Raw genomic sequence first — 72,089 nt, 5'->3', positions numbered from 1 at the left:
AGAGTTCGAGTACAAATTGGGAAAGTTACATCCGGGGTGTTACAACACTCCACCACTACGAAAGGATCTCGTCCCAAGATCTAGGACTGAAAGAACACCGGGTACTCAGAACGGAGGTGATCCTCGCGTTCCCAGGTAGCTTCATGGTCGGAATGGTGTGACCACTTGACTTTGAGGAATTTGATTGACTTGTTGCAAGTCTTGCGTTCAGTCTCTTCAAGAATAGCAACTGGGTGCTCACGATAAGAAAGATCTTCTTGGAGCTCAATGTCCTCAAAGTTGACGGTGCGGTCAGGAGTCTTGAAGCACTTCCGAAGCTGAGAGACATGGAACACATCATGAACATTTGCAAAGTTTGAAGGAAGCTCGAGTTGATAGGCGAGGTCGCCTCTCTTGCTGACAATCTTGAAAGGTCCCGCGTATCTAGGGGCAAGCTTCCCTTTGATACCGAAGCGACGAGTACCTTTCATTGGAGAGACGCGGAGGTAAACATGATCTCTGATCTCGAAAGCCAAATCATGGTGCTTACTATCATAGTAGCTCTTCTGACGGGATTGGGCTGCTTTGAGGTTATCTCGAATGACTTTGCACATTTCCTCTGCCTCTGTGATTAAGTCATTACCCAAAAGCTGACGTTCACCGGTTTCAGACCAGTTGAGAGGGGTGCGGCACTTCCTGCCATACAGAATTTCAAATGGAGCCTTGCCCGAACTTGCTTGAAAACTGTTGTTGTAGGAGAATTCAGCATAAGGAAGACAATCCTCCCACTTCATGCTGAAGGAGATCACACAAGCCCTGAGCATATCTTCAAGAATCTGGTTGACACGCTCGACTTGACCGCTAGTTTGAGGATGGAAAGCTGTGCTGAAGCGGATGTTAGTGCCCATGGCCTTCTGAAAATAATCCCAAAACTTGGAGGTAAAGATGCTGCCATGGTCTGAAGAGATCACTTGAGGAATACCGTGTAGAGAGACAATACGAGAGGTATAGAGTTCCGCCAATTGAGCTGCAGTGATTGACTCTTTGATAGGTAGAAAGTGAGCCACTTTGGTGAGTTTGTTGATGACAACGAATATAGCATCATTACCATGCTTGGACTTTGGAAACCCAATCACGAAGTCCATCTCAATGTGGTCAAACTTCCATTCTGGAATGGCAAGAGTTTGGAGGAGACCCGCTGGCCTTTGATGTTCTGCCTTCACTCTTCTGCAGACATCACATTCATTCACGAATTGAGCAATCTCGTGCTTCATTCAAGTCCACCAATAAGCCTGCTTGAGGTCCTGATACATATTCGTGCTCCCAGGGTGGATGGAGAGGAGAGAATTGTGAGCCTCATTCATGATCACTTTACGGAGGTCACCTTTGGGCACAACAATACGATCCTCGAAGAAGAGAGTATCTTTGTCATCAAGGCGGTAGCACTTGTACTTGGGTTGACTCTTGGCAATCCCAATCTTCACCTTTTTCACCATAGCATCAAGAAGCTGGGCTTGGAGAATCTGATCTTCCAAGGTAGGAGAGATTTGAAGGTTGGCGAGGAAACCTTGAGGAACAACTTGCAGGTTTAGTTTGCGGAAAGCTTCATAAAGCTCGGGTTGATAAGGCTTGAGAATCAGACTGTTGCAGTAAGCTTTCCTGCTCAATGCGTCAGCAATCACATTAGCCTTACCTGGAGTATACTCGATACTCGGATTATACTCTTGAATCATTTCGACCCATCGAGTTTGCCTGAGGTTGAGATTAGGCTGAGTGTAAATGTACTTGAGACTCTTGTGATCAGTGAAAATGTCCACTTTTCTTCCCAATAGAAGATGTCTCCAAGTCAAAAGAGCATGCACAACTGCCGCCAACTCGAGATCATGAGTGGGGTAGTTCTTCTCATTAGGCTTCAACTGGCGAGAGGTATAAGCAACAACTTTCTTCTCTTGCATCAATACTGCGCCAAGACCTTGGAGAGAGGCATCACAAAAGACCTCGTACGGCTTGGATTCATCAGGCGGAGTTAGAACTGGAGCAGTGATCAATTTCTCTTTCAAGGTGTTGAAAGCAATGTCACACTCCGGAGACCAAACGTACTTGACGTGCTTCTGGAGAAGATTAGAGAGAGGGTTCGCGATCTTAGAAAAGTTTTCAACGAATCTTCGGCAATAGCTTGCGAGACCGAGGAAGCTATGGAGTTGCTTCATGTTCTGAGGAGGTTCCCAATTCACAATTGCAGACACCTTCTCAGGATTCATGGCAATGCCCTTGGCAGAGATGATATGACCAAGATAAAGAACCTCATCAAGCCAAAATTCACACTTGGAGAACTTATCGTAGAACTTGTGTTCCCTGAGCTTATCAAGAACCAAACGCAAGTGCTTGGCATGATCTTCCTTGTTCTTCGAGAAAACCAGAATGTCGTCGAGGTGGACCAAAACGAAGTCATTGGTGTAGGCGTTGAAGATGAAGTTCATCATGCGGGAGAAAGTCGGAGGAGCGTTGACGAGACCAAAAGACATGACAGTGTATTCATATGAACCAAAGCTTGTCCTGAAAGCCGTCTTGGGAATATCTTGCTACGGATTCGAATCTGATGATAACCCATATGGAGATCAAGCTTGGAGAATACTTGGGCACCTTTGAGTTGTTCGAACAGCTCATTGATGTTGGGAAGTGGGTATTTGTTCTTGATGGTCTTCTTGTTCACTGGACGGTAATCAACACAAAGTCGGTCCGTTCCATCCTTCTTCTTCACAAAAAGAACACCACAACCCCACGGAGAAGAACTAGGCCGGATGAGACCCATTTTCTCTTGAATATCGAGTTTCTTCTTCAGCTCCTTCAACTCTTCAGGTCCGAGCTTGTAAGGACGTTTGCACACAGGTTCCGTGCCAGGCTCAAGATCAATAACGAATTCAACTGGCCGGTGCGGAGGCATTCCTGGAAGCTCTTCTGGAAAGACGTCTTGATATTCGCAAACGACTGGAATTTGCGAGATGGCATCGAGTTCACCCTTCTCATTGAGAGAAAACAGACGAATGGTATCATCACGAGCGGCAAAGACAATTACATCCTCAGATGAATGAGTCAATTGAATCTGCCTGGCTGCACAATCAAGCTAAGCCTTGTTCTTAGAAAGCCAATCCATTCCGAGAATAAGATCAATATCCGAGTTGCCAAGAACCATTGGAGAAGAAAGAAACTTGTAGTAACCCAAAGTGATAGTAACATCCGGAGCCATCATTTTGGTGTTCATGAACAAACCCGGAGAAGAAACCGCTATCGTCTTAGGCAAATCAATAGTATGCACATCATGCATAGAAGCAAAAGGCTTCGATAAAAACGATAAAGATGCACCAGTGTCTAAAAGAACTCTTGCGGGAATGTCATTAACAGGAAGGTTACCCATGATCACATCTGGTGAGTCCTCTGCCTGAGCTGCATTCAGCAAGTTGACCTTGGCGGACTTGGGGTTATGCTTGACCACAGCTGTACTTGCCGATCTGACAGGAGGAGGAGGAGGAAGACGCCTCTGGTTGAAACACTTGTTGGCATAGTGACCCTTCTGTTGGCACTTGTTGCACGTGACCTCTGAAAGCGGACGGTGGTACGGAGCACTTGATCTTGGAGCTTGAGACGAAGTCTTGTTCTGAAAGCCAGGGTTGGGTGGGTGGGAAGATCCACTTCCACCTTTGCTCTTCTGCTGATACGGCTGACGGAACGGAGGAGGAGGAAGCTAATACTTCTGCTGCTTGGCCACTTGAGTAGAGGAAGGAGTAACATCTCTGACTTGCTTCTTGGAAGCATCACACCTCAATTGAGCGGCCTCTTGCTTTAGTGCCATGTTGTAGAACTCATCGTATCTCAAGGGCTCAAAGAGAACAAGAGCTAGCTGAATTTCTTCTCTGAGACCACCCCTGAACTGGTATATCATGCTCTTCTCATCAGGTACGTCCTGCTTGGCAAAGCGGGCGAGCTTCTGGAACAACTTGTTGTAGTCATAGACAGACAAAGAGCCTTGCTTCAGGTTGCGGAATTCCTCACGCTTGCTTTCAACCACGCTCTGTGGAATATGATGAGCTCGGAAATCTCGACGGAAATCATCCCAAGTGATAACACGTCCATCTCTGGAGTCCTTGTACTGTTGGAACCATTCTGCAGCTTGATCTTTGAGTTGGAAGGAAGCGAACTTGACAAAGTCCTCAGGCCTGACGTTACTGCACTCGAAATGCTTGCACAGATCCACAAGCCAATCGTCAGCATCGGTTGCCTCAACACAATTGCTGAAAGTCTTTGGCCATTAGCAAGGAACTGGTTGAGTGTAGCAAAGTGATTCTGATTGTTGCCTTGGTTCCCTTGGTTGCCTTGATTGCGCTCTTGAAGAATTTGCATGATCAACTGTGTGTTTGCATTGGTTGCGGCCATCACAGCTTGCCATGCCTCTGGAGGAGGTGGAGGTGGTGGCGGATCAGGATTCGGAGTCGTGCGCGTTGGAGGAGCCATCCTGAAGAGGTTGACCACCATTAGCACATAGATAGACAAATATTGAAGCTGAATCCAACGGAATGAAAATTGCAACATATAGTCTTCACATCTGAACAAAATGAACGAATGCATTCCTCTTGAAATGGTCACATATCCATAAATTGAGAAGCCACTTAGAATTAAGGTAGAGAAATAAATCAACAAGGTACGGATCAAGAACGAATAATCGGTAAGAAATCCCCATCTCAAACCAATATCCGTGGAAGAAGAACTAGAGCTACTAGAATTCCCACCTATGAAACTCCCGAACCTTTCCGGTTATGCAATCAGGTGTTGGGGATACAGGGGAAGTATAATATCTCACCCAAACTAGCAAATCCTACATCCAGCTGTATCCATCCTTCAACACATAACCGAGAAACCTTCGGAAACCATCTACCTCAACCTTCGAAAAGCATCCGTTATACAAGTTATGGCGATACTCGCGAACTCCCGCCCCAGTACTGGGTGGCGTCGAGGTTATCTCACCAACGAACTGCATAAAAGAGATTTTTGATGTCGGCGTACTAAACTCAGGTATTCCAGAACTGCAACAATAAAATTATGATGACAACACCTCAGAGCTCAACTCCCCGGGACACTTCCACTAAACCCATGACAGGAGGGACCAAGACAATGTTCTCATCATAAAACCATCGGAACGATTCCAAGATACCCGCGTGATCCTAAAAACATTTTAGTGAAATTTGAGAAGAGAAGAGTCAAAACTCTACATCAGGATGCCTTACCAGAGCGATGAGGAGAATGGGAAGTAAAAAAGAATTCCTAAACTCTCCGATATATAATTCCTAAATGACTCAAAACATTTTTCTAGACACAACTTGGCCGCTAAAAACGATCAAGCAATGGGGCTCCTAAGGTCGGGGAAGGCTCTGATTACCAACTTGTAACACCCTCGATGCGACTATAGCTCCCACGTGTTGAGGCACGACTTAGAGACATAACCGCATTGAAGGCATATGTCGCAAGTTAGGGAATCTTCACAACATCCCATGTAATATAAATAATAAAGGGGAGATCCGAAAACGGAGGGGTTCTTTAAATAGAGGTAGAGGGAGCTAGGAGAGTCCAAATGAGGTGCGGTTTTCGGCCATGCGATCGTGATCGAACACTCTAGATGATGGAGAATGCTTAGGTGGGTTTTGGGCCAAATTGGAGGGGTGTTGGGCTGCAACACACACGAGGCCTTTTCGGTCCCTCGGTTAACCGTTGGAGTATCAAACGAAGTCCAAATGATACGAAACTTGACAGGCGGTCTACCGGTAGTAAACCAAGGCCGCTTGGCAAGTCTTGGTCCAATCTGGAAATGTTTAATCCCCACACACGAAAGAAAGGTAGAATTGGCCACCGGAGGAGAATGAAGCGTCGGAATGCAAAACGGACAACGGGGAAAATGCTCGAATGCAAGAGATGAACATGTATGCAAATGCAATGCACATGATGACATGATATGAGATGCATAACAACGATAACAACACACTGAGACAAAGACCCAAACCCGAGAAAATAAATATAACTTAACGCCGGAAACGGCAAGAGTTGGAGTACAAATTGGGAAAGTTACATCCGGGGTGTTACACTAGCGCTCTTATTATTTTCAATCATGGTCGGCACACAACGGAACTCATGAGTACAAAAAATCTATTGCACAAGTCTCATAGTAATAATGAGCACTGAAGAAAGGTATCGGTGGGGGTACTATTTTCTTCGAAGATGTTCTTACACTTTGTTAGTAATATAGCATAAGTTCCCTGAGCGCGCTTTGTCTGTTACAGCCTTATGGCCAGATTGCCTGGTCATCGGAAACACCGTCAATACTCTCGACAGGCGGAGTACATGACACTTTTCGGCACTTGGCCGAAGAGGGAGAAGCCGACGGTCGGTTAAGACACGTTTAAAGTTCGGGTGAACACAAATATGATATAACTACTTCGGTACATACAATCATTATACATAAAATTCTTTTACCCAAGTCACTTGGGGGCTCCTAAAATTTATATGAGCTATTTTATAGTAAATGTGTTTTCTTCTTGGTCGTTGCAAAGTCTTTTTCTACCGCTCCTTTTTCGTTGTGAGTGTGTGGTCAATAGCGAGATAACCCATTTTATCTCTAGTGATCGCTCGTGTTTAGTTCGCTAAACTGGTCTAACGAGAAACACTCCGCCTTCAGGATAGGAGGCTACAGCCGTAGGCTGACCCGCTTGAAGTCTTGAGATCGGATGTGTCATATTAATGCATGACAGAAACACAATTTTTTTCCCAATTTTCGGATTGGCACCGAACACTTGATCTTGTTCGGACGTCAAGTTTTTACTGACGTTTTTTGGTTTTCCAAGCTTATGGCACTTTTAAACTATTTGTGCGTTTCCAGCATTAGTCTCGCAGTGCAACGCCGGACACCTTTAGGGATCCGGCAAAAACATTCTCGGATATTTCTATATATGCATCGGTTTCGAATTGTGTCTTCGGTCAATAGTTGGTTTGCCCGGCTCCTGTGCTTGCCTCCTACGTTCCGCTTTGTTCGGCTAGGTGTGCAAAGGGAGAACCACTGCGATTGTGCTTCCAGCTCGCATGGTCAAGCACCTCAGTGGAGAAAGCCGAAAACTGACTGTCACAATAGGCGTAAACTGGTCAGCGATCCGATGACTATATTAAATAACGGGAAGTTCATAGCATTGGCCGAAGTGTTTACGGCTTGACCTCGGATGTCGCCGAACATTAACCGGGGGCTCATAGCTAGCTTCCCCAGTTTAAATCTCCTATGATTAAAGGAAAGTTATAAAGCCCGCATATCTGATTACTTCGTTTCTGCTAACACAACCGCCTCCGGGCACCGAGACACCGGCTAAGGGTTGTTTTGTTAGTGCGGAAACACCCTACGTAGTATCTACCAAGGGGTAGAAGCCGACAATGGGCCACTTTCAACTGATAAACGGTCACAATGGAGTCAAAAGAATGATGTAAAGTACTTATATACATAGAATCATTACACATAATCTGTGATTTTACTCTGGATATCGATCCTTAATTCGGCCACCCGTGCCCACATTAAGGCTCGGGGGCTAATGGGCTTTGCGCTCATTATTTACAAAAATTAAAGGGGCACATCGATCCCCTGATCTGGTGTTGCCACCTGACCAGTGTCTCGGGGGCTACTGCATTGCCTGTTTCAATGCAGAAAATTCCAAATGCCAAGTGTTCGGCTTGACCAAACTATGGGCAAACGTGTCTTCGGATAACAATAGGTACCATTTGGACCTATTCGGCGTCAAGCTAAATAAATTACGACAACTTTTCAAGACCCTCTCTCAAGGGCCCGTTCGCTGATCACTATTATCTCTAATATATTACACTGTGTTTTTATTCCTATGTATGCTGCTGAGCTAGGAGTTGATCCTCAGGCCGATTTCACGCATCAGCCCGAGTCTCAGGGGCTACTCAGAACAGCGGTTTCATGTTTTCCTTCAGGTGCATCTCGGGTTTTAGACCGACACACACCTTAAGGGCTACTGGATATACATATACCGGTTATATGTCTCGGCAGAGAATAAATTGCACCAATAAAAAATATATTCACAAAATATCAGCCCGCTGTCGGGTGGTGCACCACCTCGGAAGCAGTCCGGCATAAAGCTCGGGCGCTAGTGGCTGGCTCCATAGAGGGCATTTCCAGCATTAAGCTCGGCTAAGTTCCTTCAACTTTTTTGGACCAAGATGATCTATGGCATCTTGGATATAGTCCGGCGTTGGAGCTTGGACATAGTCCGGCATTGGAGCTCGGATACATTTCGGCGTTGGAGCTCGGAAGCAGTCCGGCATTGGTGCTCGGCTGCAAAAGATACCTCGAATGCAGTCCGGCGTTAGAGCTCGGAGCAAGAGGACACTGCTTCAAACCCGAGGTGTGGCATAAAAATAACAAGGCATTGATAAAGGCTGGAAACTTAAAGGGGCTCCTCAGATACCCGATGTGTAAACTCGTCGAACGCATTTCGGCGATCCTCAAGATCGAAGATGAGAAGATTTGTTGAACCAGTTTTCAAGAATGACAACCGAAGATGAAGAACAGTTCGGAAGAATCGAGGAGCATCCCTAACTTGAAGACTGGTTTAGGGGGCTACTGACGGTGTCCTGGACTAGGGGGTACTCACCACGTCATCTCCCGATCCGTTAGATTGGGCCGAGGACCCCCATGGCCGTATACTCATGGGCCAGTTCGGACAGTTGCCGCATACATGTAAGCATTGTTGACGAAATCGTTAACTGGTAGTTGCTCGGTCGGCTGGTGAGTAGGGGATTAATAGGCTAATCGACAAGTTAATCAGCCATTTAATCAATTAATCGGACGATTTATTGGGTAATCGGCTACTCGGGGACCCTATGAGTAGGGATTAATCGGTAAGTTAACTGGCTAATCGGATGAATTCTTGAACAGGGCATGGAAGATTCCACAAGACTTGGTGATCAAGACAAGGACTCCTCCCCACCGGCGTATTCGGCTACGACTCTTGTTATCCTAGGCCTCTGGTGCATTATATAAACCGAGGCCAGGCTAGTCGATATATCATATACATACAATCATACCATAGGCTAGCTTCTAGGGTTTAGCCTCTCTGATCTCGTGGTAGATCTACTCTTGTACTACCCATATCATCAATATTAATCAAGCAGGACGTAGGGTTTTACCTCCATCAAGAGGGCCCGAACCTGGGTAAAACATCATGTCCCCTGCCTCCTGTTACCATCCTCCTTAGACGCACAGTTCGGGACCCCCTACCCGAGATCCGCCGGTTTTGACACCGACAGGGACCTTTTCCAGTGATCTTTCGGACGGGGATTCAATCACGGAGGGCTTCTACATCAACACCATAGCCTCTTCGATGATGTGTGAGTAGTTTACCACAGACCTTCAGGTCCATCGTTATTAGCTAGATGGCTTCTTCTCTCTCTTTGGTTCTCAATACAAAGTTCTCCTCAATGTTCTTGGAGATCTATTCGATGTAATACTCTTTTGTGGTGTGTTTACCAAGATCGGATGAATTGTGGGTTTATTAATTTGATTATTATGAATATTATTTGGTTCTTCTTTGAATTCTTACATGCATGATTTGATATCTTTGCAAGTCTCTTCTAATTATCGGTTTAGTTTGGCCTACTAGATTGATCTTTCTTGCAATGGGAGAAGTGCTTGGCTTTGGGTTCAATCTTGCGGTGTCCTTTCCCAGTGACAGCAGGGACAACAAAGCACGTATTGTATTGTTGCCATCAAGGATAAAAAAGATGGGGTTTATATCATATTGCTTGCTTTTATCCCTCTACATCATGTCATCTTGCCTAATGCGTTACTCTGTTCTTATGAACTTAATACTCTAAATGCATGCTGGATAGCGGTAGATGTGTGGAGTAATAGTAGTAGATGCAGAATTGTTTCAATCTACTTGACACGGGCGTGATGCCTATATTCATGATCATTGCCTTAGATATCATCATAACTATGCGCTTTTCTATCAATTGCTCGGCAATAATTTGTTCACCCACCGTAATATATGCTATCATGAGAGAAGCCACTAGTGAAACCTATGGCTCCCGGGTCTACTTTACATCTTATAAGTTTCCGATCTATAATTCTAGTTTACTGTTTATATTGCAATCTTTATTTTCCAATCTATACAACAAAAATACCAAAAATATTTATCTTATTATCTTTATCAGATCTCACTTTTGCAAGTGGTTGTGAAGGGATTGACAACCCCTTTATCGCGTTGGTTGCAAGGTTATTGATTCTTTGTGCAGGTACTAGGCTACTTGCATGTAGTCTCCTACTGGATAGATACCTTGGTTCTCAAAAACAGAGGGAAATACTTACGCTACTTTGCTGCATCACCCTTTCCTCTTCAAGGGAAACCAACGCATGATCAAGAGGTAGCAGAACACAACTCCATTTCGTCCTATTACTGTTGTCGGCGTTCTGGGAACGGGGTCCCCAGACTTGCCTGCCTGCGGCCCGCAGAGTGGCTCCACCAGCGGCCTTGTATGGCCCATCTTCACCAATAAACAATCAAGACCCTCGTGAGGGGCCAAGCCTCGCGAGGTGGACGGTGCAAGACCTCCTCAGGGGCTGCCTCACCAGGCTGGCTCGCGAGGGGCGGAGAGATCAAGGCAAGGGACCCCTCGCGAGGTTCCTGTGACGCAAGCCATGACGACTAGAGCCAGGCGGGTGCCAGCATGCACAGTGTCCTCGTTTCCTCTTTGGTGCTAAAGAGGCAAGCGCAGGCGAGGAGTCCCGAGGCATCAGGCAAAGGTTTCCATATCGGTGCAACAAGACCAAGACCGGCAGGACGGTAGGACGAAGGTCACCGTGGAGCCCAAGACGGCGTCACCACCAGAGCCTTTGGCAGGCGCAGACTACTTTTGTCAGGATAGCTTGTACTAGTTGTCTCCCTTCAAATTTGGCCGTTGTGGGATCCCTTCCCGCTCAATATTTGGGAAGAGGACCAGGGCCTCTATAAATAGGACTAGCCACCACCATAGAGAGGGAGGTGAATTAGGATCAGAGAGAGAGAAGAGAGAGAGAGAGAGAGAGAGAGAGCATCAACTCACCAAGTGCAAGAACACCTCACCTCGCGAGGCTGTTCTTCCCTTGTAACTGTTCATCCTCAGCCCAAGAGGCAATACACCACACCACACTGGAGTAGGGTATTACACCACAACGGTGGCCCGAACCAGTATAAATCTTGTGTTTCGTATTCTTTGGGTTCATCGAGTTAGGCCGTGAGATCATGGAGTGTGCGAGCTAGAGAGGGGGAGATATCTTTGTGCACACCCCAGTGTTCGAACCTCAAGAGTTTTGCCGGAACCCGAAATCCGACATTTGGCGCGCCAGGTAGGGGTGCGCCGAAGCCTTCTCCTTTGTCAATCCACGCTTCACCACTCCACCAAGTTCATGGCCGACGCTCGCCGGGCCCGCGTTGGGCGCCGGGCCGCTGTCGCCACCTGTGTCGCTCAAACTGCCCCTATTGGCGGACCTCCCCGTCGTTCTCCATCACCCGCCGCCAACACCGCCACCGGCCCGGCGGCAAATGAGCAGCAAGCCTCTTCACTGCACCCCATTATGTGGCGAGACGGTCGCACCGCCACCCCGTCGCTAACTCCGGCCGTCTCATCGTCTCACGCTCGCCGCGCCCCCACAGACACGCAGGCCATGCTGCTCATGGCACGCGAGCTCCTGCGCTACCGCCTGGTCTACGACCTCTACGAGGACTGGCCAAACCGCATCGCCGAGCTCGTCACCGCCATGGGGGGCTCTCCTGCACCATCCCTCTCGATGGCTCGCCCGCCCCCGGCTGCGGGCGTTGTGGCTCACGGAGTGCCTCTGCCTCCTCCGCAAAAAGATGGCGCCCTCGCGTCGGGGCGTGCGGCTCATGGAGCGCCTCCGCCTCCCCCGCGTCAAGACGGCATCCTCGCTCCAAGATGTGCGGTCCCGCGGTGCGATCCCCCGTGCCGTGTGCCCGTGCACGAAGAAAGAAGCTGCCAAAAGATTCCCCGTCTACAAGAAAACGCTCCGCCGCTCCCTGCACCGCTACATCAAGATCGCTTGCTGCGGTAGGGCCATGTGCCACTTGCCGTGGCGGCGCCGGGACGCCAAGGTCAAGCTCCGCCTCCACGATGAGCCCCGGTGGCCACAGCGGGCTGCCGCGCCTTTACTCGTGAGCTGCGTAGCGTCGTCTGGCCAGGCAAGTTCAAGCCGGATCTGCCTCCTCGCTACAACGGCACCCCGAACCTGCGGAGTTCTTGTAGCTGTACAAGCTGAGAATCGAGGCGGCTAATGGCAATGAAAAGGTCATGGTGAAATGGTTTCCCATGGCTCTCAAGGACGGTGCTCGCTAATGGCTCCTGAACCTGCCCCCAGGCTCGATTTCCTCCTGGGATGAGATGCACAACCACTTTATCACCAACTTCCAGGGCACGCGCGACCGCCCCCCGGTCGCAGGTGACCTGCGCCGCATCAAGCAACAACCGGGAGAAACCCTGCGGAATTACATCCAGCGCTTCAACAACGTGTGTATCAAGATCCCCAGGGTGACGGACGAGGCCATCATCTTAGTGTTTTTTGACGGCGTACGTGACATCAAGATGAAGGACGAGCTCGCCATCCATGAGGATCTGTTCACGACTTTGGAGCTATTCAATATAGCAACCAAGTGTGCAAGAGCTGAGGAGGGGCGTCTCTCCCTCCTCGAGCTCCCTGCTGCGGATCCAGAGGAGAAGAAGGCCAAGGTCAAGGACGTGAAGCGCAAAGGAGTGGCCGTACTCGCAGCAGAACTGGACACCAAACGCGGCCGAGATCTTCCCGAGTCGTCCAAGGGCAGCCGTACGTTCTGTGCCTTCCACAACGTGCGCATGCACAACACCAACGATTGTCAAGAGCTCAGGGCCATTCGAGATGGACGCTTCGGTCGACACCCCAAGCGCAATGACCGGGGCTACAACCGAGGAGGCGGATGAGGTGGAGGACGTTGGGACGACCATGGGCCCCACCAGGAGTGGCGTGACTAGCCTCGCGAGGATCGTTGGCAGGACCAGCCTCGTGAGGGCGCCTGGAGGGACCAGCCTCGCGAGGACCATCCTCAGGGCAACCCTGGTCTCCCTCCGCTGCCGCCGCCAAGAAGGAACGACGACCATCAACTGGACGAAGGGGCTGGGGGCTTTGAGGAGCCGCGCGCCATCGCCTGCATCTTGGGTGGCGCTCAGGCCCTAGACTCCCAACGGATCATCAAACAGTTCTCTCGCGAAGTGAATGCAGCCCTCCCCAAGCTCGAGACTACGCACCCGCTCAGGTGGTCCAGGTATGTCATCACCTTTAGCTCGGTGGACCAGCTCAAGTGCGCGGCAACCGGTGGCGTCCTCCTGATGCTTTATTCAATCGTCATCAGCAATGTCCAGGTCACCAAGACCCTCATCGACGGCGGCGCAGGGCTCAGTGTCCTGTCCGTCGAGACGTTCGACAGCCTTGAATTGCCATATGATCAGCTCCAGCCCACCAAGCCTTTCTCAGGAGTAACAGACGGCTCCACCACCCCCATAGGGCAAGTTCGCCTCCCTGTCACCTTCGGTCAGCACGACAACTACCACACCGAGCTTGTCGACTTCGACGTCGCCCACATCTGCCTGCCATACAATGCCATCCTCGGGTACCCAGTGCTGGCCAAATTCATGGCAGTCACCCACCATGGCTACAACGTCCTCAAGATGCCGGGAAGTGGCGGAATCATCACAGTCCCCTGCGAAGAAAGAGACGCGGTGTGCTGCCTCAAGCACGCATTCCAAGCTGCATCAATCGAAGACCCTGACAGCGCGGGTGCGTAGTACCCTCCTGAGGCCAATCCCAAGAAGAAGAAGCAGCTACTCCGCACTGGGCCTGAAGGGAGCGGCACCTCCAGCGGCGCCATTTCAGGATCTGCGCCAGCACCTGGGGCACCTCCATCCCTCGCATAGGGAGGCGCACCCGGCGCCGTCCTTTGGCAGGGCTCGGGGGATCTCTTCTGGAGGGCCTCGGACCTGGCCAACATCACGAGGCAGGCGCTCGGGAACCACGTGGAGGCGTGCTTCGTGGCACGTTTCCCTCAGGACACACCGGGCGAGGAGCGCCCGGCTCTTAGGAGTTCATCAACAAGGCATCTCAGGAGCTTCAGGAAGCGAGAGCAATAGGCGGCGACCGCCGCTCACCTGGCGCTGCTCCCCACCCAGGAGAGGGTGGCGAGCTGTGCGTTTGCATCGACATCCCAGGGCTCAATAGGGCCGCATCTCAGGAGCGCTTCTGGCCTTCGCGTGATGGACGGTGTGAGGTTCCACCTCACAGCTACGTTCGTATGCCGTTCGGCCTACCGAGCATAGTAGCCGCCTTCCAGCGCAACCTACAGAGCACCCTGGCGGGTCAGGAGGCCAGGCATCACGTAGTCTTGGCGGATATGGAGATGGTCCTCAAGAGGCCACCCGAGCCTCCAGAGCCTCCCGAGGCTTAGGTTCTCGACAGCTCGTGAGGAGCGGCTTCTTCAGCGCATGTCTTCGGCTGTCCCAGCACTCCTTCAGCAACCCAACTAGGTGACATCTTTCCAAGTTCATATAGCTGGGAGCGTCCCTGGGGCTGCATCATTCCCAGTCCACGTGGGTCTGTCCCTGTGGCATGTATCCATTTGCATCTTTAGTTCACCTCTCTAGGGGCGCCCCTCGGGCTGCATCATCCCCAGGCCGCTCAGGTCCGACCCGGTGGCATGTATCGTTCTCGCATTTACCTAAGCCAGTTTGCTTCTCATGCATAATCTACCTATGGTTAGCACTTGCTTAATTGTCACCCCCCATGGGAGCCACGCGCCGATTGTCTTTCTTCAGGATCCTTCGCATAAGAAGGCTAGGCACGGCGTCTGTGCTCGGGCCCGTCCCTGCAGCTTCAATAAATCCAACGACCGAGCTCTGTCTGGCATGCTGGCCCTATTCACATCACCTCCCAGAGTCGTTGGTGCTTGTCCTTCTCGCGTGATAACCTCAGGAAATTCATTCGGCGCAGGTTGTCTGACCATCTCACAGGAACGCCACAGCCTCAAGAACCAAGACCAGGCGCAACCTGCCTTGAGGTAGGGCCTCATGAGTCCTGTGCTGGCTCACGAGTGCCCAGATACACCTCGTCTAGCCCTACCGTGCAAGCCCCGTGCTAGGGCAGGGTTGTACACGCCCCATGGGCTCTCCGTGGTAGGGTGTCCCCTCCCACGTGCCAGTGGGAGAACCATGCTCCGCGCTGGCAGTCGACACTACTGAGGAGCGGCTATGCCCGTGCAAGAGCGGAAGCGCTATGCCCCGCGCTAGTGATAAACAACTAAGGGCAGCCTCACGGCCGTATCAACCTCAGGGAGCCTCTGAGCTCGGTGTCTGGCTCCGTTGCAACACCTCCCTTCGGGAGTGTCGCATGAGGGGGCTGGGCACGGGGGTTACGCTTAGGTCACGCCCAAGCGTACGCCACCCTTCCAGGTCCCTTGGACCTGGTCGTCGCGTGCCCTCCCAAGCGGAGCCAAGGTACGAAGGTCGTTTGAGCGTCAAGGGGGACTCCTGAGCATCGCAACTCAGGAGCCTCACTGACCACGTAGCCCCTCACTCCTTGGTCCGTCCTGGTGATCCGATCGGCCCAATGGCGGCTGAGGTATGCGCGGGGTCGGGCCCTGTTGACGTAGAACACTAGACCTACTCCTAGATCTCCTTTCTATAAGTTGTTTGCACGTCAACGGGGACTCCTGAGCGCCGCGACTCAGGAGCCTAACTGATCACATAGCCCCTCACTCCTTGGTCCGTCCTGGTGATCTGGACGGACCAACGGCAGTTGAGGTATGCGCGGGGTCGGGCCCTGCCGACGTAGAACTTAAAGCAAATAGAAAGGAAATCGCAGAATTTCAAAGCAAATATTACAGGACATATTGTTCCCCTGAAATCAAACGCGAGTTTTACGCCTCCACGAGGCATGGTGCATATTGCATAAATTTAAATAGGAAAGGAGCCGCCAACAAGTTGTCTCGTCATCCATGGACGCCGCCGTCGCCTACAAGGGATGCTTCTTCTCCAACAGCGTCGCCTTCACCTGCACCACCAGTCGGAGTTGCAGGATCGGTAGCACCGCCGGCCGGAGGCGCAGGAGTGAAGGTGTGGAACCTCTTCAGCAGGGCCTCCACCTGACCCTTCACAGCTGCTACAGCGGCCTCGTAATGCTCATTCTTCACAGTCTCCAGCAGCTCGTCAAGGCAGGCAGCAGGATCGCTAAGGTGGAGGTGGCTGAAGACGCGCATCAGCGTGGCTGAGGAGAGAACGCGGGCTTCTCCCTCCGCCATGGGGCCGATGCCGCTCACAACGTCCTCCAGCGCACCAACCAGATAAGGAACCAGCTGGTTGGGGCCCTCGTCGTTGGCAACCAGCGGCTACTCCAAGCCCTTCTCCTAGAGCGACTTCAGCGTCGTCCGAGCCTTCTCTTCAAGGAGCTTGAAGGCCGCGTGGTCCTCAGCCAGGACCTTTGCCTTGGTGTCAAGCTCGGCCTCCTCCGCCTTCAGCTTCTGCTCCAACTCCTCCAGCCAGCCGCACTCTATGGCCTGCGCCTTCGCCAACTGCTCCAGTTTGGCGTCACGATCCTTGACGGCGTCCTCTCGGGCTTTCATCTTCTCCTCATCCTCCTTGCGGCCTCAGGCTTCTTTCGCGCGCTCCCTCCGCACTGTCTCCAGCTCAACCGCCAGTGGACGGCAGCGGTCCTGGGCGGCCTCAGCATCCTTCAGCGCCACCTCGCAGGCGGCCACAGCCTGAGCGATGGCTTCCCTGTCCTTCTCGGAGTCAGTAGCAGCATGGTTCAGTGTTGCCCGGACAGATGCATCGGAGTGCAGCCAGCAAGCGACTAGCTCCAGGCATCCGGCCAACAGGCGGCGGTTGGTGCCCTGAAGATCTTCTCGCAGCAGGGCCATCATAGGAAGAGCCCGCTCCAGGACGTCGGGAGAGACAGAAGAACCCGGGGACGGCAATGCAGCAGGAGGGGGAGGAGGCATCGTCATCACCATGGCCTAAGAGGCCAAAGGCTCCTAAGCCTCGGGGACCCCAGCGCCTGAGCCGGACGCTGGCACCTCCGGAGCCAGCGGGGCCACGGGGGCTGACTCCTCCCAAGGATGCTCCACCCAGCCTCGCAAGGATGATTGAGCTGGAGAGGCACAAGTGCCATCGCCGCCCTTACTCATGGAGAGGGGTGCGGCCACAGGAGGCGATCTGGGCTCGATCAGTACCACCTCGCACTCCCTTCTCCTCTTCGCCGCAGGTGTCGGCCTAGTTGCACAACGAAGAAGAGTTAGAAACGAGTAGCAGAAACAAGAACAAGGCAGGACGAGAACACTTACTGGTCCACCGTGACATAGTCCCTTCGCTTCATAAGCTTGAAGCCAGAGAGCTTCACAGCCTGAGGCGCGGGCACGCTGGCTACGGGAGCAGAAGCAGGGGTAGCAGCTGGACCGGAAGCAGCTCCAGGCGGCGGTGAGGCAGGAGCGTCGTCCTGGGAGAGCAGCGCCAACCTACCCTTCGTCGGAACCACGGGCGTCTCCTCTCTCTCCAGAAGGACGACGGCATTGTCATTATCATCAGGCAGGGTGCGAATGATGTTGGCCTTGCGCAAGGGGGAGGTCTCCCCCATCCCCTTAGGGGTCGCCTCCAAATCGCGCTCCTCGTCCTCCTCATCCTCCCCATCCCTACGGGAATCATCGGAGGACACGTCCACCATCGCCTTCACCACCGGGACTTCAGAGGGCGCTGACGGCACCAGGTCATGCCCATGAAAGGTGGGCATGGCGGCCGCAATCACCGCCCCGTCCTTTCGAAGGAACAAAGGAGTGTGGGCACTCGGCGGATACTCTTGGTCGTCCCCGACCAAGAGGCGGAGAACCACGGCTAGCTCCCCTTCAGACAAAGCTTCCGGACTCAGGCGAAGCTTGTCCTCTCCATCCCCGAGCGTCCACAGGGGGCACGAGCGCGCCTGGAGAGGAGCCACCCGCAGTGTTAGGAACTCCCTCAGGAGCATGGCCCCTGTCAGCTTCGCTGCCTTCGCGTTGCTCAGCTTCAAGTCAGCGTTCATCTTCCCCAGCACCAACTTTGCCCAGTCATCAGTAAGCTTCGCCCGAGACCACCCCTCATCAGACTGGGGCATCTCCATCGGCTGCTTCAGCCATGGGTGGACACACTTGGCATCCATCATATCCGACTTGCTCTAGAAGCCATCAGCTTTCTTGCTGGCCTTCGAGATCGTGTTGGCCTTGCCAGCCGCGACGAAGTTGGCGCACCCCATGGTGTGGCCGTCGTTGATTTAGAGGAAGAAGAAATGGTGCAGCAGTGCCATGGATGGCATCACCCCGACATACGCCTCGAAGTAGAAGGCAAAGATTGACAAGAGAAGAACGGAGTTGGGGTGGAGGTGGAGAGCCTGTAGCCCGTAGTGTTGGAGGACTTCGTAGAAGAAGTCAGAGAAGGGGGAAACTACGCGGGCGACGACGCTGCTCATAAAGAAGGGGTAGAAGGAGCTCTTCAGAGCCTCGGGCATGGCGGAGCCAGCCCGGAGCTCGGTCTTCCCCCTCTCGTTGTTCTCCCCCGCCGTCAGCAGGCGCGTGGCGGTGAGGTTCTTCGCCGAGACATTGGGTGCCTCCCGAGCCGGCTCGTACCAGGCAGGCGGCGAGTCAACCTTGGGCTTTCGGGGCGCCATTGGTAGGAATCTCGGAAGGGGATCGAAGAAGATCTGGAGATTTCGAAAGAGAGGAGCGAGAGAGGGGATCTGGAGCAAGGCGAAGGAAAGCAATGAAGGCAAGCGTTGCTCGCACCGGCCTTTTTGTCAGTCGGGCAGTTGCCTAGGCAGCATGGGGAAGCGGAGAAGCCCACGTCCAATCAGTCGCCACGCGCCCACTGTGGCCGCAGGCTGTTGGGGCCCGCGGTGCTCCGTGCTTGCCCTTTGGCTTTCCCTCGAAGCCAAGCCCGAGCGCACCTTGGGCCCGGGGCTACTATTGGTGTTCTGGGAACGGGGGTCTCCAGACTTGCCTGCCCGCGGCCCACAGCATGGCTCCACCAGTGGCCCTGTATGGCCCATCTTCACCAGTAAACACTCAAGACCCTCGCGAGGGGCCAAGCCTCGTGAGGCGGATGGTGCAAGACCTCCTCAGGGGCTGCCTCACCAGGCTGGCTCGCGAGGGGCGGAGAGATCAAGGCAAGGGACACCTCACGAGGTCCTGTGACGCAAACCATGACGACTGGAGCCAGGCGGGCGCTAGGCGGGTGCCAGCGCGCAGTGTCCTCATTTCCTCTTTGGTGCTAAAGAGGCAAGAGCGGGCGAGGAGTCCCGATGCATCAGGCAAAGGTTTCCATATCGGTGCAACAAGATCAAGACCAGAAGGACGGTAGGACGAAGGTCACCATGGAGCCCAAGACGACGTCACCACCAGAGCCTTTGGCAGGCGAAGACTACTATTGTTAGGATAGCTTGTACTAGTTGTCTCCCTTCGAATTTTGCCGTTGTGGGATCCATTCCTGCTCAATATTTGGGGAGAGGACCAGGGCCTCTATAAATAGGACTAGCCACCACCATAGAGAGGGAGGCGAATTAGGATCAGAGAGAGAGGAAGAGAGAGAGAGCATTAACTCACCAAGCGCAAGAACACCTCACCTCGCGAGGCTGTTCTTCCATCGTAACTGTTCATCCTCAGCCCAAGAGGAAATCCACCACACCACACTAGAGTAGGGTATTACACCACAACAGTTGCCCAAACCAGTATAAATCTTGTGTCTCGTGTTCTTTAGGTTTGTTGAGTTAGGCAGTGAGATCGTGGAGTGTGCGAGCTAGAGAGGGGGAGAGATCTTTGTGCACACCCCAGTGTTCGAACCTCAAGGGTTTTGCCGGAACCCGAAATCCGACAACCGTGGACACGACTATTCGAATAGATCAAGCTTCCCTGCAGTGGTGCACCACATTACCCAACACGCTCGATCACTCTGGCCGGACACACTTTCCTGGGTGATTCCTGGGCTCGGAAGATCAACACGTCGCAGCCCTACCTAAGCCTAACAGAGAGGTCAGCATGTCGGTCTAAATCCTATGCGCGCAGGGGTCTTGGGCCCATCGCCCGTTGCACACCTGCATGTTGCGTACGCGGACGGTGAGCAGACCTGGTAGCCTCCATTACAAAGGAGGGTGGTTTACGTGGTCCAACCCGGCACGCGCTGCTCAGTCGCTGACGTTTAGGAGGCTTCGGCTGATACTACGACGTCGAGTACCCATAACTTTTCCCGCATGGTGGTTAGTGCATATAGGCCAGTGGCCAACCAAGATCAAATACCCAATCTCGTTATGTGTGTTATTTAAAGTAATCGTGGATGCCGACCAGGGATCAGCCCCACTTGTCTCCTAGGTGGTCACAACCTGCCCCGTCACTCTACCACAAAGTAACACTCGAGGGTCGTCGGGAACCCAGGCCCACCACTACCTGGATGGAACCATTTGTCCTTTCAACCCCCACATCAAAATCACTTACGGGTACTCTACGAGCCGAGCCGACTTTAATCACATCATGTAACCTGTATAGTATGTATGAACGTATATACCCGTGATCACCTCCCGAAGTGATGATGGCCCAGTAGTATAGCATGGAAGACGGACAGGAGTGTAGGGCCACTGATGTAATACTAGCAACCTATACTGAGCATTTAGGATTGTAGGTAAAGGTATCAACAGTTGTAACAAGGAAAGTCTATGCAGCAAAATAGGATCAGATCGATGAAACAGTAACACTACTCTAATGCAAGCAATAGAGGGAAAGAGTAGGTGAGATTAGGATGACCAAGGGGGGTTGGCTTGCCTTGAAGCTCAGTCGAGAAGGAGGGATCGTCAACACCGTAGTCGATCGGGGCAGCAGTGTCGTCAGTCTCTAGTCTATCGGAGAGAAGAAGGGGAAGAAAAAATGAATACAATGCAAACAGATGCATGACGATACATGACCTGATAATGAGCGGTGCTAGAGGGTGCCCTAACACAGTAATAGGTGATACCGGCTGTCGTGGAATTGTCACGGCAGATGTCCTAGTGTGAGGACTTAGTCTTGGAGCCATCGCATTGAGGTTAGCTTAAAGGGGTTAATCAGGACAAAGGACACGAGGAGTTTATACTGGTTCGGCCCCTTAAGATGAAGGTAAAAGCCAAGTCTAGTTTGTAGTTGGTATTGCTTGGGTTTCGATGAGCAGGGAGCGAATACGCTTGACCCGGCTCCCGATCTGTTGTTTCTTGTCCTAAGCCGCCGCTAGGTCGTCCCCTTATATACACGGGTTGACGCCCTGCGGCCCTTAGAGTCCCGGCCGGTTTATACAACGTATTCGGCTCGGTGACCTTTCTTACATACCTTACAGTACAAGTTTACATACATGGCGGTTTATAATCATGGGCCTTAAGCCGCCTTTGGGTCTGGGCCCTCTACTAAGCATATCTATGAACCGCCATATGATTTTGTGCTTCCTTGTGATGAATCATCATAGGGATGACCCGGCCCCTCCTGTGCGGGTCATACCTAATAGTTATAACCCCAACATTAGGCTCCAGGTTGATTTGAACTTGTTCATGTCAATCTTCAACACTTAGAAAAATCCTTCCACTTTTGGTGCCCAAACCTTATAACCCGCCATGACGTCATTTCCAACAATTTCGGAAACTCGCCACGACGTCATATCTAACGGATCTTTATGTTAATGTCCTTCCAAAAATAGAGGCGTCCAATTAGCTGGATAACCATCATTTGGCCTCCTTGTCTTTTGCGCCTGCTTGTTTTCCTGTTTCCTTATAAATAGGACCATGAAGTCATCTTCCACTCTTCTCCTTCTCCTTTCTTCCTCCTTGCAACACGTCGTCCCGCACGAACCACGCCGCCGTCGACCTCCGTCCTCGACCTTAACTCCGGCCGCTGCATCGCCCTGAGTAGACCAGAAAAACTGCATCGCCACTTCGCTGTCCGAACAACATCAGTAAGTCTTCCATCCCTTGTCATGGATCCGTCATTAGGGTTTGTCAGTGTTCATCGGTGTTCTTCCGTGTTTGTCATTGTCCTTCCTTCTCTTTATTTAGATCCATAGGGTAGATCCAAAAACCATAGAAAACTTGCGCGGTAGTAGTTTTAGCGCTTGTTTTAATACTAGAATATATATCCCCACCGCGACAGATCTCCTCTAGGGCTCCTCTGCTTGTCCGCTGTCATGAATTTATTTCCTTTTTCCTAAAAAGCGATAGATCCAAAATTGTAGCCTCAATCTACGGAATCTATTTGTCCCAATACTTAGCAAATTTTGCTTTCAGCAATTCTTAAACATATTAGTCATGGCGGCTTACTCTGCCGGCTTATCTTTAATTCATATATCATTAGCCCTCGCTTAAGCCGCCATTATAAACATGTACCATAATTATTAACTTGCAATCCCACCAACTGACTTGAGCCGGCAAATTATTTCCTTCCAGATTGTCCTTTCACCATGCTGCCGAAGACGATGACAACTTGCAATTGGGTTTCTTCCATAGTCACCGAGAGCACCTTGAAGGACTTTGTCACTGTTGGATATTTATGAGACAAAAGTGTCATGCATTATCGTGCTCCTGACCCGACTGAAGACAAACCTCAGCCAAAAGATGGTGAAGTTATTGTTTTTATGGATCATATGAATCGGGTCTTCTCACAGCCCGACTCAAAATTCTTCAGGGATGTCCTGCATTTTTTCGAACTCCATCCACAAGATATCGGACCCAATTCCGTATCGAACATCTGTAACTTCCAAGTTTTTTGTGAAGTATACCTTCAAGAAGAACCTAGTGTCAAGCTCTTCAGGGAATATTTCTACCTGAACCGCCAGAACGAGTATACCAATGTCCCCAGCTTGGAACTTGGCGGGATTTCAATTCAACGTAGACAAGATGCTATCTTCCCGCAACAGTCCTACCAAGCCATCCTAAAGACTGGAACCAAACATGGTTCTACTACAAAGATATCTCTCCGTCTGATGAGAATCCATTGCCGGGTTATCGGCCTGAGCGCCTAGATTCAAAGTACCAACTCCCTGATAAACTTACTGCCGCCGAACGCAAGAAACTTGTCCCCACAATCAGAAAAGTTCAAGCCTTGCTAGGAAATGGCTTAACTGGAGTTGACTTAATCCGTTGTTGGGTTGCATGGCGGATCATCCCTTTAAGCCACCGATCCGACTTGATGTGTAACTACACCCAAGGAACAAATGATCCCTTACATCATAGCAATCTGTGTCTGACTGAAGAGGCCATCGTTGAAATGGAAACCACACTTGTCGATAGCAAATATGAACACTGCAGCCTAGTGGGTTTGAACCCTTTCTGCAAGCTTAACCCGGCGCCAGAGGTAAATCTTTTGACTTATTTTCCCTCAGTGGTTAATTATTGCATGAACTTAAACATGTTATCCTTCCACGGGCTAAATCTGACTTCTAGAAGGCCAAATATGACCATGAGGCTGCCAAAAAGGCTAAGGCTGCTGCGAGATCCGAAAAATAGGCTAAGAGAATCAAGGGCTACCTCTGACTCAGAGGTATTGCCAGGATGACACGGGGACCAGCCAGGCAGTCGAAGAACAGGTAACCCGGCAAGAGAATCAAGGGCTACCTTCGACTCAGAGGTATCATCCAGCTTAAGTAATTCAGAGGCAGTGGGTTTCTTCTTAGACTTCCTGACGGTCTTTTTGGATGATACCTCTGAGTCGGATGATACCTCCGACTCTGGTTGTTCAGGGTGTTCTGGCACAAAGGTTGACTGATCTCTCGGCTGGTGGCTATTGCCAGGATGACACGGGGGCCAGCCAGGCAGTCGAAAAAGAGGTAACTATTATTTCCTCCGACTCAGAACCTTTACCAAGGCAGAAACTTCGGTGGGTAACCCGGTGTCGGTGTCAAAACCGGCGGATCTCGGGTAGGGGGTCCCGAACTGTGCGTCTAGGCTGGATGGTAACAGGAGGCAAGGGACACGAAGTTTTACCCAGGTTCGGGCCCTCTTGATGGAGGTAAAACCCTATGTCCTGCTTGATTAATATTGAAGATATGGGTGTTACAAGAGTAGATCTACCACGAGATCAGAGAGGCTAAACCCTAGAAGCTATCCTACGGTATGATTGTATGTTGTGATTGTTGTTCTACGGACTAAAACCCTCTGGTTTATATAGACACCGGAGAGGGTTAGGGTTACACAAGGTCGGTTACAAAGGAGGAGATATCCATATACGTATTGCCTAGCTTGCCTTCCACGCCAAGTAGAGTCCCATCCGGACACGAGAAGAAGTCTTCAATCTTGTATCTTCATAGTCTAACAGTCCGGCCAATGGAGATAGTCCGGCTGTCCGGAGCCCCCTAATCCAGGACTCCCTCAGTATCCCCTAAACCAGGCTTCAATGACGATGAGTCCGGCGTGCAGTTGTCTTTGGCATTGCAAGGCGGGTTCCTTCCCCGAATACATCACAGAAGAATTTGAATACGAGGATAGTGTCTGACCCTGCAAAATAAGTTCCACATTTCACCGTAGAGAATAATGCTTTCGCAGATCTAATCCACTAGCTTGCTTTGGCAACATGACGTTACGTCATGGCCCGGTGATTATTCAAACCGTTTCTTTTAACCAGCCCCGCACATAAGGCGAGGCAGTTTTTTGACACGTCTTGTCAAAGCAGAGATCGTGTCCCCTTATTACAGGATTCTCATCAACACGGGAGTGGGTAACCAAACCGCGCCATCAATTGCGGCGCTTGGGGGATAAGCGAGTTTTACTAGGCAAGTGGGGACGTTTAATTTTGTCCGCCCATATAAAGGGATAAGGATTCACCTTTCTATCCACGCCTTCTTCCTCCTCTGCTCATCCACTCCCGCACACTCGAGCTCTAGCGCCCAAGCTCTCACTTCCACCTCAACCTTCTCCAACCATGTTCGGAGTGGGAGGCAAGTGGATGGTCTCCTCCGTCACGGAGGGGGACGTCAAGAAACTGAGGAGAGCCGGATACCTGCACGACGACATCGCGCACCGGCTCCCAGATGAGGGACAGCTCATCCCCACCCCCGAGCCCCATGAGAGGGTGGTATTCCTCACCCATTTCCTCTGTGGACTAGGATTCCCTCTCCATCCCTTCGTCTGGGGGCTCATGTTTTATTACGGCCTAGATTTCCTTATCTAGCCCCAAACTTCATCCTCAACATCTCGGCGTTTATCGTCGTGTGCGAGGCCTTCCTCCGCATTAAGCCCCACTTCGGCTTATGGCTAAAGACCTTTAATGTCAAGCCAAAGGTAGTGAGCGGCCGCCAGGCAGAGTGCGGAGGCGCCATGGTGGGCAAGATGCCCAACATCACATGGCTCGAGGGGACCTTCATGGACACCATAAAGGGGTGGTAATCGGGGTGGTTCTATATCACCGAGCCGCGCGACCCTGCATGGGTAGCGGCCCCCGAGTTCCGATCTGGCATCCCCATGCGGCTCACCTCCTGGAAAGAGAAGGGTTTGTCCTGGGGTAATTCAAAAGAGCTGACCGGACTCCAGTCATGTATTCAGAACATGGTGGACAAGAAGCTCAAGCTTGTCAACATAGTCCAGGTTATGCTCGTCCGCCAGATACTCCCGTTCCAACAACGGGAGTTTACCTTGTGGGAGTTCAATCCGGCGCAGCACCGAACTCTGAACAGGCTCTTCGACACAACTCATGAAGATGCCTAGAGGGTGCTGTTCAAGGGCGCCGCGGTCCCTCCCCCCATTACTGAGGATCGCGGATTCAGCGCGAAGCGCCACGCTAGTGCGGTAAGTTGTTTTACCTCTTACAAGATATTTGTTTTATATATATATAGATTGACTCTATGCGGGATCTAAACTCCCGTAATTTTGACAGGACTGGCAGAAGATGGCCGGACAGATCGACTGTCCGGCTCCCTTGCCCGAAGGCCCCGCAGACGCTCTTCTGACAAAGATGCTGACTCCGGCCCCTTATAAGGTGCCGGAGAAGACCAAGAAGGCCAAGGGAGCTCGAAAGAGTTCTCGATGCCAGGCGTCGTCGGACTCACCGTCCGATTACTCTGCGGCGCACTCTTCTCCCCAAGATGAGGAAGAGGAAGAAGAGGCTCCCCCACCGACTGGGGGAGACAATAAAAGGAAGGCCGCCCCAACTGGGGAGGCCGGAGGGTCCAAGAAGGGAAGGACGCTCCTTCCGGACTGCTCCACCGCCGCCGACGAAAGTGAAGACGAGTGGTTGCCCAGGGGCAAGCCCCAGGGGAGATCGTAAGTATTTAGATACCAAACTAACCCATAGGATTCCTTTGTCGCATTGCTTTCCCTAACGCCGAACTCAATTGTGCAGGCCGCCCCGAGCCAATATCGAGGTATCCTCGGACGGCTCCCTGGGTGCGTCGGACATGGATAGCGATCCAGTCCCAACGGCCACCTCCCCTCATCCGGCCGACGACACCGAGGTGCTGTCTCAAGAGGCACAGATCGGGGGGGACAGTCCTGGAGGTTCCTCAAGGCGACCTTCCGGACTCCGGGAGCCGAGGGGACGGGGTCCCCGAGAGCTCCGAGTTCAGCCCTCAGCCGAACACCGCGCCGGACCCTCCAACGGCTCTGAGCTCGGGTAGGCGGTCCCCTTCTAAGGGAGGTGAAACGCCTGTGCCGGTGACCTCTGTCCAGCCAGAGGCGCCGGACACTATGTTGGAAGCGCTCCGCAGCGCTTCCATCAAGGAGGAGCACCGCACTATCATGAGTGCGGTGATCCAGAAGGTTCAGTCCGCCAAGAGCGGATTGACTGAAGCCTGTACTAGCCTTCTAACAGGCTTCGAGGTAAGTGTTTTAAAATGTAGTAGAAATATTACCGCATAGACAGTAGCCCCTGATGCGTTGTTCGGTGTTCACAGAGAAAAGCCGAATAGAAGATCATTGTATGTTTTGCCAGGAGCCACGACCGAGGTGGCGACCCTGAAGCAAGCGATGTCCCAGGCCGAAGAAAAGGTGGCCCAGGAGCGCACCGAGCGAGAGAGGCACGAGGCTCAGGTGGGTGAGGTGCAGCAAGAGCTCCAGGCTCTCGTGACAAAGCACGAGGCATTGGAGCTTGACTTGAAGATGAAAGAGTCTGAGCTTGCCGCGGCCCGTGAGAGCGCGAAGAGTGCCAAGGCCGAGGCCCAAAAGGCCCTTCAGGAGAGCGACACAATGAAGAAGATAGCGGCGGGTAAGGCTTTCTATATGCAAAGCAAGCATGTAAAGGTGAATTACCGATTACTTACCCGAATCCGGAGCTCTTCAGGAGCATTCACAGATTTGCCCCGCAGTGTGTCCGATGCCGCACCATTCTACCAAGCCGAGGATGGAATCTCGACGGAGAAGCTGTTCTGGTCTTAGTATGCTGAGGCCGAACATTCGGTGCCAATGAGCGACCAGCTGAAGCAGATGTCCGAGCTACATAAGGCGGCCGATCAGGCCATGAAGGGCTTCATAGTCCGGTTGTGGCCTGGCGATGCCCTTCCGAACAGCTTCTTCGGCCTGGTGAGGCGGCTTGTGGATGCCTGCCCGCGGCTGGAGGTTGTCAAGCGATCCGTCTGCATTGAAGGTGCACGCCGGGCCTTCGCCCGTGTAGAAACGCAGTGGGTCAAGCTAGACGCCATGAAGCTGATCAAGGAGGGGCCGCCGGAGGGCAAGGAGCACCGCCACCACGAGATGTACTACGAGGGTGTTCTGCAGGGCGCCCGTCTTATCGCGGATGAGTGTTCGCAAAATGTAATATTTGAATGAGACTTGCTCGTTTTTTATCCTGTGTAATGAAAACTTGTTTCATATGCGCTATGCAACGCTTGTGTGAATTTAAAATATTACCTTATGTTTGGCTGTTTATCCAATCTGAGAGATGGCTAGTGGGCTTCTGCCCCCATGCCACGAGTGCCGGGGTGTTCGGGATAAACCTGAGCACTCTTGTTCCCATGTTTGGGTCCTTCGAGGGAGGTGCTCAGCACAACGAACAAGGCAACCAGACTAATAATGCTTTATCACTCTCACTTAGCCATAGAATTCTATAATTTTAAATTTCGGTGAAGCCCCTGGTATTCGGAAGGCCGAATTCGGGGCGTGATACACGCTTGTAAGCCGGACGGAGCTGGCCCCTTGCCCTAAGCGGCATAAGTCTTTAGGGACTCGAAAAACCTCGCCGAACAGTGACCAGTCTCTCGCCTTATCATGACAGTCCGTTTTAGCTTTCTCTACTGAGGTGCTCGGCCCGGCAGAACCGGGGCACAATCGCAGTAGTTCTCCTAGCGCTACCTTAGCCGATAGAGCGGAACGTAAGGTACCAAAACATAGGAGCCGGGCAAACCCAACATTTGACCAAAGACATGATTCGGAGATGATGCATATAATGTTATAAGTTCGGGGTGCCGCACTTGTGAAAGTGTTTAGACTTTTCACACCATATTGTGGGTACGTAAGCCCCTGGTGCATTGGCCGTACCAGAGTGTACGGTTGCTAGGCGTCATTAATGAACACATAGATATGTATACATATAACAAAAATGCGATAATAATCGTAATGTCATGCATGGTATACTAAAAAATTGCATTAAAGCAGAGTGATACAAATAGCGTAATAAGCAAAAGAGTAGGACTATGTCCCTTCCAAGGGCGAGCTGAGGAATTATATGAAATCTGTAATCCACCTGGGAATTCCGTAGTCGTCGGCCTCCTTGGTTGCTGTATCATGTGTTCGGCAATAGAGCTGCCGGACAGTGTTTCCAGAGATTGAAGTCCTGAAAGAAAAAGAAAAATAACCAAACAGGAAGCCCCTGGTGCGGTTTAGGCCGAGTTTTGGGACGTGCCGTAGTTGTGCCTCCCCCTCCCCATCTGTGCCCATGGTATTTTTAATGCATAATGATGTACGCGCGGCATGAACAACGTCGTTGGGCTGGGATTGGTATGGCCGCCATATTGCTACGCGAGCTCAGGTCGCGCCAGGCGGTCTATTTGCCGATTGCCCCGAGCGCGCTTGAAGGTGTCCGGGCTTTGAAACGCCGAACTGGTAGATTGCCTTGAGAGGCTGCTTTGAGCTTCTGCTGCAAGGGCCGCGGTGTGCTCCTCTGTTCGGAGAGAGCGCTCTGTGTTTCCATTGACTGTAATGACTCTGCGAGGTCCTGGCATCTTGAGCTTGAGGTATGCATAATGTGGTACCGCATTGAATCTAGCGAATGCGGTTCGTTCGAGCAGTGCGTGATAAGCACTGCGGAACGGGACTATATCAAAGATTAACTCTTCGCTTCGGAAGTTATCCGGGGATCCGAAGACCACTTCCAGTGTAATTGAGCCTGTGTAGTGGGCCTCTACGTCTGGAATGACGCCTTTAAAGGTCGTCTTTGTGGGTTTGATCCTTGAGGGGTCTATACCCATTTTGCGCACTGGTCCTGATAAAGCAGGTTCAGGCTGCTGCCGCCGTCCATGAGGACTCGAGTGAGGTGAAATCCATCGATGATTGGGTCTAGGACCAGTGCGGCGAATCCGCCGTAAAGAATACTAGTGGGGTGGTCCCTGCGATCGAAGGTGATCGGACAGGAGGACCAAGGGTTGAACTTCGGGGCGACTGACTCCAACGCATATACGTCCCTGAGCGCACGCTTCCGCTCCCTCTTGGGGATGTGGGTTGTGTATATCATGTTCACCGTCCGCACTTGCGGGGGAAACCTCTTCTGTCCTCCGGTGTGTGGCTGCCGGGGTTCTTCCTTGTCATCGCTATGCGGCCCCTTGTCCTTGTTTTTGGCGATTAACTTGCCGGCCTACTTGAACACCCAACAATCCCTGTTGGTGTGATTGGCTGGCTTGTCTAGGTTGCCGTGTATTTGACACGAGCGATTGAGTATACGGTCCAAGCTGGACGGACCCGGCGTACTTTGTTTGAATGGCTTTTTCCGTTGACCAGGTTTAGAGCCTTTGAATCCGGCATTGACTGTTGTATCCTCAGTACTTTCGCCGTTAATGCGGCGCTTATGCTTGTTGCGACGTGACCTGCTGTTGCCGTCCTTGGTATCTGAGGTACCATGGTTCTTTGATATGTTGTTACTGCGATCCAACCAACTGTCTTCTCCCACACAAAAGCGGGTCATGAGCGTCGTGAGGGCTGCCATAGACTTCGGCTTTTCCTGACCAAGGTGCCGGGCTAGCCACTCATCTTGGATGTTGTGCTTGAAAGCTGCTAAGGCCTCCGCATCCGGATAGTCGACGATTTGGTTTTTGTTTGTAAGGAACCGAGTCCAGAATTGCCTGGCCGACTCTTCTGGCTGCTGAATTATGTGGCTCAAGTCATCGGCGTCTGGTGGTCGCACATAAGTGCCCTGAAAGTTGTCGAGGAATGCGGCTTCCAGATCTTCCCAACAGCTAATGGAGTCCGCTGGCAAGCTATTAAGCCAATATCGTGCTGGTCCTTTGAGTTTTAGTGGGAGGTACTTGATGGCATGTAAGTCATCACCGCGGGCCATGTGGATGTGGAGGAGGAAGTCCTCAATCCATACCGTAGGATCTGTTGTGCCGTCGTATGATTCAATGTTTACAGGTTTGAATCCTTCTGGGAATTGATGTTCCATTACTTCGTCTGTGAAGCATAAGGGGTGTGCGGATCCTCTGTATTGGGCTATATCGCGACGCAGCTCGTATGGTCCTGCCCGTTGTGTTCGGCCCGGCCGGATTTGCTTTTACTGTATCTGGCGTGACGGTTACCGTCTCATAGAGTGGTGCGCCCTTGTGATCCATAGATCGATCCTGAGTGCTTTGCTTTGTCCTCCAATATGTCTCGCAGGTCTGGCATATCTCCCCATGTCGTTTTATTTGGATGGCGTTGGGGTGGAGGCTAAGCTTTCAGCAGGAATGCCTCTCTATCGCGGCCACGAGGTGGCCGGTCAGCCGTATCATACGCTTCTTCCTCCAGTCGGGGTTGTAACCTGTGCCTTGGGTAACTCTTGGAGGGACGCTCGAGTTTATATTCCTCGGCTGTGAGGACTTCAGTCCATTTGTCAGCTAGCAGATCTTGATCAGCTTGAAGCTGTTGCAGCTTTTTCTTCAGGCTGTTTGCCGTGGCCATAAGCCTGCGCTTGAAGCGCTCTTGTTCGACGAGATCCTCTGGTATGGTGAATTCATCGTCGCCGAGGCTTGCCTCGTCTTCAGAGGGGGGCATGTAATTGTCATCCTCCTCCTCTCCGCCAGCCGCTCTCTCAGGAGAGCTGGCACCTTCATCCTCCTGATCTAACTCTTGCTGGAGGGGGTTTTTGTTGTCTTCGCCGTTGCCTTCATTGGGTGTATCCACCATGTATATGTCATATGACGAGGTGGCTTTCCAGTGCCCTATAGGTGCTGGTTCATGTTCGTCTCCTGCATCGTCGTCCATATCGTTGATGTCTTCGGAGTCGAAGTCGAGCATGTCGGTTAAATCATCGACAGTGGCTACAAAGTGGGTGGTGGGTGGGCGTCGAATTTCTTCGTCGTCCGCATCCCAGTCCTGTTGGCCATAATCCGGCCAGGGCTCTCCTGACAAAGAGAGAGACCTTAGTGAATTCAGAATGTCGCCGAAGGGCGAGTGCTGAAAGATATCCGCGGTGGTGAATTCCATGATCGGTGCCCACTCGGATTCAATTGGCAGGGGCGCGGATGGTTCAGGGTCTGGAAGAGAGTCCGGCACCTTGGAGTCACGGTTTGCGCAGAGGATTATGCTGGTGTTTGGCTCGATCGCCGTCGAGACTGCAGCTCCTGAGGTGGTGTCTAGCCACCCATCCTCGATTGGCGCAGTTGGCTCCGAGCTAAGGGTCGGAGCTGGTGTGGGCGCGGCCTCTGGAGTACCGTCCGGTGGCAGAGCTAGGTCATGCCCATCGAGACAGTGCGGCGTGCCCGGCTGTGGCTCGAATCCTTCGAAGACCAAGTCTCCGCGGATGTCGGCCGTGTAGTTCAAACTTCCAAATCTGACCTGATAGCCAGGGGCTTAGCTTTCAATCTGCTCCAGATGGCCAAGCGAATTAGCCCGCAGTGCAAAGCTGCCGAATACGAAGATCTGTCCGAGAAGAAAAGTCTCACCCTGGACCGCATCGCTACCGATGATAGTAGGATCCATCAAGCCTAATGGCGACGACACAGAAGAACTCTCAATGAAAGCACCAATGTCAGTGTCAAAACCGGCGGATCTCGGGTAGGGGGTCCCGAACTCTACGTCTAGGCCGGATGGTAATAGGAGGCAAGGGACACGAAGTTTTACCCAGTTTCGGGCCCTCTTGATGGAGGTAAAACCCTACGTCCTGCTTGATTAATATTGAAGATATGGGTGTTACAAGAGTAGATCTACCACGAGATCAGAGAGGCTAAACCCTAGAAGCTAGCCTATGGTATGATTGTATGTTGTGATTGTTGTTCTACGGACTAAAACCCTCCGGTTTATATAGACACCGGAGAGGGTTAGGGTTACACAAGGTCAGTTACAAAGGATGAGATATCCATATACGTATTGCCTAACTTGCCTTCCACGCCAAGTAGAGTCCCATCCGGACACGAGACGAAGTCTTCAATCTTGTATCTTCATAGTCTAACAGTCCGGCCAATGGAGATAGTCCGGCTGTCCGGAGACCCCCTAATCTAGGACTCCCTCACCCGGAAAGTAAGGTTTTCACACCCCTTGGCTTATTTGGATCTTCATTTTCTTTTGAAACGACAGCAACATGAGAGCCGCCGCCAGACCCGGACCGATGGAGATGACAATTTATCATCCGGCTTACCGAACACTCCTCGGAAACGCCAGAATGGGGTTCTTTTTAACCTTTAACCCTTGTATTTACCACCAAGTTACTTTTGTTAATCACTCAATTTTGACTCCATCCTTGTAGGAGATTTCCCGTTCTTCTTCTGGCAAGTCATCACAAACTCAATTGTTGGCTTTCAAGACCGCCCCCGGGTAAAGATAATTATCTTTCTTCTGTACCTTTATATCTGCATCATTATACTGACTTACCCAAATCCTTTTTAGCGGTCAGGCAAAGCCCAAAAAAGAAAAGGTGACAAAACCGGCCGAAGATCCGAAAACTGCTGAACCGGATCAGTCAACCTTTGTGCCAGAACACCCTGAACAGCCAGAGGACCCTGCTCTCAACGTTCAACCGGATTTACCTGAGCCATCTGCTGATGAAACTGCTATTGACCCGTCAAGTATTGAACCGTCCAGCTCAGCTAACCCGCTGGAGAGTCATGGTGATGACATTTTAATCACTAGTACCAGATTCGTTGAACCGGGGAATCCAACTGTTCTAGCAAGACACTCTGCCAAACAAGAAGCTATGGAAAGGCAGAAAGTGAGTTTTGACGTCTCCCACTATGCTCATTTGAGTATTAGTGAAGTGCTATCTGGCTATCTCAGTCAAGTGCACTCCAGCCGTGATTCAGAAATTGAGATGGTCAAACAGATACACCAAAAATATGAGGTACGTTCTCCGGCTTATATAAGTTATACACACTGCCAGCCTCCAAGTCTTCTGATTATGATAAGATTGAATGATCTGTAGACTTAAAAGACTTAAAAGACTTATAAGCCTCTGTCTTATAGTCCCTCTAAGTCCGGTTTACAACTAAACCGGATGCTGATAGTATTTCAATTTGCATGTGTAGTCCCCAAGGGCCAGTTTAATCCGTATGAATGAGCCAATCCTACTAGTCATTATGTAAAAGACCAAAATTTAACTGCATATCTCTCATGAGTCGGCTAGAACTGTCACACCTGGCTCATCTTTAATAAGAAAACAAGCAATATGCATTAGCCCCCAAGTGCCAACTGTTATTGCTTGCAAATCACTTGAGACTTGTTACAAAGAGCCAATTCCTTTGAAAAATTTCGTTTGATAGACATTAGCCCCCAAGTGCCAAGTGTTGTTTGCTTGCAAAGCACTTGGGACTTGTATTTTGTAATCCTCCATGAAACTAAACGAACTTATGTTGTATGCAGGCTGTGACCACAAAACTGAAAACTCAATTGTCTGAGGCCAAGACCCGGCTGGCGGCTCAAGAGACTGAGACAAAGAAAGCTGAATCCAAATTCCAGTTGAGTGTGTCTGAAGCAGAAAAACTGAAGACCAGCTTTACTATGGAGAAAGAGGCTTGGGCCAATGAGAAGACTGCCTTGACGCAACGTGCTGAGAAGGCTGAGGCGGCTCTAGAAGAGGTTACCGCTGAACTCACCGGTTTAAAGAACCGTGTGTCTCAGATGGTTTCTGCAATCCTCGGTAAGTCATCTTGTTACTTACTCAAAGTGAATATTTGTCATCATAATATAAGCCACCACTTAACCCATTGTGTAAACTTCACAGGTCCCAGGAGCAGCAATCTGAGCCGAGATACACTGGTAAAGCTCAAGGCGGTTTACACACTTGTGGAACAATTGTATACTGGACCTCAGCGAACTCTTGCCACTATCTCCCCAGCGAAGCAAGGGCCGAATCTATTAAGAGATGTCTTGAAGAAGTTGTCCATCTTGCCTGCTAGGTTCCAAGAAATCAAGCGATCTTGTGCTAGAGTTGGAGCTGTGACAGCTTTAAGTCGTGCCAAAGCCTAGGTACCGGAGTTAGACCTAGCGGACGTAGCCAGCGAATATCCCAGTCTCAAGGAAGATGGAACTCCTTTCGAACAACAAGACTTTGTTGCTTGTGTCAAGGAGATTCGTCCTCATGCAACAATAATTGCCGAAGAGACCAACCTCACCAAGTATCAGCCGGGTTACGATGCAGACAACCAGAAGATGGCGACTCCTTCATATAAAGTGATGGACTTAATCCCGCCGATTCGTAAGCACACTTTCGCCCCTGATATCAATCCATCTAGTCTGATTGATGATGAGGTTAAATTTTTCGCCCTACGTGGCTTTAACTGGTCCAAACCCAACTTCGAGATGGTGGAGGAGGAGGAGGACGAACCGGCAAGGGATGAGCCACAATCTTCAAGTCAGTCGGGTCAAGATTCATGAAAAGGGGCCGGTTTATCTTCTGCTGTATGTGAGACTAAAAAAACAGTTATCCTTTTTGGCTCCAAACGCCTTGTAATAGGCTAGCTTCAAACTTCTTGTTCTGCTATGTCGTCGTGCATATTGCGCTGTTTATGATACTTCTTTATCCATCATGCGAAGATATGCTATATATACCTGATGATATTATCAATCTTGAATCTGTTCATGCATACAACTAATGAAAAGTGTCCTGTGATGTTTGATCACACTTGTTGGTTTATCAAGCCAGTGCGGTAAGGGTGATAGCCCAAAGCTCCGAGCACTGGTAATTATTAGAGATTGTCATCTTATGAACAAAGCCGGACCGGGTCAATGAACACCGGATATTATCTTCATTTCATACTGGCAACTTACAGTCAAAACTAGGTCGGGTCAATAAACACCGGTTAATGTCATATATTATTATATCACAAAAGAAAAAAATCTCAAAAAGACGTTCAAAGCAACAAACAACAGAAAATCCAAGGCTTTCATAGGCCGCCAAGCCAAAATATCTTCTTCAATGAAACAAGCATTAGCCACTGGAAGGTACGCGCTTTCCGTGAGCCAGCACTCACATTACCCAATCGACATTTTAACCCAGATAAGTTCAGTTCTTATTTAAAGATAGACTTATCAGGAGTACACGGGGTCAGAGTAGCATCGTGCATCACAGGCTGGTTTATCCAAGTTTCAAGGAAGGCGGCTTTATCAGCCTGAGCTTCTCCTTGCTTTCCGTAAACCGTGACCTCACATGACAAACCGGCGTTTTAACTCTAACGAGTTCAGGGTCTTATTTAAAAGATTGATTGTTAAGAGTTCGGTGGGTCAATCAGGATTACCTGATGGAGAAGCAGCTGGCATACAAGCAGGACAACCCGAAAGGGTTATGTCCTCTTTGGTGAATACACATGTGTTTGAACAAAAATAACCCCGTCAGGAGAGTAGTAACGCTATGTTCTCTTTGGTGAATACACCTATGTTTGAACAGGAAGCCCCCAAGTAACTTATTTGTGAGCTGTGCTCGCTGGGTACCTATGTTTGAGTTGTGCTGTGCAACGGACTCTCTTTGGTCCCTTTAACCTATGTAGTAAGCCCCCAAGCTTTTTTATGTGGCCTATAAGCCGGATCAAAGGGTAATCATAACTTTGTTGTATAAAACAGAAGCCCCCATGTGACCAAAAACTCATTATTTAAAGAGGAAAAAACGATAGAGGCCCTGCTTTAGCAGGGATGCCGGCTTTATTATATCGATCATAATATATACGTTGTTAAAATATGTACATTGGAACAGCCGGTGGCTCAGGTATAATACGGCCTAAGGTGAGCAATATTCCAGGGCCGGCGGGTCTCTTCCTCCGACGTGCGTGAGTCCTTGTGGTCTCGAACATCGATAAGGTAATATGACCCGTTGTTTACATTCTTGCTGACCACAAAGGGTCCTTCCCAAGGTGGGGATAATTTGTGCATATCAGTCTCATCCTGGATAAGCCGGAGCACCAGATCGCCTTCTTGAAAAGTTCTGGTTTTAACCCGTCGGATGTGATAACGGCGCAGATCTTGCTGGTAAATCACCGAACGAGCCGCTGTGATTTCACGCTCCTCATCCAACAGGTCAAGTGCTTCTTGATGTGCTCTTTCATTGTCAGCTTCAACATAAGCTGCCACACGAGGTGAGTCATGACGGATGTCACTAGGGAGAACTTCCTCTGCTCCATAAACCATGGAGAAAGGTGTATATCCCATAGATCTGTTTGGGGTGGTATTGATGCTCCAAAACACGGAAGGTAGCTCCTCCACCCAACAACCCTGCATCCTCTGCAGGGGAATCATAATCTGGGGTTTGATGCCTTTCAAGATCTCTTGGTTTGCCCTCTCAGCTTCACCATTGGATTGGGGGTGAGCTACTGACGATACATCAAGCCGGATATGCTCACGTTGACAGAATTCTTCCATAGCACCCTTAGAGAGATTAGTGCCATTGTATGTTATAATGTTGTGTGGAAAGTCAAAACGGAAGATCACCTTTTTCATGAATTGAACCGTCGTTGCTGCATCACACTTACTGACTGGCTCTGCCTCTACCCATTTAGTGAACTTATCAACCGCCACCAACAGGCGGGTCTTCTTGTCCTTGGATCTTTTGAAAGGTCCAACCATATCAAGCCCCCAAACTGCAAACGGCCAAGTAATTGGAATCATCCTCAATTCTTGAGTCGGCACATGGACTCGTCGTGTAAATTTCTGACATCTGTCACACCTGCTGACGAGGTCCTCTGCATCAGCATGAGCTGTTAACCAATAAAACCCATGATGGAAAGCTTTGGCCACGAGGGATTTTGAACCGTCATGATGACCACAATATCCTTCATGAATATCTCGTAAGATCTAACAGCCCTCTTCTGGAGAAACACAACGTCGAAACGCCCCTGTGACACTGCGATGATGTAACTCTCCATTAACAATTGTCATTGACTTAGACCACCGGGTTATCTACCTGGCTAAGGTTTCATCCTCAGGTAACTCGCCCCGGGTCATATAAGCCAAGTAAGGTACTGTCCAATCCGGGATTACATGAAGAGCCGCCACCAACTGAGCTTTCGGGTTAGGAATAGCCAAATCCTCCTATGTAGGTAACTTGACCGACGGGTTATGCAAAACATCAAGAAAGACATTAGGCGGCACTGGTTTACGTTGAGAACCCAACCGGCTTAAAGCATCCGCCGCTTCATTTTTCCTGCGATCAATGTGCTCAACTTGATAGCCCTTGAAATGACCAGCAATACCATCCACCTCTCATCGATAAGCCTCCATGAGTGGATCCTTAGAATCCCAAGTACCAGAGACTTGCTGAGACACCAAGTCTGAGTCGCCAAAGCACCTAACCCAGCTTAAATTCATCTCCTTAGCCATCTGAAGACCGTGGAGTAAGGCCCCATACTCAGCTACATTGTTAGTACAAGGAAACATCAAACGGAGAACATAACAAAATTTATCACCTCGAGGGGAAGCAAGAATAACTCCAGCCCCCGAGCCCTCCAATTGCCTGGACCCATCAAAGTGAATAGTCCAGTATGTGTTATTTGGCTTTTCCTTAGTCATCTGCAGCTCTGTCCAATCATTGATGAAATCCACCAGCGCTTGAGACTTGATGGCCGTGCGAGGCACATATTTTAACCCATGAGGTCCAAGCTCAATAGCCCATTTAGCAACCCGGCCAGTTGCCTCCCTGTTTTGGATGATATCTCCCAAAGGAGCAGAACTAACCACAGTGATAGGATGACCCAGAAAATAGTGTTTAAGCTTCCGGCTGGCCAAGAACACCCCATATACAAGCTTCTGCAGTGTGGATATCTCTGCTTGGACTCAATAAGCACCTCGCTGATATAGTAAACCGGTCGTTGAACCGTATATTCCTTGCATGCCTCCTTTCTTTATACCACAATGGCAACACTGACAGCCCGGCTATTAGCATCCACATATAACAACAAAGGCTCCTTATCAGTAGGGGCAGCAAGCACGGGCGGCTCAACCAACTGCTTCTTTAAATCCTCAAGCGATGCGTTAGCAACATTACTCCAGACAAAATTATCTGTCTTTTTCATCATATGATATAGAGAGATGGCCTTTTCTCCCAACCGGCTTATGAACCGGCTTACGCCACAATACGACCTGCCAGACGTTGCACATCATTGATACACGTCGGCTTAGCCAGAGAAGTGATGGCTTTGATCTTCTCCGGATTAGCTTCAATTCCTCTGTTAGACACCAAAAAACCCAGGAGCTTGCCTGCCGACACACCAAAAACGCACTTGGCTGGGTTAAGCATCATCTTGTAAACCCGGATATTATCAAAGGTTTCCTTTAAATCATCTATCAATGTCTCTTTTTCTCTGGATTTCACCACAATGTCATCCACATAAGCATGAACATCACGCCCGATTTGGTTATGAAGGCAATTTTGCACACATCTCTGAGAAACTCTTGAGCCCAAAAGGCATAGACACATAGCAGAAGGCTCCAAAGGGAGTTATGAAAGTTGTCTTCTCCTGGTCCTTAACTGCCATTTTGATCTGATGATAACCAGAATAAGCATCCAAAAAACTCAAACGCTCACAACCCGCCATAGCATCAATAATCTGATCAATACGAGGGAGAGCAGAAGGATCAGCTGGACAAGCCTTGTTTAAATCTGTGTAGTCCACACACATACGCCAAGTGTCGTTCTTCTTAAGCACCAGCACTGGGTTAGCCAACCACTCAGGATGGAAAACTTCAATGATAAACCCAGCTGCCAAGATCCGGGCTACTTCTTCTCCGATGGACTTCCGTCTCTCCTCATTAAAACGACAAAGAAACTGTTTGACCGGCTTAAACTTTGGATCAATATTCAGAGTGTGCTCAGTGAGGTCTCTCGGTACACCCGGCATGTCTGAAGGCTTCCATGCAAAGATGTCCCGGTTCTCATGGATGAACTCGATGAGCGTGCTCTCCTATGTCGGATCCAGATTGGCATTGATGCTGGACTACTTGGATGAGTCGCCAGGAACAAAATCAACCAACTTGGTATCATATGCTAATTTAAACTTTAAAACTGGATCATGCTCTATGGTTGGCTTTTTTAGAGATGTCATATCTGTCAGATCAACATTGTCCTTGTAAAACTTTAACTCCTCCGTTGCACAGACCGACTCAGCATAAGCCTCATCCCCTTCTTCACATTCCAGAGCTATCTTATAGCTCCCATGCACTGTAATGGTTCCTTTGTGACCCGGCATCTTGAGCTGCAGATACACGTAACACGGCCGTGCCATGAACTTGGCATAAGCCGGCCACCCAAACAAAGCGTGATACGGGTTGTGGATCTTGACCACTTCAAAGGTCAACGTCTCTGACCTAGAGTCATGATCATCTCCAAAAACAACTTCCAGAGCTATCTTACCAACTGGATATGCCAACTTACCAGGCACCACACCATGAAAAATAGTGTTTGACGGCTTAAGATTTTTATCAGTCAACCCCATGCGACGGAAAGTTTCATAATAAAGGATATTGATGTTGCTCCCTCCGTCCATGAGTACTTTGGTAAACTTATACCCTCCAACCTGAGGCGCAACCACCAAAGCCAAATGACCCGGATTATCAACCCAGGGCGGGTGATCTTCCCGACTCCAAACGATGGGCTGCTCAGACCAACACAGATAACGAGGAACCGCTGGTTCAATAGCATTGACTAATCTCTTATGAAGCTTCTGGTCACACTTACACAAGCTAGTGGTAAACACATGATATTGCCCACTGTTCAACTGCTTCGGGTTGCTCTGATAACCAGACTGTTGCTACTGTTGACCCCCTGATTACTCTGCTGGTTGTAACCACCATGGTTGCTGTGATTACCTTGATTTCCTTGGAATCCAGAATTAGAGCCGCCACCACCATAACCCGGACCGTGAGAGCCAGGCCCAGAACCGCCACCTGGCCCATGGCTGTCATGAAAAACATTTGAATTATTGTACTCCTTCATAATGTGACAATCCTTCCATAGGTGCCCGGATGGTCTTTCTTTCGTACCATGTTTTGGGCAAGGCTGATTCAACATATGTTCAAGACTGATACTGGATCCTCCGGCCCGTGGGGGCAGTTTACCCTTACGATGCTGACCATTATTCTGTGCATTGGTGTTAGCCACAAAGTCAAAACTATTATCAGCCTTGCGCTTACCGTTGCCTCCCTGGTTATACTACTGCCCCCTAGCGTTGTTGTTCTTTCTTCCCTTCCCAAGCTTAACGAGAGCCTTGGTACTATCAGAGTCAGCATACTTAACGAGAGCCGCCATGAGCGTCCCCATGTCATTGCAATGACGTTTGAGCCGCCCTAGCTTCTGCTTTAAGGGCATGAAACGACAATTGTTCTCTAACATCAACACTGCTGAGTCGGCATTGATGCGATCCGACGAGTGCAAGATTGTTCAGACCCGGCGCACCCGATGGGTTGTGGACTCACCTTCTTCTTGAACGCAGGAAGCCAGATCCACAATTGACATGGGTTGTCTACATGTGTCTTTGAAGTTCTGGATGAATCGGGCCTTTAACTCGGCCCATGACCTGATGGAGTTAGCAGGGAGCCCCTTCAACCAAGTGCGAGCCGTTCCTTCCAACATCAGGGGGAAATATTTAGCACGTGCAGCCTCACTGACATCCAGCAATTCCATAGCCATCTCATAACTCTCAATCCACGCCTCAGGACTTAATCGACTGTATAGTTAGGCACCTTGCGAGGACCTTTGAAGTCCCTGCGTAGGCGCTCATTACGCAGATCCATCACTAAGCATGGCACGCCCAAGTTTCTAAAGGTCACACCTGGCTCCACAGAGGTGGTGGGACGAACCGGAGTTGGTTGACGAGCCACATACTGAGCCGCCAGCTCGGCCTCTCGACGCGCTCTACCTTGATCCACTATGTTCTGAGCATTAGCACCACCACCCGGCGGGTCATGTCCACAGGGTGGGTTATGGTTCCGCCCACTGCTTGATAGAGCCGACTCATCAATATGCCTGCTGTAACTCTAGCGTGGGCGAGGGGTGGAATGAACCATATCATTGCTGTAAGAATAAGCCTTCTGCTGAACCAGCGCTGTCTGGAGGAGATCTCTAGCCCTCCATGTTTCAACCGCTGCTGGTGACTCACCTTCATCCGGGATAGCTGCCAATCATGATGCCGCAGCAATCATGTTATCCAAAGGGTTAGAGTAATGACCTGGTGGTGTCGGCACATGTTGCGGCGGGTTATTATTCTGACGAGGCGGGTCCATCGTGCACGGCTGAACCGGCATACCCGTCCCAGGCGCTTTGACCCGGTTTGCTACTGTCGGGTTACTGGTTCCTACTCCTGGCGTGTTAAAGAGATTCTTGCCTCATAAACTAAAGGTAGAGGGGTCTAATGCCTCCTTCCCATGACTTCATTGGAAGCGTTCTGGTCTAGTATGAGCCGGTAAGATTGTGACTGGATCCGTTGAGCCTGAGCATCCAAAGCGGTCCGCACCTCGACCATCCTAGCATTTTCTGCATTTAGCTCCTCCTTGGCCTGCGCTATCTCATCACGCGTTTTTATGATTGCCGCATTATGCTGATCTTGATCCGCCGGGTTTACCACCGCTGTTAACAGAGTTGTCAGCTTATCTAGCAAGTCAGTTAAAGCTTGAGCCGGCAGGCACTCAGGGCCTCCTGCCCTGGCAGCCGCTGCCGCTGTTGACCCGAAAATTAACTCCGCTGACATAGACGAATGCTGCACGGGCTGTGTACTGGCCATGACGATTGCCACCCGATTCGGCGGCTCACAGGGGTCCGGAATACTGTCGCCATTGGAACAGCCCCCAAGCCGGTCGTCTGGCAGTTGATACAATGACTCTGTCTCACCGGTGGATGACTCGCCATCAGAGTAAAGGACGGTCTCATCACTAGATGTTGGCCTATCCTCAGATTCCACACCATGGATAAATCCCACGAAGACATGATTCATGGCAGGCCGAACCCGGGCGAGTCTCGCACGCTGAGCCTTCTCGACGATGTCGGTGCAGATGTCTGTCTCAGGGCCTGGTTCGCCGATCTTGCCAATGAAGACGTGGATTCCGCCGAAGGGGGCCCGGTACCCGTACTCGATTGAGCCGGCATCGGGGCCCCAGCCTGCGTCGTCGATGTAGAGCTTGACGCGACGACTCTTGGTCATCCGGCCCATAGCGTATCCCTTGATCCCTTCGAAGTTTCCCTTTAAGAACTCGAAACCATCGTGCAATAGCCCCACGGTGGGCGCCAATTGTCATGGAATTGTCACGGCAGATGTCCTAGTGTGAGGACTTAGTCGTGGAGCCATCGCGTTGAGGTTAGCTTAAAGGGGTTAATCAGGATAAAGGACATGAGGAGTTTATACTGGTTCGGCCCCTTACGATGAAGGTAAAAGCCTAGTCCAGTTTGTAGTTGGTATTGCTAGGGTTTCGATGAGCAGGGAGCGAATACGCTTGACCCGGCTCCCGATCTATTGTTTCTTGTCCTAAGCCGCCACTAGGTCGTCCCCTTATATACACGGGTTGACGCCCTGCGGCCCTCAGAGTCTTGGCTAGTTTATACAATGTATCCGGCTCGGTGACCTTTCTTACATATCTTACAGTACAAGTTTACATACATGGCGGTTTATAATCATGGGCCTTAAGCCGCCTTCGGATCTGGGCCCTCTACTAAGCCTATCTATGAACCGCCATATGATGTTGGGCTTCCTTGTGATGAATCGTCATAGGGATGACCCAGCCCATCCTGGGCGGGTCATACCTAATAGTTATATCCCCAACACCGGCAAAGGGGGAAACATCCGAGAAAGTATTCCATGTGTTTCGCGTTTTCGGACAGAAGAACCGGAGAGGGATGGTTGCAGGTTCGCTATGCTAGGCATGCGTGACGGACAAACAGACTGCGTATTCAGATTTGTCTCAAAATTCTGCGCAACTTTCATGTAGAAAGTATTTTCATCTGATAAACGGTTTTTTTATATTAATTATCAAAGTTTTAATTCTTTTTTTAGAATTTACAGAATTAAATTAATTAGAAAATATAATTATGATGCCAGTGTGATGTCATCATGATGTCAGCAGTCAACAGTGCGTTTGACTAGGTCAACTGATGCGTGGGGCCAGATCGTCTATGACAGACTAACTAACTAATAGATTAATTAGATTAGTTAGTTAATTAGATTAACTAACACAGGTTAATTAAGTTAATTAATCATCCTAATCAATTAATTATTAATTATTTTATTTTTAGTATTCATTTTGTTAATGTTCTAGGCGATGGGCCCCCATGTCTGTGGCTTAGGGTGAACCTTAACGGGCGTGTAGGTTACGGGGACTGGCGTCACCCGTGCGAAGACCAAGCCCGACTTGGGGGCAAGGCAAGGCGAGGTCGTGGCCTCGCGGGGGCGACGGCGCGCGGCAGCAGAGACCGATGCGGTGCGGCGATGGCTGGGACAGGCGCGGCCCGGTGCGATGGCAGCAGTGCTGTAGGAGGTAGCAGGCAGGCGAGGCACCGTCGCACGAGGCGGGGACCGGTGAGGTATGGCGCGCGGCAAGGGACGGGGATGGATCACGGCGACCGCAGCGCGGTTGGCCGGATCGATGGCGGCGAGCAGCAGGGCAGAGGGAGGGGCCGGCGGCAGCACGATCGGTGTGGCAAGCGAGCTGCAGAGCAGTGGCGGCGAGCGAGCGTAAGGGAGGTGCGGGGCAGAAGCAGCAACAGCAGTCAGTTGCGGCAGGGGAGCACAACGCGAGGGTAGTGGGGCACGGGCGAGGTCGTGAGCGCGTTCAGGGGTGCCGGGCATGGCGGCCGACGTGGTGAGGGCGCGGGCGAGCGGTGGACGGCGCCGGTGACCGAGATCAAGGGGAGAGGAGGCCAGTGGTCTCAACAGCATTGCAGGGGTACAGTCGTCAAGGCTTGATGAAGACTGCTCGGGGAAGCGGTTGGGGACGGCGAGGTTGAGGCGGAGGAGCTCTGGCGAGGTTGCTCCGGCGAACGTCGACGGCGGGGTGGTCCTTCTTGCGGCGGTGGTTGGCGGTGACTGGCGCGGTGGCCTCGGGCGAGGGCGGTGGGGATCGATTCCCCGATCCATATCAGATCAGGAAGGGGGAGAGAACGAGGGAGTGGGGGAAGTGGTGTAGTCAGGGGGTTAGGGTTTCAGGGTAGTGGGCATTAAGGGGAGTGGGGTGGGCCGACCTGGTTAGTGGGCTGGTCGGCTGGGCCGTCTTGTCCAGTTGGTTGGGGGTTCCTTTCCTTTTATATATTTTTGTTTTGTCTTTTTCCTTTTATTTATTTTACCTTTTACTATTTTACAAAATTATAGTTTTTATAAAATACAAAAGTTGTATCTAAAATAGTATTAACAAATATGCCACTACCAAAACTAACTTAGAACCTAAAATAAAATAGTTTTTAATTGTATATTTTAAGGCATTTAAATAATTGTTTTTGCTACTGTTTTGTTCATTTTAGAGCATTTAAACATTTCATAAAAGTGTGGTTTCTCCACCATAATTACCTATGCATTATTTGGCACAACCCGAACATTTTAGTTTTAAGATTTGAAAACCTTTTATCATTTGCCTTTATTTTAAATTTGAATTTGAACGGGATTGAATCATCGCAAGGTTAATAATAGTAATCGAGGTGACGTGGCATCATTAGAAGATGTTCACTGTAGCTTAATTATCCAGGCATTACAAATGGGGTAGTCAAAAGAAAGAACCATACTCTAACTGATTTGGTTAACGCCATGTTAGACACATCGGGTCTCTCCAAGGCATGGTGGGGAGAGGCGATATTGACTGCATGTCATGTCCTAAACCGAGTTCCCAAAAAGAACAAAGAGATGACTCCATTCAAGGAATGGGAGAAGAAAAGGTTAAAATTCTCTTACCTACGAACCTGGGGTTGTTGGGCGAAAGTCAATGTGCCAAATCCAAAGAACCGCAAGCTTGGACCAAAAACTGTGGATTGTGTTTTCCCAGAATATGCTTTTCATAACATTGGCTATAGATTGTTGATTGTAAAATCTGAGGTGTCTGACATGCATGTCGGTACAATCATGGAATTGAATGATGTGACTTTCTTTGAAGATATCTTTCCCATGAAGGATATGGCTAGCTCATCAAATTAGGAGATGCCTAGTTCATCGAATCAGGAATTAGATACAATTACTGAACCTACCACTTCAATGGAACACTTTGAAAATCATGTGGAGGAGAACAATGAAGTTCCTACTAGGAGCAAGAGAGAGAGGACTGCAAAGTCTTTTGGTGATGATTTTCTTGTGTATCTCATAGATGACACTCCCAGTTCTATTTCAGAGGCATATGCATCTGAAGATGCCGACTACTAGAAGGAAGCGGTCCGTAGTGAGATGGATTCCATCTTGGTAAATGAAACTTGGGAGATCATTGATCGTCCTTATGGGTGCAAACCTATAGGGTGCAAATGGGTATTCAAGAAGAATCTTAGGTCTGGCTATACTATTGAGAAGTACAAGGCACGGCTCGTGGCCAAGGTTTATAACCAAAAGGAAGGTGAAGACTTTTTTGATACTTACTCACCTATGGCTCGACTGACCACTATTTGAGTACTACTTTCACCAGCTGCCTCACATGGTCTTCTCGTTCATCAAATGGATGTTAAGACTACTTTCCTAAATGGAGAGTTGGACGAGGAAATTTATATGGAACAGCTAGGTGGGTTTGTAGTATATGGTTAGGAAGGAAAACTGTGCAAGTTGTTGAAGTCTTTGTATGGACTTAAGCAAACACTGAAACAGCAGCATGAGAAGTTTGAAAGAACTTTAATAGCTACAAGGTTTGTTGTAAATGAAGCTAACAAATGTGTGTGCTATCACCATGGTGGGGGTGAGGGAGTTATCGTATGCTTGTATGTTGATAACATATTGATTTTTGGAACAAATATGAATGTTATTAAGGAAGTCAAGGATTTCCTATCTCATTGTTTTGAGATCAAGAATTTAGGAGTGGCTAATGTTATTCTGAACATCAAGCTGTTGAGGGACGATAATGGTGGGATCACATTGCTTCAATCTCACTATGTGGGAAAGATCTTGAGTCGCTTTGGCTACAATGACTGCAAGCCCTCTCCAACACATATGATGCTAGTGTGTTGCTTCAAAAGAATCGAATAATTGCTAGAGATCAATTGAAATATTCTCAGATTATTGGCTCGCTTATGTACTTAGCCAGTGCTACAAGACCTGACATCTCTTTTGTTGTTAGCAAACTGAGTCGGTTTGTCTCAAAACCTGGAGATGTGCATTGGAAAGCTCTAGAGAGAGTTCTCTGTTACTTGAAAGGCACTGCGAGCCATGTAATTCACTACACTGGGTACCCAAAGGTACTGGAAGGGTATAGTGACTCAAACTGGATCTCTGATGCTGATGAGATAAAGGTCACGAGCGGATTTGTATTCACTCATGGAGGTGGCGTTGTTTCTTGGAAGTCTTGCAAGCAGACTATCTTAACGAGGTCAACAATCAAAGCAGAACTCACAACACTAGATAAAACTACGGTCGAGGCAGATTGGCTCTGTCCGCTCTTGAATGACTTGTCGGTTGTTGAGAAACATGTACCGGGTATCCTTATGAACTGCGACAACTAAACTGTGATTGCTAAAGTGAGCAGCTCAAAGGATAACATGAAGTCATCAAGACATGTTCAGAGAAGGTTAAAGTCTGTCAGGAAAATGAAAAGCTCTGGAGTTATTATAACACCCTCGATGCGACTATATCTCCCACGTGTCGAGGCACGACTTAGAGGCATAATCGCATTGAAGGCATATGTTGCAAGTTAGGCAATCTTCACAACATCCTATGTAATATAGATAATAAAAGGGAAGATAACATAGTTGGCTTACACTCTCCATGTCAATCAAGTACATAAATAACATTACATCATCCAAACACTCATGGCCCGACTACGGCGCAAAAATAAAAGAGAACCCAACATGCGACACGGTCCCGATCACCCCCAACTAGGCACCACTACTGATCATCAGGGAAGGAAACATAGTAACGTTGAGAGTCCTCGTCGAACTCCCACTTGAGCTCGAGCGCGTCACCTGGAGCAGAATCATCAGGCCCTGCATCTGGTGTAATAGTAATCTGTGAGCCACAGGGACTCAGCAATCTCGCACCCTCGCGATCAAGACTATTTAAGCTTATAGGTAAGGCAAGGTAAAATATGTGGAGCTGCAGCAAGCGACTAGCATATATGGTGGCTATCCTGTTCGCAAAAGAGAGCGATAAGAGGAGGCAAAGCGCGAGCGAGAAACTAGAGAGCAACCTGCGCAAACATTACTCCAACACCGTGTCCGCTTCCCGGACTCCGCCGAGAAGAGGCCATCATGGTAACACACTCAGTTGATTCATTTTAATTAGGTTAAGGTTCAAGTTATCTACAACCGGACATTAACAAATTCCCATATGCCCATAACCGCGGGCACGGCTTTCGAAAGTTCAAATCCCTGCAGGGGAGTCCCAACTTAGCCCATGATAAGCTCTCATGGTCAACGAAGGAATAGACCTCCTCCCAAGATGTTCTGATCAGACTCGGTATCTCGGTTCTTCAAGACACTTCAATAGGTTAAAACAAGACCAGCAACACCACCCAGATGTGCCGAAAAATCCCGATAGGAGCTGCACATATCTCGTTCTCAGGGCACACCGGATGAGAAAGACGTCGGGTAGGCCAGCCCAGAGTTGCCCCTAGTAGCCCCGGACATCGCTCGGTTGGACCAACACTCAGAGGAGCACTGGCCCGGGGGGGGCTAAAATAAGATGACCCTTGGGCTTCGGAAACCCAAGGGAAAAGAGGCTAGGTGGAAAATGGTAAAACCAAGGTTGGGCATTGCTGGAAAAGCTTTACTCAAGGCGAACTATCAAGGGGTTCCCATTATAACCCAACCGCGTAAGGAACGCAAAATCCGGGAACATAACACCGATATGACGGAAACTAGGGCAGCAATAGTGGAACAAAACACTAGGCGAGAGGCCGAGCCTTCCACCCTTTACCAAGTATATAGATGCATTAAGATAACAAGATAATATAATGATATCCCAACAAGTAAATAAATGTTCCAACAAGGAACGGCCTCCAATCTTCACCTGCGACTAGCAACGCTATAAGAGGGGCTGAGCAAAGTGGTAACATAGCCAATCAACGGTTTGCTAGGACATGGTGGGTTAGAGGTTTGACATGGCAATTTGGGAGGCTTGAAAGCAAGTGGTAGGCATCGTAGCATTGGCATAGCAAAAGAGCGAGCATCTAGCAAAGCAAAGATAGTAGTGATTTCGAGGGTATGTTCATCTTGCCTGCACAGTTGTCAGAGTTGACTGGATCCTCGAAAGCAAACTCAACGGGCTCCTCGTTAGCGAACTCGTCTCCCGGCTCTACCCAAACAAGACAAACAAGCAACAAGGACACAATTAACCACGTGCAAAGCTCAAACAATAGGATGCAAGGATGGTATGCTATGCGGGATGCCTATGCAAGATTTGACAAGGGATGCATGAACCTGGCCTCAACTTGGGAATCCAAGTGTTCCACTGGAAAGATGAGATGAAATCTCTTGAAAACGATATAAAGAACGCCGGAATCGGAGTTACGGTTTGGAAATGGCAAACAAAACAAATATGACACCGGTCTGCGATTTACAGCAAGTAGCCATCTAAAAGCAATGAGATGAACAAGCTACAGCACTCAAACATGGCATAAAAATACATGGCAGGGATGCATTCATGATGCTTAACAAAAGTCTAGCACTGAGCTACGGCCAAATCATCTATTAATAGGTTCAAACAAGCATGGCAAAAATGCATATGGCAAACAGATTTCAGACTTAGTGAAATTAACACTTGTCTTGAATTTCAGATCAGGTAGCACACTTCAGAGCAACACAACTACATGCTACAGGACCTGAACATGGCAAAGTAAAGAATGGCATGGAGCTACTCAAAGAGATTAACAAAAGTCCCTTAGTGACCTTGAGCCAAAAGGGATCAGAAAATACAATTGCAAGCATGTGAACATGGCAAAAAAACATAATCAGTTATCAGACTTAGTGAAAACTGGAGCATGCTGAAAACAGATATCAAGTAGGCATGTTTACGAGCTTGATGCACTCACTACGGAGCAAGTCATGACAACCTAAGCATACACCCATCAAGAATACACAAAATTCAAGCTAGACATGGCAAGAACAATAGCATAGCATGCACGGATCAACTACAACATCCTCGACAAAATCGCTAACTAGTAGACAATCTGCCCAGATTCATAAAGTAGCAAAAGAGAGCTCGATTGACTCAAGCTAGGGTGCTACATAATTTCAAACAAAGATATGGATGGATAGAGCACTATAAGATTAACAAAACATCCTTACTGATCATCCTCAAAAGAGGCACGGATCACTAGGAAACAACATGAACATATGGCCATATGAGATAAACAGCTCAAGGACTTAGTGGAAATGCTAAGTCCCTGAAATCAGCACTAACAAATGCACCACTTTGCAAGCTTGTACTAGTCACCACACACATCACAAAAATACATGGATTGCACCTCTGGAAAGATGGCAAAACCCTTAACAAAACATATGTAGAACTCATGGGCATATCGTGCACACAATAATTATGAAAAAATGACAAATATCTAAATGGAGTAGCAGATCTGACAATTATCTCAAGTAGCCCTCTTCTAACAGCATTTTGGGCATCAAGATGAACTCAAATGAAAATGATGTAATGGAATGAAATGATGTACTCTCTGAGATGAACATTTTGATATGCTATATGCCAAAAATGGAGTTACGGATGCGGAGTTACGGCATGATGAACAGGAGCAAATGAACTAGGGTTTCGGGCAAAAAGTCAACCCGGGACAAATCCGGATCTGAGATCTGCACGCTTTACGAGGAAGGCCGGCGCCGGAGTTTGCGCTCGCCGGAGCTGCGGGGCGTCACCGGAGTCGAGGGAGAGACGGAGAGGGGCCAGATCCGGCGTGGGGGAGGCGGCGAGGCAGCACGGACGCCGAGGCGGCTGCGGGCGGCGGGCGGTGGGCGGCGCGCTAGCCGGCGGGGAGGCGGCGTGGAGGCGGCGGCGAGCTCCGGCCGGGCGCGAGGAGGCGGGGCGAGGGAGCGGGCCGCGGGGGCCGGCCTTGGGCTTCCCGGGCCCGGGCGGCGCGGCGATCTGGGGACCGGGCGCGGGCGAATGGCGCGATGCCACGTGGCGGCGGCGGCGGGATTTTTCGTCCGGCGGCAGGCGGACACGTCCGGCCGCGTGGAGGGGAGAGGGATCTAGGGTTTCGTCCGGATTTGGACGGGGTGGCACTAATTTATAGGTAGAGGGAGCTAGGAGACTCAGAATGAGGTGCGGTTTTCGGCCACGCGATCGTGATCGAACGCTCTAGGACATGGAGCAGAGTTAGGTGGGTTTTGGGCCAAATTGGAGGGGTGTTGGGCTGCAACACACACGAGGCCTTTTCGGTCCCTCGGTTAACCGTTGGAGCATCAAACGAAGTCCAAATGGTACGAAACTTGACAGGCGGTCTACCGGTAGTAAACCAAGGCCGCTTGGCAAGTCTCGGTCCAATCCGGAAAGGTTTAATCCCCACACACGAAAGAAAGGTAGAAATGACCACCGGAGGAGAATGGAGCGCCGGAATGCAAAACGGACAACAGGGAAAATGCTCGAATGCATGAGATGAACACGTATGCAAATGCAATGCACATGATGACATGATATGAGATGCATGACAAAGATAGCAACACACGGAGACAAAAATCCGAACCCGAGAAAATAAAATAACTTAACGCCGGAAACGGCAAGAGTTCGAGTACAAATTGGGAAAGTTACATCCGGGGTGTTACAACACTCCACCACTACGAAAGGATCTCGTCCCAAGATCTAGGACTGAAAGAACACCGGGTACTCAGAACGGAGGTGATCCTCGCGTTCCCAGGTAGCTTCATGGTCGGAATGGTGTGACCACTTGACTTTGAGGAATTTGATTGACTTGTTGCAAGTCTTGCGTTCAGTCTCTTCAAGAATAGCAACTGGGTGCTCACGATAAGAAAGATCTTCTTGGAGCTCAATGTCCTCAAAGTTGACGGTGCGGTCAGGAGTCTTGAAGCACTTCCGAAGCTGAGAGACATGGAACACATCATGAACATTTGCAAAGTTTGAAGGAAGCTCGAGTTGATAGGCGAGGTCGCCTCTCTTGCTGACAATCTTGAAAGGTCCCGCGTATCTAGGGGCAAGCTTCCCTTTGATACCGAAGCGACGAGTACCTTTCATTGGAGAGACGCGGAGGTAAACATGATCTCTGATCTCGAAAGCCAAATCATGGTGCTTACTATCATAGTAGCTCTTCTGACGGGATTGGGCTGCTTTGAGGTTATCTCGAATGACTTTGCACATTTCCTCTGCCTCTGTGATTAAGTCATTACCCAAAAGCTGACGTTCACCGGTTTCAGACCAGTTGAGAGGGGTGCGGCACTTCCTGCCATACAGAATTTCAAATGGAGCCTTGCCCGAACTTGCTTGAAAACTGTTGTTGTAGGAGAATTCAGCATAAGGAAGACAATCCTCCCACTTCATGCTGAAGGAGATCACACAAGCCCTGAGCATATCTTCAAGAATCTGGTTGACACGCTCGACTTGACCGCTAGTTTGAGGATGGAAAGCTGTGCTGAAGCGGATGTTGGTGCCCATGGCCTTCTAAAAAGAATCCCAAAACTTGGAGGTAAAGATGCTGCCACGGTCTGAAGAGATCACTTGTGGAATACCGTGCAGAGAGACAATTCGAGAGGTATAGAGTTCCGCCAATTGAGCTGCAGTGATTGACTCTTTGATAGGCAGAAAGTGAGCCACTTTGGTGAGTTTGTCGATGACAACGAATATAGCATCATTACCACGCTTGGACTTTGCAAACCCAGTCACGAAGTCCATCTCAATGTGGTCAAACTTCCATTTTGGAATGGCAAGAGGTTGGAGGAGACCCGCTGGCCTTTGGTGTTCTGCCTTCACTCTTCTGCAGACATCACATTCATTCACGAATTGAGCAATCTCGCGCTTCATTCGAGTCCACCAATAAGCCTGCTTGAGGTCCTGATACATCTTCGTACTCCCAGGGTGGATAGAGAGGAGAGAATTGTGAGCCTCGTTCATGATCACTTTACGGAGGTCACCTTTGGGTACAACAATACGATCCTCGAAGAAGAGAGTATCCTTGTCATCAAGGCAGTAGCACTTGTACTTGGGTTGACTCTTGGCAATCCCAATCTTCACCTTTTTCACCATAGCATCAAGAAGCTGGGCTTGGCGAATCTGGTCTTCCAAGGTAGGAGAGACTTGAAGGTTGGCGAGGAAACCTTGAGGAACAACTTGCAGATTAAGTTTGCGGAAAGCTTCACAAAGCTCAGGTTGACAAGGCTTGAGAATCAGACTGTTGCAATAAGCCTTTCTGCTCAATGCGTCAGCAATCACATTGGCCTTGCCTGGAGTATACTCGATACTCGGATTATACTCTTGAATCATTTCGACCCATCGAGTTTTCCTGAGGTTGAGATTAGGCTGAGTGAAGATGTACTTGAGACTCTTGTGGTCAGTGAAAATGTCCACTTTTCTTCCCAATAAGAGATGTCTCCAAGTCAAAAGAGCATGCACAACTGCCGTCAACTCGAGATCATGAGTGGGGTAGTTCTTCTCATTAGGCTTCAACTGGCGAGAGGTATAGGCAACAACTTTCTTCTCTTGCATCAACACTGCACCAAGACCTTGGAGAGAGGCATCACAAAAGACCTCGTATGGCTTGGATTCATCAGGCGGAGTCAGAACTGGAGCAGTGATCAATTTCTCTTTCAAAGTGTTGAAAGCAATGTCACACTCCGGAGACCAAACGTACTTGACGTGCTTCTGGAGAAGATTTGAGAGAGGCTTCACGATCTTGGAAAAGTTTTCAACGTATCTTCGAAAATAACTTGCGAGACCGAGGAAGCTACGGAGTTTCTTCATGTTCTGAGGAGGTTCCCAATTCACAATTGCAGACACCTTCTTAGGATTCACCGCAATGCCCTTGGTAGAGATGATATGACCAAGATAAAGAACCTCATCGAGCCAAAATTCGCACTTGGAGAACTTGGCGTAGAACTTGTGTTCCCTGAGCTTATCGAGTACCAAACGCAAGTGCTTGGCATGATCTTCCTTGTTCTTCGAGAAAACCAGAATGTCGTCGAGATAGACCAAAACGAAGTCATTGGTGTAGGCGTTGAAGATGAAGTTCATCATGGGAGAGAACGTCGGAGGAGCGTTGACGAGGCCAAAAGACATGATAATGTATTCATATGAACCATAGCTTGTCCTGAAGGCCGTCTTGGGAATATCTTGCTCACGGATTCGAATCTGATGATAACCCATATGGAGATCAAGCTTGGAGAATACTTGGGCACCTTTGAGTTGTTCGAATAGCTCGTTGATGTTGGGAAGTGGATATTTGTTCTTGATGGTCTTCTTGTTCAATGGACGGTAATCAACACAAAGTTGGTCCGTTCCATCCTTCTTCTTCACAAAAACAACACCACAACCCCACGGAGAAGAACTAGGTCGGATGAGACCCATTCTCTCTTGAATATCGAGTTGCTTCTTCAGCTCCTTCAACTCTTCGGGTCCGAGCTTGTAAGGACGTTTGCAAACTGGTTCCGTGCCAGGCTCAAGATCGATGACGAATTCAACTGGCCGGTGCGGAGTCATTCCTGGAAGCTCTTCTGGAAAGACGTCTTGATATTCACAAACGACTGGAATTTGAGAGATGGCATCCAGTTCACCCTTCTCATTGAGAGAAAACAGACGGATGGTACTATCTCGAGCAGCAAAGACAATTACATCCTCAGATGAATGAGTCAATTGAATCTGCCTGGCTGCACAATCAAGCTGAGCCTTGTGCTTAGAAAGCCAATCCATCCGGAGAATAAGATCAATATCCGAGTTACCAAGGATCAGTGGAGAAGCCAGAATCTTGAAATCACCCATCGAGATAGAAATATCCGAAACCTCGTAGTTAGCGAGCAAACATCTACCTGGAGAGACAACTGCTAATGGCTTATGCATAACTTGAGAAAACCACCCATGCTTAGATGCAAACGGTCTTGAGATAAAACAATGCGATGCACCCGTGTCAAAAAGAACTTTAGCTGGAATATCATTAACAGGAAGGTTACCCATGATGACATCTGATGAATCCTCTGCCTGAGCTGCATTCACCATATTTACCTTGGTGTACTTGGGGTTATGCTTGACCACAGCTGTACTTGCCGATCTCACAGGAGGAGGAGGAGGAAGACGCCTCTGATTGAAACACTCGTTGGCATAGTGACCCTTCTGTTGGCACTTGTTGCACGTGACCTCTGAAAGCGGACGGTGATACGGAGCACTCGATCTTGGATCTTGAGACGAAGTCTTGTTCTGAAAGCCAGGGTTGGGTGGGTGGGAAGATCCACTGCCACCTTTGCTCTTCTACTGATACGACTGATGGAACGGAGGAGGAGGAAGCCAATACTTCTGCTTCTTGGCCACTTGAGTAGAGGAAGAAGGAGTAGCATCTCTGACTCGCTTCTTGGAAGCATCACACCTCAATTGAGCGGCCTCTTGCTTCAATGCCATGTTGTAGAACTCATCGTACCTCAAGGGCTCGAAGAGAACAAGAGCTAGCTGAATTTCTTCTCTGAGACCACCCCTGAACTGGTATATCATGCTCTTCTCATCAGGTACGTCCTGCTTGGTGAAGCGGGCGAGCTTCTGAAACAACTTGTTGTAGTCATAGACAAACAAAGAGCTTTGCTTTAGGTTGCGGAATTCCTCGCGCTTGCTTTCAACCATGCTCTGAGGAATATGATGAGCTCGGAAATCTTGACGGAATTCATCCCAAGTGATCACACGTCCACCTCTGGAATCCTTGTACTGGTGGAACCATTCTGCAGCTTGATCTTTGAGTTGGAAGGAAGCGAACTTGACAAAGTCCTCAGGCCTGACGTTACTGCACTCGAAATGCTTGCACAGATCCACAAGCCAATCGTCAGCATCGGTTGCCTCAACACAATTGCTGAAAGTCTTTGGCCTGTTAGCAAGGAACTGGTTGAGTGTAGCAAAGTGATTCTGATTGTTGCCTTGGTTCCCTTGGTTTCCTTGATTGCGCTCTTGAAGAATTTGCATGATCAACTATGTGTTTGCATTGGTTGCGGCCATCACAGCTTGCCATGCATCCGGAGGAGGTGGAGGTGGTAGCGGATCAGGATTCGGAGTCGTGCGCGTTGGAGGAGCCATCCTGAAGAGGTTGACATCCATTAGCACATTGATAGATAAATATTGAAGCTGAATCCAACGGAATGAAAATTGCAACATATAGTCTTCACATCCGAACAAAATGAATGAATGCATTTCTCTTGAAATGGTCACATATCCATAAATTGAGAAGCCACTAGAATTAAGGTAGAGAAATAAATCAACAACGTGCGGATCAAGAACGAATACTCGGTAAGAAATCCCAATCTCAAACCAACTATCCGTGGAAGAAGAGCTAGAGCTACTAGAATTCCCACCTATGAAACTCCCGAACCTTTCCGGTTATGCAATCAGGTGTTGGGGATACAGGGGAAGCATAATATCTCACCCAAATCTAACAAATCCTACATCCAGTTGTATCCATCCTTCAACACATAACCAAGAAAAACTTCGGAAACCATCTACCTCAACCTTCGAAAAGCATCCGTTATACAAGTTATGGCGATACTCCCGAACTCCCGCCCCAATACTGGGTGGCGTCGAGGTTATCTCACCAACGAACTGCATAAAAGAGATTTTCGATGTCGGCGTACTAGACTTAGGTATTCCAGAACTGCAACGATAAAATTATGACGACAACACCTCAGAGCTCAACTCCCCGGGACACTTCCACAAAACCCCTGACAGGAGGCACCAAGACAATGTTCTCATCATAAAACCATCGGAACGATTCCAAGATACCCGCGTGATCCTAAAAAAATTTAGTGAAATTTGTGAAGAGAAGAGTCAAAACTCTACGTCAGGATGCCTTACCAGAGTGATGAGGAGACTGGGAAGTAAAAAGAATTCCTAAACACTCCGATATATAATTCCTAAATGACTCAAAACATTTTTCTAGACACAACTCGGCTGCTAAAAACGATCAAGCAATGGGGCTCCTAAGGTCGGGGAAGGCTCTGATTACCAACTTGTAACACCCTCGATGCGACTATAGCTCCCACGTGTCGAGGCACGACTTAGAGGCATAATCGCATTGAAGGCAATGTCGCAAGTTAGGCAATCTTCACAACATCCCATGTAATATAAATAATAAAGGGGAGATAACATAGTTGGCTTACACTCGCCACGTCAATCAAGTACATAAATAACATTACATCATCCAAACACTCATGGCCCGACTACGGCGCCAAAATAAAAGATAACCCAACATGCGACACGGTCCCGTTCACCCCCAAGTGGGCACCACTACTGATCATCAGGAAAGGAAACATAGTAACACTGAGAGTCCTCGTTGAACTCCCACTTGAGCTCAAGCGCGTCACCTGGAGCGGAATCATCAGGCCCTGCATCTGGTGTAATAGTAATCTGTGAGCCACAGGGACTCAGCAATCTCGCACCCTCGCGATCAAGACTATTTAAGCTTAATAGGTATGGCAAGGTAAATATATGGAGCTGCAGCAAGCAACTAGCGAATATGGTGGCTATCCTGTTCGCAAAAGAGAGCGAGAAGAGGAGGCAAAGCGCGAACGCATAACTAGAGAGAAACCTGCGCAAACATTACTCCAACACCGTGTCCACTTCCCAGACTCCGCCGAGAAGAGGCCATCACGGTAACTCACACGGTTGATTCATTTTAATTAAGTTAAGGTTCAAGTTATCTACAACCGGACATTAACAAATTCCCATCTGCCCATAACCGCGGGCACGGCTTTCGAAAGTTCAAATCCCTGCAGGGAGTCCCAACTTAGCCCATGACAAGCTCTCACGTCAACGAAGGAATAGACCTCCTCCCGAGACGTTCCGATCAAACTCGGTACCTCGTTTCTTCAAGACACTTCGACAGGTTAAAACAAATCCAGCAACACCGCCCGAATGTGCCGACAAATCCCGATAGGAGCTGCACATATCTCTTTCTCAGGGCACACTCAGATTGTCTAAACTTCCGGTAGGCCAGCCCAGAGTTGCCCCTGGTAGCCACCGGCGGCTGACGAATTGGACCAACACTCAGAGGAGCACTGGCCCGGGGGGGTTTAAATAAGATGACCCTCGGGCTTCGGAAACCCATGGGAAAAATAGGCTATGTGTCAAATGGTAAAACCAAGGTTGGGCATTGCTGGAAAAGCTTTAATGAAGGAGAACTATGAAAGGGTTCCCATTATAAGCCAACCGCGTAAGGAACGCAAAATCCGGGAACATAACACCGATATGACGGAAACTAGGGCGGCAAGAGTGGAACAAAACACTAGGCGAGAGGCCGAGCCTTCCACCCTTTACCAGGTATAAAGATGCATTAATATAACAAGATAATATAATGATATCCCAACAAGTAAATAATGGTCCAACAAGGAATAGTCTCCAATCTTCTCCTGCAACTAGCAACGCTATAAGAGGGGCTAAGCAAAGCGGTAACATAGCCAATCAACGGTTTGCTAGGAAATGGTGGGTTCGAGGTTTGACATGGCAATTTGGGAGGCTTGAAAGCAAGTGGTAGGCATCGTAGCATTGGCATAGCAAAAGAGCGAGCAATCTAGCATAGCAAAGATAGTAGTGATTTCGAGGGTATGATCATCTTGCCTGCACAGTTGTTAGAGTTGACTGGATCCTCAAAAGCAAACTCAACGGGCTCCTCGTTAGCGAACTCATCTCCCGGCTCTACCCAAACAAGACAAACAAGCAACAAGGACACAATCAACCACGTGCACGGATCAAACAATATGATGCAAAGATGGTATGCTATGCGGGATGCGATGCGGGATGCATATGCAAGATTTGACAAGGGATGCATGAACCTGGCCTCAACTTGGGAATCCAAGTGTGCCACTGGAAAGATGAGATGAAATCTCTTGAAAACGATATAAAGAACGCCGGAATCGGAGTTACGGTTTGGAAATGGCAAGCAATTAAAATATGACACCGGTCTGCGATTTACAGCAAGTTCCATCTAAATGCAAAGAGATGAACATGCTACAGCACCCAAACATGGCATAAAAATACATGGCAGGGATGCATTCATGATGCTTAACAAAAGTCTAGCACTGAGCTACGGCTAATTCATCCATTAACAGGTTCAAACAAGCATGGCAAAAATGCATATGGCAAACATATTTCAGACTTTGTGAAATTAACACTTGTCTGAAATTTCAGATCAGGTAGCACTCTTCGGAGCAACAAAACTATATGCTACAGGACCTGAACATGGAAAAGTAAAGCATGGCATGGAGCTACTCAAAGAGCTTAACAAAAGTCCCTTAGTGACCTTGAGCCAAAAGGGATCAGAAAATACAATTGCAAGCATGTGAACATGGCAAAAACATAATTAGTTCTCAGACTTGGTGAAAACTGGAGCATGCTGAAAACAGATATCAAGTAGGCATGTTTAGAGCTCGATGCACTCACTACAGAGCAAGTCATGGCAAGCTAAGCATACACCCATCAATAATACACAAAATTCAAGCTAGACATGGCAAGAATAATAACATAGCATGCACGGATCAACTACAACAACATCGGCAAAATCGCTAACAAGTAGACAATCTGCCCAGATTCATGAAGTAGCAAAAGTAGAGCTCGATTGACTCAAGCTAGGGTGCTCCATAATTACAAACAAAGACATGGATGGATAGAGCACTACAAGATCAACAAAATATCCTTACTTATCATCCTCAAAAGAGGCAAGGATCACTTGGAAACAACATGAACATATGGCCATATGAGATAAACAGATCAAGGACTTAGTGGAAATGCTAAGTCTCTGAAATCAGCATTACCAATTGCCTCACTTTGCAAGCTTGTGCTAGTCACCACACACATCACAAAAATACATGGGTTGCACCTCTGGAAAGATGGCAAAACCCTTAACAAAACATATGTAGAGCTCATGGGCATATCATACACACAATAATCATGGCAAAAATGACAAATATCTAAATGAAGTAGCAGATCTAACAAATATCTCAAGTAGCATTCTTCTAACAGCATTTCGGGCATCAAGATGAACTCAAATGAAAATGATGCAATGAGATGAAATGATGTACTCTCTGAGATTAACATTTTGATATGCTATATGCCCAAAAACGGAGCTACGAATGCGGAGTTACGACATGATGAACAACGCAAAATAATTAGGGTTAGGAGGGGAAAGTCAACCGAGTGGATCTCCTCCGATCCAGATCTGCATGCTTCCCGAGGAGGTCGCCGGAGAACACTGTAGATGCCGACGAACTCGCCGGAGAGGAGGGGCCGGCCGGAGGACTTGCCGGAGTTGGGGAGGAGTGGCCGGTGCGGCGCTCCACGGCGATGGGCGGGGCGGCTGGCGAGCTTGCGGCGGCGCGGCGATGACCCGCGGCACCGGCCGGCGAGGAGGTTGGCGCTGGCGGGGAGCCTGTTGCGGCGGAGCGGCGAGGATCGCGGCGGCGTCGGGCGCCTGACGCGGGGAAGGAGGCGGCGGGGCGGACGGGCGCGGGCGGCGGTGGTTTCGGGCTTGCGGGGGCCCGACGTGGGCCTGGCGGGCTGGGGGCGCGAGGTGGCGGCGCCTACCACGTGGCGCGCTACGAGTGGCGGCAGCGCTCTGTCCAGTGGACTTCGGACATGTCCGGCGGCGCGCGAGGGATGGATCTAGGGTTTCGGAGGAAGAACGGGAATCGAGATCCGAAAATGGAGGGGGGTCTTTATATAGGCATAGGAGGAGCTAGGAGAGTCCAAATGAGGTGCGGTTTTCGGCCACGCGATCGTGATCGAACGCTCTAGATAATGGAGAAGGTTTAGGTGGGTTTTGGGCCAAATTGGAGGGGTGTTGGGCTGCAACACACACGAGGCCTTTTCGGTCCTTTGGTTAACCGTTGGAGTATCAAACGAAGTCCAAATGGTACGAAACTTGATAGGCGGTCTACCGGTAGTAAACCAAGGCCGCTTGGCAAGTCTCGGTCCAATCCGGAAATTTTTAAACCCCACACACGAAAGAAAGGTAGAAATGACCACCGGAGGAGAACGAAGCGCTGGAATGCAAAACGGACAACGGGGAAAATGCTCGGATGCATGAGATGAACACGTATGCAAATGCAATGCACATGATGACATGAGATGAGATGCATGACAACAACAACAACACATGGATACAAAGACCCGAACCCGAGAAAATAAAATAACTTAAAGCAGGAAACGGCAAGAGTTGGAGTACAAATTGGGAATGTTACATCCGGGGTGTTACATCCACATCATACCTTTACCCTTCCTATAAGCTTAAATAGTCTTGATCACGAGGGTGTGAGATTGATGAATCCCCGTGACTCACATATTACTTCCAAAACCAGTTGTAGGGACCGATGATGACATTCTAGGTGATTCGATAGAGCTCAAGTGGGAGTTCGACGAGGACTCAGGACGATACTACGTGTCTCTCCCAGATGATCAGTAGTGGTGCCCAGTTGGGGCAATCAGGGACTATGTTGCATTTGGGGTTTATCTTCATTTTGGTTTCATAGTCGTACCTTGAGTGTATTTGGATGAATGTAATGATATTTATGCTATTTGTGTGACGTGGCGAGTGTAAGCCAACTATGTATCCTTTTCCCTTATTGTATTACATGGGTTGTTGTGAAGATTACCTCACTTGCGACATTGCTTTCAATGCGGTTATGCCTCTTAGTCGTGCTTCGACACGTGGGAGATATAGCCACATCGAGGGCGTTACATCTAGCTGGGTGATGAAGTTCGCCGGAGGAAAACAGGGCGTTGCCCCCTAATACACTTCGGCTGGGAGACCGTTGGTGTTGGTGAAGTCATGTTTGTGTGTGTCGTGTGTATATAATTTCTTTTTCTCTGTTGTTATGTGCATGTTTTCTTGTGGAAACTTATATTAAATGTTTCTTTTCATTATTATTTGCATCATTTATGCAGTGCACTTATCTCCCCCAATGTAGTGCGCTGGACCGTGGCCATGCAGTTCGGCAGCCCCACGCCCGACTGGCATTTAAAATTGTTAAATTTGTTGAGAAAAAATAAATGTAGTTCATTAACCGCACACGTGCAGTACATTGTGTTTTGTTGAAAAAGTTTGAGGGAGTACTTGTCGAACATGTTGCAAAAAATGTTTGGAAAAATAACCGTTTCACAAAAGAAACCATGCAGTTCAGTTGTCCATCTGATGCAGTGTGGTTTTCAGTCCGAAAGTAGTGTGGTCAACTGTCTGATGTTGTTCATTTCGTAAGTGCAAAAGAAAAAAAATTGTTATCGAAATGTCAAAAAAAGTAATGCGGTTTACTTCTACATACGTTTTTGGTACACTTACACCTGGTGTGCAGTGCGGACCACTTCCTCGCCTGAGAAAATTTACATCCGACAAAAGAAATTATGCAGCTCGCTTGCCCGTTAGATGCAGTGCAGTTTTCAGTCTCAAGCAGTGCGGTTGGTCATATGATGTTGTTCATCCCGTAAGTGCAAAAAAATTGTTATGGAAGCGAAGAAAAGTAATGCGGTTCACTTCTTGATAGTGTTGTGGTTCATTTACACCCGATGTGAAGTGCACTCTACTTTCTCGTCCTTGAAAAAAATACGTTTGAATAAAATAAACCATGCAGTTCCCTTAACCATCTGATGCAGTGCGGTTTTTCGTCCGATGCAGTGCGGTTTTCAGTTGGGTGAAGTACGCACATCGATTTGGGTGTCGCGAAAAACAGAGTGTCCGCATTTTGGTAAATTCAAAATTCCTCTTAAACCGTAAGGAATTAGAGAGAGTGTTCTACATGAAAAAGTTGCGCCTCATCGATATATTTCGAACGGCATATCCTTTGAATCATTCCAACCAGCGGTTTGTAAAAATTTCACGAAAAACGGCCACTGCCACTCGCCGTCCGCCACACGATTTTCAAAATTAACTTAAAACCGTAAGGAATCTCAAAAACATTTCAACATATGAAAGTTGCGCCTCGTCCATAGCTTTTCAATGGTATATTACATGCCTCGTTTCGAAAACCGGTTAAAAAATTGGAGCGAAAATAGTACCAAAATTTGATTTTTTTTGAAAAAATAGAATTTCGTGATTTAGTAAATTTGAAACTGCTCTTAAACCGTAACGAATTAGAGAAACTAATATATATGAAAAAGATGCGTCTCGACGATATCTATCCAACGGTATATCATTTGCTTCATTCCGAGTAGTGGTTTAGAAAAAAACGCGAAAAAATGATCGCTGCCACTCGTTGTCCGCCGCACCGTTTTTAAAACTGCTCTTAAGCCATGGGGTATCTTGAAAAATGTTCAACATAACGAAGTTGCGCCTAATCCATAGCTTTCCAGTGATACATTATATGCCTCATTCCGATAAACGGTTAAAAAACTAGATCAAAAACAGTACCGGAAAAACACTGCGTGCAGTTTTTTCCAACACGAAGTTCACTCGCGTGAGTACTACAGCACACTTGGTTCAAACAATGGCGTGCACTTGTGTTGAACGTGCAGTGCGGAAGTGTTATCAGAATAGTTATTATGTTAATATTAGCAGAATAGACCGGCTGTATATAAATATATTCATATGGTTTCTTATGCTATAGTAATAATCTTATTCACAATGTGAAGTATGAATCCGAAACTTCATTGAAAACTAACAAACTATAATCTTAGTAATTGAGGCAATTGCAATTTATCATAACATCGGAAAGAGTCAATATAAGAGCTTTTCAGCAAGTCCACATACTCAACTATCATTTAGTCTTTCACAATTGCTAACACTCACGCAATACTTATGGGTATGAAGCTTTAATCGGACATAGAGAAAGATAGGGGCTTATAGTTTTGCCTCCCAACCTTTTACCTTACGGGTAATGTCAACAATAATAGTTTATGGAAACCCCATCAGATTAGCTATATATATCAGGATCTTTCCAACATACAGTGCTTGTCAAAGGATAAAATGTAAAAAAGGAAAGGTGAAGATCACCATGACTCTTGTATAAAGTATAAGACAAAAATAATAGATAGGCCCTTCGCAAAGGGAACCAGAGGTTGTCATGTGTTTTTATGGTTGGATGCACGAAATCTTAATGTAAAAGAATGTCACTTTATATTGCCACTTATGATATGGACCTTTGTTATGCAGTTCGTCGCTTTTATTTCTTCCACATCACAAGATCGTACAAAGCTTATTTTCTCCACACTAATAGATCATACATATTTAGAGAGCAATTTTTATTGCTTGCGACAATGAGAACTTACTTGAAGGATCTTACTCAATTCATAGGCAGATATGATGGACTCTCATGGCAAAACTGGGTTTAAGGATATTTGGAAGCACAAGTAGTATCTCTACTTGGTGCAAAGAATTTGGCTAGCATGAGGGGGAAAGGCAATCTCAACATGTTGGATCAGCCATGAAAATATAATTTATTTCGGATGTAAGAAAACATAACCCATTAAGTTGTCTTCCTTGTCCAACATCAACTTTTTAGCATGTAATATTTTAATGAGTGCTCACAATCATAAAATATGTCCAAGATAGTATATTTATATGTGAAAACCTCTCTTTCTTTATTACTTCCTATTAACGATGATCAAAACTATGTTTGTCAACTCTCAACAACTTCTATTCATCATACTCTTTATATGTGAAGTCATTACTCTCCATAAGATAAATATGATCTCTTTATTTCTTTTTATTCTTTCTTTAATTCCCTCAAGATCATAGCAAGATAACCAAGCTCTCAACTCAAAACTAATCTTTATTATATATAGCTCATGGACTCGATTACATAGAAGGATCATAAAGCAAAACTCAAAACTAAATCACACTAAAACTTTATTCTACTAGATCAAGATATTACCAAAAGGATCAAACTAAGAAAAACAGTAAAGATAGGAGTGTGATGGTGATACGATACCGGGGCACCTCCCCCAAGCTTGGCAGTTCCCAAGGGGAGTGCCCATACCCATGTACTTATGTCTCTTTCTTTGGAGGTGAAGGAGATGGTGATGATGATGACAATTGTGCCTTCAGATTTTTCATATTGTAATTGAGAAGAGCGATATCCTCCTTTAAATCATTGATCTCTGATTCCAGCTTCAAGATCTTGTCACATAAATCTCTTTTGCTCTTATGCTGAAAACCAGAAGGAATAGATCGGTTGTTAGACAGTTTAGCCCTCTTAGGGAGACTAGACTTCTTGAACTTCACCTGCATATCCCCAGGTTGAGGTAGAGGAACATCCTCCTCCTCCGAAGTTGAATCATTGATCCTCCTCAAATGAGCATCCTCCTCATCATTTGTAGTTCGACCACAGATAGGTCCCCATAGGTCTTTGGGTCAGCAATGAGATGTGAGACATACCTCTCTCCGTCGGAGTCTTGAGATGACATATTGCTCTAAATCTGCTGCAGAAACAGCTCGAAACAAAAACAGGAGATATTTGCATCGTACGGTGGTCAAAACCTTCGGGAGATTATAAAATGAATTTTTACCAACCAAAAGAAGTATCATGCAAGAAAACGGAGTCCGTAGGGCACACGAGGTTCCCACGAGGCAGGGGGCGCGCCCAGGGGGTAGGGCGCGTCCTCCACCCTCGTGGATGCCTCGTGTCCTTCCTGGACTACTTCTAATTTTCCTCTTTTCTTAAATATTCCAAAACAGAGAAAAAATTCTATTAGAACTATTTTGGAGTCGGGTTACTTACTGTACCACATACCTCTTACTTTTCGAAGGCTGAAACATTCTGGAAGGTGTCCCTTATATACTCCTCCTGGGTTACGGTTTCAATAACATTAGTTTCAACATTTATAGGATTACTTGAGATATAATGTTAGATTCTTTGGCCGTTCACCACCCTCGGATTTGTGCCTTCGAAGTTGTTGATTTTTATGGCACCGGAACGATAGACCTCCTCAATAACGTAAGGACCTTCCCATTTAGAGAGGAGTTTTCCTGCAAAAAATCTTAAATGAGAGTTGTATAACAAAACATAATCACCTACATTAAACTCACGCTTTTGTATCCTTTTGTCATGCCATCTTTTAACTTTTTCTTTAAACAATTTGGCATTTTCATAGGCCTGGGTTCTCGACTCATCAAGTGATCTAATGTCAAATAGTCTCTTCTCACCGGCAAGTTTGAAATCATAATTGAGCTCTTTAATGGCCCAATATGATTTATGTTCTAGTTTGAGAGATAAGTGACATGCTTTTCCATAAACCATCTTATATGGAGACATACCCATAGGATTTTTATATGCAGTTATATAGGCCCATAATGCATCATCAAGTTTCTTGGACCAATTCTTTCTAGATCTATTAACAGTCTTTTGCAAAATTAATTTAAGCTCTCTATTGCTCAGTTCTACTTGGCCACTAGACTGTGGGTGATATGGAGATGTAATTCTATGATTAACATCATACTTAGCAAGCATTTTACGAAAAGCACCATGAATAAAGTGTGAACCACCATCGGTCATTAAGTATCTAGGGACTCCAAACCTCGAAAAAATAACTTCTTTTAGCATCTTAAAAGATGTGTTATGATCAGTACTACTAGTTGGAATAGATTCTACCCACTTAGTAACGTAATCAACATCAACTAAAATGTGTGTATACCCATTAGAGGAAGGAAACGGTCCCATATAATCAAAGCCCCAAACATCAAATGGTTCAATAACAAGTGAATAATTCATAGGCATTTCTTGACGTCTACTAATATTACCAATTCTTTGACATTCATCACAAGACAAGACAAACTTACGGGCATCCTTGAAGAGAGTAGGCCAATAAAAACCAGATTGCAATACCTAATGTGCAGTTCTATCTCCAGCATGGTGTCCTCCATAAGCCTCGGAGTGACACTTGCGTAGGATCGGTTCATTTTCATTCTCAGGTACACAACGTCTAATAACACCATCTACTCCTCCTTTATAAAGGTGTGGGTCATCACAGAAGTAATGTCTTAAATCATAGAAAAACCTTTTGTTTTGCTGACAGGTGAAACTAGGTGGTATAAATTTAGCAAAAATGTAATTAGCATACTCAGCATACCATGGAGTAGTACGAGAAGCATTTATGACAGCTAATTGTTCATCAGGAAAGCTATCATCAATAGGTAGTGGGTCATCAAGAACATTCTCTAACCTAGACAAGTTGTCTACAACGGGGTTCTCAGCTCCCTTTCTATCAATAATATGCAAATCAAATTCTTGTAGTAGGAGAACCCATCTAATAAGTCTAGGTTTAGCATCTTTCTTTTTCATAAGATATTTAATAGCAGCATGATCAGTGTGAACAGTTACTTTACAGTCAATAATGTAAGGTTTGAACTTATCACAAGCAAATACAACTGCTACAAATTCTTTTTCAGTAGTAGCATAATTTCTCTGGGCACTGTCTAGAGTTTTACTAGCATATTGGATAACATTTAATTTCTTATCTATTCTTTGTCCTAGAACAGCACCTACAACATAATCACTAGCATCACACATAATTTCAAAGGGTAAATTCCAATCAGGAGGCTGAACAATAGCTGCAGAAATCAAGGCTTTCTTAAGTATTTCAAATGCTTCTACACAATCATCATCAAAGACAAAAGGAACATCTTTTTGTAAGAGATTAGTTAGAGGCCTGGAAATTTTTGAGAAGTCTTTAATGAACCTCCTATAAAAACCGGCATGACCAAGGAAACTTCTTATACCTTTAATGTCCTTTGGACACGGCATATTTTCATTAGCATCAACTTTAGCTTATCAACTTCAATACCTCTTTCAGAAATTTTATGCCCCAAGACAATACCTTCATTAACCATAAAGTGGCACTTCTCCCAATTCAAGACAAGATTAGTTTCCTCACATCTCTGCAAAACTCGATCAAGGTTGCTTAAGCAATCATCAAAAGAAGTTCCATATACGGAAAAATCATCCATGAAAAGCTCAACAATCTTTTCACAAAAGTCAGAGAATATAGTAGTCATGGATCTTTGAAAGGTAGCAGGTGCATTACATTAACCAAAAGGCATATGTCTATAAGCAAAGGTACCAAAAAGGCCAAGTAAAGGTGGTCTTTTCTTGACCCTCTTTTGACACAGGTATTTGAGAGAAACCAGAATAACCATCTAGAAAGCAAAAATGTGTGTGTTTGGATAATATTTCTAGCATTTGATCAATAGAAGGTAAAGGGTAATGATCCATTTTAGTAGCTTTATTTAGTTCGCGGAAATAAATTACCATTCTATAACCTGTAACAATTCTTTGTGGGATCAATTCATCTTTATCCTTAGGAACAACAGTAATACCTCCTTTCTTAGGGACACAATGGACAGGACTTGCCCACTGACTATCAGCAACATGATAAATTATAACTGCCTCCAGAAGCTTTAGTATTTCTTTTCTTAACACTTCTTTCATCTTAGGGTTTAACCATCGTTCGTGATCAACAACCGGTTAAGTGTCTTTATCCAATTTTATTTTGTGCTAGCATAGATTGGGACTAATGCCCTTAAGATCATCAAGAGTATATCCAATAGCAGCACGGTGTGTAACGCCCTCGATGCGGCTATATCTCCCATGTGTCGAAGCATGACTTAGAGGCATAACCGCATTGAAAGCAATGTCGCAAGTGAGGTAATCTTCACACAACCCATGTAATACATAAGGGAAAAGATACATAGTTGGCTTACACTCGCCACTTCACACAATACATGAATAAAGCATTACATCATCCAGATACAATCAAGGTCCGACTACGGAACCAAAATAAAAGAAGACTACCCCAAATGCTACACAGATCCCCGATCGACCCCAACTGGGCTCCACTACTGATCAACTAGAACGAAACAACATAAAGGATAAGATCTTCAACGAGCTCCTCCTTGAGCTTGGTTGCGTCACCTGCTCGGTAACATCGGCACCTGCAAACTGGTTTTTGGAAGTATCTGTGAGTCACGGGGACTCAGCAATCTTACACCCTCGCGATCAAGACTATTTAAGCTAATAGGTAAGGCAAGGTAATATGTGGAGCTGCAGCAAGCGACTAGCATATATGGTGGCTAACATATTCGCAAAATAGAGCGAGAAGAGAAGGCAAAAGCATGGTCGATGAACTATGATCAAGAAGTGATCCTAGAACCACCTATGTCAAGCATAACTCCAACACCGTGTTCACTTCCCGGACACCGCCGGAAAGAGACCATCACGGTAACACACGCGGTTGGTGCATTTTAATTAAGGTCAACTGCGGGCATTAACAAATTCCCATCTGCTCATCGTAGGGCTTTCAATGCGGTTATGCCTCTAAGTCGTGCTTCGACACGTAGGAGATATAGCCGCATCGAGGGCGTTACAAGTTGGTAATGAGAGCCTTCCCCGACCTTACGAGCCCCCTTGCTTGATCGAATTAGCTGACGTTGTTGAGTCTAGAAAAATGTTTTGAGTCATTTAGGAATTATGTATCGGAGAGTTTAGGAATTCTTTTTACTCCCCAGTCCCTTCATCGCTCTGGTAAGGCATCCTGACGTAGAGTTTTGACTCTTCTCTTCTCAAATTTCACTAAAAAAATTTTAGGATCACGCGGGTATCTTGGAATCGTTCCGATCGATTTGTGACGAGAACATTTTTCTTGGTGCCTCCTGTCATTTAGGGGTTGTGGCAGTGTCCCGGGGAGTTGAGCTCCAAGGTGTTGTCGTCACAATTTTATCGTTGCAGTTCTGGAATACCTGAGTTTAGTTTCACCGACATCAAAAATCTCTTTTATGTAGTTGTTGGTGAGATAACCTCGACGCCACACAGTACTGGGGCGGGAGTTCGGGAGTATTGCCATAACTTGCATAACGGATGCTTTTCGAAGGTTGAGGTAGACGATTTCCGAAGTTTTTCTCGGTTATGTGTTGAAGGATGGATACAGCTGGATGTAGGATTTGCTAGATTTGGGTGAGATATTATGCTTCCCATGTATCCCCAACACCTGATTGCATAACCAGAAAGGTTCGGGAGTTTCATAGGTGGGAATTCTTGTAGCTCTAGTTCTTCTTCCACGGATATTTGGTTTGAGATTGGGTGATCCTTACCAAGTATTCGTTCTTGTTCCGTACCTTGTTGTTGTTTTTCTTCTACATCAATTCTAAGTGGCTTCTCAATTTATGGATATGTGACCATTTCAATTGGAATGCATTCGTTCATTTTGTTCGGATGTGAAGACTATATGTTGCAATTTCAACCCGTTTGATTCGGCTTCAATATTTGTCTATCAATGTGCTAATGGATGTCAACCTCTTCAGGATGGCTCCTCCAACGCGCACGACTCCGAATCCTGATCCGCCACCACCACCTGCACCTCCGGAGGCATGGCAAGCTGTGATGGCTGCTACCAATGCAAACACGCAGCTGATCATGCAACTTCTTCAAGAGCGCAACCAAGGGAACCAAGGGAACCAAGGCAACAATCAGAATCACTTTGCTACACTCACCAGTTCCTTGCTAACCGGCCAAAGACCTTCAGCAATTGCGTTGAGGCAACTGACGCTGATGATTGGCTCGTGGACTTATGCAAGCATTTCGAGTGCAGTAACATCAGGCCTGAGGACTTTGTCAAGTTCGCTTCCTTCCAACTCAAAGACCAAGCTGCAGAATGGTTCTAGCAGTACAAAGATTCCTGAGGAGGCCATGTGATTACCTGGGATGAATTTCGTCAAGACATCAAAGCTCATCATATTCCTCAGAGCATGGTTGAAAGCAAGCGTGAGGAATTCCGCAACCTGAAGCAAGGCTCTATGTCTGTCTATGAGTACAACAAGATGTTTCAGAAGCTCACCCGTTTTGCTAAGAAGGACGTCCTTGACGAGAAGAGCATGATATACCCATTCAGGGGTGGTCTCAGAGAAGAAATCCAGCTAGCTCTTGTCCTCTTTGAGCCCAGGAGGTACGATGAGTTTTACAACATGGCATTGAAGCAAGAGACTGCTCAACTGAAGTGCGATGCTTCCAAGAAGCGAGTCACAGATGCTACTCCTTCTTCCTCAACTCAAGTGGCTAAGCAGCAGAAGTATTGGCTTCCTCCTCCTCCATTCCATCAGCCTTATCAGCAGAAGAGCAAAGGTGGCAGTGGATCTTCCCACCCACCCAACCCTAGCTTTCATAACAAGACTTCGTCTCAAGATCCAAGATCGAGTGCTCCGTATCACCGTCCGCTTTCAGAGGTCACGTGCAACAAGTGCCAATAGAAGGGTCACTATGCCAACAAATGCTTCAATCAGAGGCGTCTCCCTCCTCCTCCTCGTGTGAGATCGGCAAGTACAGTTGTGGTCAAGCATAACCCCAAGCATGCCAAGGCCAACTTGCTGAATGCATCTCTGGCAGAGGACTCGTCAGATGTCATCATGGGTAACCTTCCTGTTAACGATATTGCAGCTAAAGTACTTTTTGACTCTGGTGCATCGCATTCCTTCATGTCATTCCCATTTGCATCGGAGAACAATTTTAGTACTAAGGCATTACCTAGAGCTTTGCAAGTTGTCTCTCCGGCTAAGCGTCTGAGTTCTAGCATGATGGTTCCGGATATTTCTATCATGATGGGTGATTTCAAGTTTCTAGCTTCTCCAATGGTCCTTGGTACCTCGGATATTGATCTTATTCTTGGAATGGACTGGCTTTCTAAGCACAAGGCTCGGCTTGATTGTGCTGCCAGGAAGATTCAATTGACTCATTCGTCTGAGGATGTAATTGTCTTTGCTGCTCGAGATAATACCATCCGTCTGTTTTCTCTCAATGAGAAGGGTGAACTGGATGCCATCTCTCAAATTCCAGTCGTTTGTGAATATCAAGACGTCTTTCCAGAAGAGCTTCCAGGAATGCCTCCGCACCGGCCAGTTGAATTCGTCATCGATCTTGAGCCTGGCACGGAACCGGTTTGCAAACGTCCTTACAAGCTCGGACCCGAAGAGTTGAAGGAGCTGAAGAAACAACTCGATATTCAAGAGCGAATGGGTCTCATCCGACCTAGTTCTTCTCCGCGGGGTTGTGGAGTTCTTTTTGTGAAGAAGAAGGATGGAACGGACCGACTTTGTGTTGACTACCGTCCATTAAACAAGAAGACTATCAAGAACAAGTACCCACTTCCCAACATCAATGAGCTGTTCTAACAACTCAAAGGTG

The sequence above is a fragment of the Triticum urartu genome, chromosome 5 (assembly GCF_003073215.2).
Source record: "Triticum urartu cultivar G1812 chromosome 5, Tu2.1, whole genome shotgun sequence".
Taxonomy (NCBI): domain Eukaryota; kingdom Viridiplantae; phylum Streptophyta; class Magnoliopsida; order Poales; family Poaceae; genus Triticum; species Triticum urartu.
Note: the sequence above shows the minus strand (reverse complement) of the source record.